Source organism: Euphorbia lathyris, chromosome 3 (assembly GCF_963576675.1).
Source record: "Euphorbia lathyris chromosome 3, ddEupLath1.1, whole genome shotgun sequence".
Taxonomy (NCBI): Eukaryota; Viridiplantae; Streptophyta; class Magnoliopsida; order Malpighiales; family Euphorbiaceae; genus Euphorbia; species Euphorbia lathyris.
The window spans coordinates 53081480-53153568 of NC_088912.1; the positions used below are offsets into that span (position 1 = coordinate 53081480).

General features: G+C 35.3%; 1 protein-coding gene and 1 long non-coding RNA gene across 2 annotated transcripts; both read right to left on the reverse strand.

The window, feature by feature from the left end:
* Positions 1-3652: 3652 nt before the first annotated feature.
* LOC136222910 (myosin-1-like) lies at positions 3653-37278 on the reverse strand. The gene is made up of 25 exons (XM_066010597.1): positions 37126-37278; positions 36918-37003; positions 35799-36148; positions 35543-35644; positions 35310-35453; positions 35073-35223; positions 34941-34968; positions 29766-29931; positions 29549-29612; positions 29431-29444; positions 29265-29349; positions 21379-21482; positions 21127-21265; positions 19552-19670; positions 18086-18238; positions 17894-17983; positions 15346-15423; positions 9278-9436; positions 8787-8993; positions 7821-8026; positions 7568-7703; positions 5384-5513; positions 5131-5277; positions 4834-4901; positions 3653-4509 (listed from the first exon to the last, which is right to left on the reverse strand). The coding sequence occupies exons 3-25, from the start codon at positions 36135-36137 to the stop codon at positions 3838-3840; spliced, it is 3501 nt and encodes a 1166-aa protein (XP_065866669.1). The 5' UTR covers positions 36138-36148; positions 36918-37003; positions 37126-37278; the 3' UTR covers positions 3653-3837.
* A 10242-nt stretch (positions 37279-47520) lies between these two features.
* On the reverse strand, positions 47521-48665 carry LOC136224720 (uncharacterized). Its single transcript, XR_010686567.1, has 2 exons — positions 48169-48665; positions 47521-48079 (listed from the first exon to the last, which is right to left on the reverse strand). It is a non-coding gene; the product is annotated as an uncharacterized lncRNA (long non-coding RNA).
* Positions 48666-72089: the final 23424 nt, after the last annotated feature.

A 72089-nucleotide genomic window follows, 5' to 3' on the forward strand; every position in this document is an offset into this window, starting at 1 on the left:
GGTTAGATTATGAGACCTTAAAATAAATCACTCACTAAACAAAAGTTAAGTCAATAAATAAGTTGTAAATTGGTTGCTTCCCTAATATTATAATTCAGCCGGGCTTATCTGGGCGCCTTTGAGTTGTTGAGTCGCTCAAGCTCGGGGCTTAAAAGCATAATATTACTCAATAGTTCTATTCACCCCCCTTCTCTTTAGAATTATTCTACCTTATTAGGGACCAATACTCGTTAGGTGGATGGTCAAAGTATATTGTGTCTCATCTAGTCCCCATAGAGGTTCCAGGTAATAAGGACCCATAAGGATTATCACATAAGTTACACCTATGAGACATTATACCATATGGTGTTCTCATAGTGGATCGATCCAGTGCTTGCTAATTCATAAGCTTATATGCCTCTGGCCTGACATTCAATGTTCGTGACATGTGAAACACCATCACAACTAAGACTCATACTAATCTCTTGTTCATTACCGTTCCCACGGTAATAACTGATTATGGACATTTTGAATTCATATCTTATTGCCTCACGGTTTTATTCTCCCTCCTTAACTCGTCAAACATAAGTAGATCATTAATTCTAAAACTCTATGTGATTGATTCACACAAGTAAATAATCTTTACATATTGCTACCTTATGATTAGGGCATTGTCTAACCTACGATGTCTCAATACTAAGGCATATACCAATAGTAGATACTTTAGTTTTTCAAGTATTTTTATGTTCAAAATTAAAGTTGAGGTATCAAAGTGTGAAAAGCACTAAAGGCTAAGTACCACGGGTGTAATTTACCAAACATGTGTACTTAAAAAAGTCAGCTTAAAAGCATTATTTGGCCTCTGACCTATCCAAAATTTTATCATTTCGCTCCTAACCTATTATTTTGTCACATTACCCCTGACATATCCCAATTAGTGAAATTTCACCCAATTTGTATGAATACTTCACGAAATCGTTATCTCATTGACAAGTAACGATATTTTGACACTTGAACTTGACATGTGATATTTCTTAAAGTTTTTTTACCATATTATGTGGAAATAATTCATTAGGTTAAAAAATAAAAAACAAATTCTAAGTTAAAATCTATTAAGTTCAAGTGTCAAAATATCGTTACTTATCAATGAGATAATGATTCAGTTAAGTTTTAATACAAATTGAGTGAAATTTCACCAATTGGGATAGATTGGTGATCAAATGTGACTAGATAATAATAGGTTAGGGACCAAATGATAAAATTTTGGATAGATCAGGGGTGAAATAGTGCTTTATCTCAACAACAATATCATTGAAACAATTTCAAACAAAAATCAATATCCATAGCATAGAGACAGTAATATAATTTATTAAAAACTATGAAAGAATGTCTTTAAAGTGAAAATTCACCAACTACTATGAAATAATATTTTGTTATCCTATTATTTAGTGTATTTTTGGTGTGTTTTATGATGTAGTTTATTAGTTGTATTTTAATAAGTAAGTTTAGTTTAAAGTTTATCTAATGTCATATAGTTTTTAGTCAAGTTATTATTTGTCTTAATTTGATATTTTAGTATGGTATTATTATTTGTTTTGGATTTGATTTTATTGTGTGAAAGTTTGAATTTTGGAGTGAGAAAGATTGTTATGGAAATCAAATTTAAAACTTGAAGTGAAACAGATTTGACTTAGTCTTTGGAGCGGTTGATCAAGTATTGGAGTTTTGCGAGTCTAGATTGGCTCATTTTATCATGCATACAAACCTTCAACTCAGCGTGCCCGTGCAATCTTCTTCTATCTCAAGCCTCATGTTTTTAGCCAACTCGTATTTGAACTTGTTGAGGTAACATCCAGATTTTGCTTCTCCAGCTCCATGATCCTATTCGAGCCTGCTTCAAAGCCAGCCTATTCGTGTTCAACTCAACAAGCCCATTGCTTGCCATGTCTTAATTTAGCATTTATCATTTCAAACTCCTTATAATCTCAACTTAGGATTAATTTCCCCTTGACTGAAAATTAATTTACTTAGGAATTCAATAGTTTGTCTTTGTGTTTTTATTCAAATACCATACGTAATTGTTTGAGTGTTATAATCTCATCATTTTCATTTAATTCTGTTGAGTTGATTATGCTAGATTTGTCTCATTGCCTAATTTTAACTAATCTGAGTCACTTAGATAATCTCCAAAATCGATTAGATACTTACGATATAATTTCTAATGATTCGCTTACATGATTATTATTTATAACGGTATGCTATATTTTTTCCTTAGTAGTCAACTCGAAGTGCATCACCATACCATACAATAATATTCAAGAGTGAATTATGATAAATAAATAATATCGATCGCGGTTTAGACACGAATCAGGCGACCGCTAGACGGCCCCCAAACGACTTTGAGTACCTAGGCCGTCCATATAGCCGTTTTCTTGAACACTGATGAAGCTATAAAAATTACTCCCTCTAGTCTCAAATACATGTCATTTTTGGATTATCAATCTAGTCATTTTTTATGAAGTTTTATATTATCACGCACTTTTGTCGATTTTTTCTTAAATTTATCAGAGAGAATTAGTATTAAATGTAAATAACTCCAATTAAGACATAATATTTAAGAAGAAAACGATTATTTGCAGAAAATAGAATTTTATGTGAGAAGTATTGAAGGTAAATTAATCATTTTAATATTCTAATTAATTATTTTATTGGTTTTAGTAAAAACCTTAAACAACATCTATTTGAGACTAGAGGGAGTAAAAAAAGGAGAATTTTTACATGAAAAATAGAGATTTATGACAAAAGTGTTAAACGTAAATTAGTTATTTTAATAGTCTAATTAATATTGTATGTCTTGATGAAAACCTTAAACAACATACATATAAAAAAAAGAACGGAGGGAACATTAGGAAAATTTTAGGGCGGCTTTAGTTTTAGACAAAATAAATATTACTTTTGCGAACATGGTAAAATTATCTAATGTTGTGTTTTGATAAAACTAGGCGAAACACTTCTTTCAAACTCCTAAGTTTTTACTATTTATGCATAAGATCCCCTTAATAATTTTTTTTATCACATTGAGTTCTCTGATTTTATGCATGAGACCTCTTATCAATTATTTTATTTCGTTGAGTCTATGAAGTCTTAAAGTCGTTTGGTTCACTGGTTCCTGTTTGTTGTTTGTCGTTACTGTTAGTTGTTACCTATAGATAGTAAATATTAGTTGATTTTTCAAAATTTTACCAAACACTTTTTATCTTATACTTAGATCAAAAGGCAAAATGTAGTCCCGTGTTTAGTCTCCAATCTTCGCCTAGTCTTAGAACCTTAATCCCGAAGAGCCTATCTAAGAGGAGATTTATGCTTAGATATCCTCCGGAGCTTCCCACTTTTGAGTCTCAATCAAAAATAAAAAAATCCATTTGTATAATGAATAATCGTATGTATAGAACCATAATAATTCAGTGTCTCAATATGGTAAAATGATAGTATTTTATTTCCTCTTTTCCTTCAGTGTGTCTACCTTATATAACCTCTTGAACATCCTACTTTCAGCTACAGCCACATTTAACCCACTTGGAAAGACTTAATATTATGGAGCAAGGTGTTAAAATTCGAACTCCAAATTTGAAATCTAATTCTTGTGATTAGGTCTGTTTAACAGCATTGCATCTTTGAGAAAAGAAAACAATCATAAATAATTGATATACACTTAAATGAAGGCGTAAGTAGAAGCATACAAATTAGTAAGCTTTGCCATTTGGCTATGGCTTGTCAGATTCCAAAAAACCAAACAATACAAAGCACCAAACTCTCACTCCATTACCATTACCATTGCCATAAATAATAAGTCATTTTTTAAGTATACCTTGAACTGTTCCTCCTTCCCCACCACTTCTTTTTTGCCTTATCAAGTGCACCTTCTTCATTTCCTATTTTGTTTAATATCACTTTCGTTTCTCTTAGCCTCGACCCATAGTCCTTCTTCCATGCTTCAAACATCTGTTTCAACCTTCTTAGTTCTCTGTCCGGATTCAAACTTGCTTCTACCTGCCCCGATTTTACCTCCACCAAGAACTTGGCATCGTCACCAAATACTTGACTTCTCTGTTCAAATTCTTCTGCTAACCTGCTTATAACACTTAAACCTGCACCCATTGGTCTTACGTTATGACCATTACTTTCTTGACTTCTCTGCTGCTGGTTACTTCCCATCTCCCAGCTCAACTCCCTTTCATCACTTATATTCACTGATGCATCTGAGTTTCTCTCTGAATCATCAATTGCAAGGCTCTTCTTTGCAATTGATAGACTGGATTGCAGTGATCTCATCTGTTTCTGCCACACTTCTTCCATGGATTTCATTTTTAATTCATATTCTGACCAACGACTCTCATACTGTTGGAGCCGTTGCTGGAGGATATCATTCTCTTCTTCTTTCTCTCTAAAGGAAGCCTCAGCTCTAAGAACTCGTCGCTGCAGCTCAGCAAGAAATGTTGCTTTCACCATAACCTCCTCCGATTCACTTCCCTATTAATAATGCAAGGATTACCAAATATACTATTGAGAGAAAAACACAAACTACCTATTGAAAGACCGTGATTAACAAGGAAACTACTGTACTGTATATATTGGATCTAGGATCTTTTGTAATAGGCTCCTTAACTCAACTTAAGGATGAATGTGTGCGCTTATAGTTTCAAATAGATAAAACTAGACAATTTGAAGAACCCAATCCAGGAGAGCAGAGAAACAAAAATAAATTTCAACAATACATTTATGTCTACGAACAAATTAGTTGATAAATGATAAATCCATTAAGTTAAACATAGACAGAACAAATTGAATACCTACCTTAGTGCTGAAAGATGTCAACAAGCCTATGTTGCCTGAGCATCTTCTGACCAACCATCCACGAAGCACTGCAATATAGAGCAGATAATCATGAATAATACCCAATGCTTCTAATCAAAGACAGTTTCCTACTTCAATCATACCAATGTCATACAGATTATATTCTTCTGCCAATGTGTTGAGAACCACTAAACTAGAACTCCAAATTCGCTGAGAGCCAATTTTTAGCTCAGTGTGTGGAAATGAGCAGTAAGTTGTCTCTGTTTACTCATAGTCAGAAACAATATTGAAGCTCACCTGACTGTATTACAATTGACGCCTCTTGGATTTCCTTGTATTTTCTCCTATTGGTTATGCTTTTTGTTCGCCTTTGTATAACAACAGCTGCTCTATATCTTCGAAGCATGACTGAATATTCCTTCCTGATTTTCTCCCCACGAACAACTGAATGTGTAAACAAAATTATGGCAAGAAATTTAATACTAATTGAGTTTGTTTAGTAACTGAGTATATATATTGATTAAATAAACTTAAAGTTCAAACGCCGCACATGACTGAAGAGTGGCAATCCCATTTTTAAGCTCTCCAAGGTAGCGGCGAGCTTGGTGCCCTCTGAAGCAACTTTGAACACGCAAAATACCATGAAGTGTATGGTTCCTTGTATCTTCAAGCACGCCAATCTGCAGTTTCCATGTTATGAGTCTATAAGAGCATCTCTAGTGGTGTTTGTAACTTTGGGGTGCCACTTACGCATAAATGACGCTCAAAAGTTACAACCCACTAAAGCATTTGTTATTTCAATATTTGATAGGGTAAAAAGAAATTATTAATTAAACAATTTGGATTGAAAATGAAATTATCCATTTACTTTCTTGTTGATATACGGAGCAAATGAAGTTAGTGGGCCATGGAAGAAAAGTAAAAGAAATTGCTTTATCAGGCTGCACACTCCATACTCTCCCTATCATTGGTCACAATTACTTGTGTGTGCCACACTCTCCTTCTTGCAATAATTTATGGTTTTTATTGATAAAAATTACTGTTTGTTACCACAGTTAACAAACTAATTTTAGTTACAATCATCCTAATGCTTGGTTGTAACTTTTTCAAAGAAAGTGACAATCAAATTGCATCCATTAGGGATGCTCTAAGTAGATCAAGGATATTAACACATCAAGTAATTTGAAATTACAAATGCTCAAAATCCAACACCAAAATATAAAAATAGAAGGTATGGGAAAAAAAGGAGCTGCCTGGATACAAATAGATCAAAAGATCTATAGATACATTCTTGATATTTATGCTACCTAGAAGAATTTTAAAAAGTACAAAACGGGATAACAAATTGGAAGGATAAATTCTTCCTTTATGTTTGAGGGGAAAAGGCAATTATGAATTGTGTGCGTTTTGTCACACAAGTGTTCACCAACAATGACGACAATGATTGACTAATTGACTGAAATATGCACCTAACATCTAATACCCAGGAAGTTTAGAGATTCTGATCAAAAAGTTAGTGAAAATACCCTTGATTGAAGATGCACCACTAAACCCCACAATCCTCAATACTATAAACCATCCCACTACGACTAGTTGGCTTGTTGTGTGATTTGAGATTAAAGGCCCAACTAGATCCACAGCAAGCACTCACAGCATGCATTACTGTAAAGACAATTTTTGGTCAAGTGGTTCATCAAACCGAAAAATAAAAAAGCACCTTGATTGTTGAATTAGAATTAAACAAGTTGATCAAACCATCTATGAAGCGAAAGTTACAGATTACTATGAACTGATTTTATTTGATACATGGAAAGTGATGCAGAAGCATAACCTTAATGATAGTGGGATCCCAAGTTTCTTTTCCAACTGTAATTTACGATTCTTGTTTAAGGAGTACTTTATTTTGGTTGGCTGTCCTTTTTGTCAAAGATTAGGATTTATCCACACTTATTATGAATAGACTGCTGATAGAGAAATCCTAGGCTGTATATTATAAAAAAAATTAATTCAAAACTTTTCATAAATTCCAATAGTTTCTACTGTTTCAATCACAATGACCTGCTTACAAAGTGCATATTTAGTAGTAAACTATGAAATTGTGCAAATTTAACCCTAATCTTTTCAAGCAAGATTAATTTTAGCCCTGCGCTATCGAAAATTTGAAAAGAATGGGTTGACTGTTATTTAACTGTCACATCGGACCTTTCAAACAAGTTTGTTGATAAATTGAAGCAGTTTCGTACATAGGGCTAAAATTGATCTTGCTTGGAAACGTTAGGGTAAAATCTACACCATATCATACGTTAAGGATAAATCTGCATTTCCCTTCAAGTGTTGGGGTTAAATTTGGTCTTTATCCCTTTTTTTAATATAATGTTGAGTTTCACAGGAGTAGCATTCAATGATCAAACCACATGTATACATTACTAGTCACCCTCTCAAGTATTAACTAGGAAAATAGATCTAAAAACTTCTCAACCAAAAAGAAAGAGGGGAGAGATGAAGAAAGTACAGAGCATGCACGATAAATTTTGAGGAAGTGGTACAGTTCATTGCTTCTTTCGGTTTTCCATATTTGTATGAATATGCTTGCATCACAAGAAACAAGTATGTTTTGTGCATGTTTGAAAACATGCAAACTTTATATGTTTCATAAAGTTGCAACAAATCATAATTTAATAAATGATATACATATGTCTGCATGTATACACAACTATAAAAAACTAATTTTTACCTGTCCAGTCCGGAAAAACAGCTTTGTGTAACCAACTTGATACATCTCAGGCAATATATTGAACTGGTGAAGTATCGCAACCGAAACACTAAGTGGATCCTGAGATGCAATGCCGTCCAGCAAAAGAAAACCATATCTGGTCAAATATGAAAATCACATGGCAAACATCTCAGAAATAGGATTGACAGCATTCACGAAAGAATCAAACAACAATTTTAATGCTCTAACCGAGCTTGTAAAAGAATTGCTTCACCTTCTGGCAAACTTCTGGTGTGACATTCTCGTAGGAAATCCAGACCTTGATATTCGGACCACCTCAAGAACACCACAACATCTCAACTGCTGCAATACTAGCCCTTGCTCATACTTCCCAGGCGATTGACAATTGTTGGGCTTTATACAGCGTATGAAATGAGGGGTCGTAGTTTCTAGGCGAAGCATCAACTGGAACAGTTGACCCTAAATACCAAACTCTATGGTTAATAAAAGCATTATTTCCCTTGTTTCCTCCTATTTACCATGTCAATTTCTCTATTGTTTTTTCATGGTGGTCTGCGTCATCGACATCTTTAGTTAAGAGTTAATTTAATATTGACAAATATTTATGCTGACTGATGTCAACTTCTTGACATTGTTTTTAACCAACACCAAGATGAATTTTATTTATGCTAAACTTTTGACATGCAACGTAATCAATGCTTGAGATGTATCAAGGAAAAAATGAGTTGACCAAGAAAAACATATAAACTACAAAAGTTAAAAACACAACATAAAGGATCATTCTCATTATTAAGTGATATATATCCACACACAAAAGTGAAGAAAACTTCCTAGCTGATAGGTAATCTTAGAAAGTAGAAGTTTAACAACATGCACACAAATACTGCCCCATATTGTTGAGCACAGCTTCACAATCATTACCAACATGCTGAAAGAAAGTAGAGAAAACAATGCACACTGGTACTAGTATTAGCAATAAATCTGATAAAAGTAAAAATGTTTTAGCTTGAATCTGAAATATATGAAATCAGTAGAAAAATCCTATGAATTTTGTGGTAATTGTTTTTGGAATAAGAATGCAGGGACGTAAGTTTATTAGTATAAAGATATATGGATCTAAAGAAGTGCACAATTAATCAAAATGCCACTTAGAATTTTCAAGCTTATCATTCAATTTAATTTCAAACGAAAATTTAGGGAACACTACTGAACCGTATACCTTGAATTTTGTTGCAACACTCAGCTTCTGTGAATCTGCACCACCTGCTTTATATGAAGGACCAACAACAGGCTTCTCAGATTGAGTAAGCAAGCTGGAAGCAAATTTCTGAGGAAGGTGACACGAGCAGGAAGACAAAAGTTGAATGGAATCCAAGTGTAATAAGTCTCTGTTCTTCTCCAAAAACCCAGTTGTATCATACATAACCTGAGGGATACTTCCAAAAAATGATTTAATGACACAAAAGTGACTTCAAAACAAAGGAATCTGCAGAATAAAAAATGATTTAATCCCACTCCCACAAAAGTGACTTCAAAACAAAGGAATCTGCACAATCAAATCTATCTGAAAACCTAAATAAATATTCTTTTCAGAAGGTCAGGCACCCAACCAGCCTCCCTTCTACCTTGCAATAAGACCAAATTAATTGAGAAACAAACAAAAAGAAAGAATCACAAGCGATTCACTGTCCAGTTCACAAAGTAGCATACCTCCCCAGCATAATGGCTAACTGTGAAACCTTTGCCTCGGTCTCCTCTAAAACATGAATTAGAATTTAGATGCTGCTTCAGCTTGTTGGCAAATGTCAAATCTGTACCATTTGGAAAGGTGGACTCCTCATCTAACAACGACAGTAGCCCCAAAGGCTTCTGCATAAAACGTAACACAAAACAAGCAAGTTAACTTTCGAGAATATTTGAATCAATAAAACTATGATACCGTGCAGTGAGATTCAAAAATGAGCTATAGCAAACCAACTTATGGATATGACAAGTATTATCAGATTCATTAACTTTAGAGGAAACACCTTGCTAACAAAAAAAAAAAAAAGAGATGTCATGCTTTGGAAAAAGAGTGTAAGTAATATCTTACTGAGAATAATTCTTGCCTACATTTTGAATACAGAACACAGAATATATACACAGACTGAGTTGGGCAAACCTAAACCAACTCTAGTAACCGACTGCCAATACAAGACCTAAACAAACACTAACTTAGGAATACCAAATACAAGACCTAATCATATGCTACTATGACATCCTTATCACCCCCCTCAAGCTGTACTGGAAGGGATTGCACTGAAAGCTTGTTACGAAGAAAATGAAACCTCCCGTGATGCAACAGTTAGGTAAAACATCCGTCGTTTGATCAACACTAGAAATATATTGCACAAGTAGTTCCTTGGAACGAACTTTATCCCAGACGAAATAGAAATCAATTTCTAAGTGTTTGCTATTGTTATGGAACACAGGGTTGGCAGTTAAATAAACCACATTCAAATTGCCGCACCATAAAATAGGAGAAGTTATTGGGAATCCAATTTCACGGAGTAACATTTGTATCCAACTCAGCTCAGAAATACAACATACACGTGGATTTTCTATCATCTTGATCTCCACCCCAATCAGCATCCCAAAAACAGTGTAATTGGCCAAGCTTGCCACCTCGATGCAGTGTCAAGCCATACGAACACGTCCCATTTAGGTAGCGCAAAATGCGTTTGACAATCAACCAATGCGATTCACGAGGCACGTGTATATACTGCAAAAGCAATGTCAGGATGGGTGAAGGTGAGATAGTGAAGGCTACCCGTCGGGGTCGAAACACAGGTTTACTGCTTTGCATATTTGATTTCGCTTTACAATGCTTGGTTTGATGAAGAAACAATCTCATGGAACTCCATTCAACTTCGACACCCAAAAAATAATGTAATTTTCCCAAATTCCAAATGAAAAATTGGGACTCCAAGAACTGAACAAGTTTTGTAACCATACCTGGAACATTTCTGGTGACTAGTAAATTATCAACATAGATCAAGCATAACAATCTGATAGGGCCACGGTGATAATAATACAAGGAGTTGTCTGTCTTTGATCCCTTGAAACCTATGAAGCACGGACTCTTCCCCGGGGTCGCCGTGGCCGAGTCGGACTCGCCGGACATCTGGGACTCGGCAGGGACACGGATGGGGACACGGCGGGACACGGCTGGGGTAAAAAAAAGTTAAAAATTAGGGTTTTTTTAAAATTTTTTTATAAAATTTAAGGATCAATTATGCAATTTGTCAAAAATCCTAAATTATAATCTCTATCGCACGAATTAGAATTAGGTCTTCTCTCCTTCCTGCGCAAATCGTGATTTCAACCCCTGTGCTGCGTACATCGCAGTTCTCCCAACATCACGATTTCGTTTTTGTTTGGGAATAATCAGAAACAATTTCTTCACTCCCGGGTTCTTCCTTCTCATGCGCTACGATTCTTCTCCCGGGTTCTTCTCCGAACATCATTCCGATTTGTGATTTAACATATTTTTTATATATTTTTATATCTAATATATATAATTAATTATATAAAATTTGTCGTGTCCCCGCCGCACCCGTGTCTCATATTTTCTAAAAATGCCGTTTGCCGTGTCCGCACCCGCGTCCGCACCCGTGTCCGTGCTTCATAGCTTGAAACCAAACATAAGAAGTTCAGAAGTTAACTTCTCATGCCACATGGGTGGTGACTGTTTGAGACCATACAGTGGTTCTGCAACTTGCAAACATGTGTGGGGCATGTAGGATCCACAAAACCAGGTGGTTGTGTCATATAAACCTCCCGTGTAAGAAAGCATTTGAGACATCTAGCTGAATAATACTCCACCCAACAAAAACAGCTAATGTCAGAATGAGACAAATGGTAGTGGGTTTGACCACAGGACTGAATGTTTCGGAGTAATCTATCTATGGTCTCTGATGATAACCGTTGGCAACAAATCGTGCCTTATACCTCTCTATCATCTCTCCACTCCTTTGATTATGAAGCTTGTAAGAAGCTTGTGGGCTCTTTCTGTACTGTAGCAGTGACTATCCTTGGTTTTAATGTCCCAACCTGGGATCTAGTAACCACCCGATGAAAACGAGACGGAGGTTCTTGAGGAGCTTGAACCAGTGGTGAAGAGGCCGCACTATTTTGTGTATCAGTTGATAATTCAGGGTCAATTGGAATGAGCAATCAGAGTTTGAACTGTCGTTGACGACGTGGTTGACCTGGTGCGATGATGTTTAAACAAAATTGCTGATGTAGATTCAGAACCCGTTGGTGATGTTGCAGGAATTTTTAATGCGACATCATCAGAACCAGTTGCAGAAGGTATCGAAGTGGATAAATCTGGTTGACGCATCAGGAGAGGAACAGTGATTGTGGGAGTTGCTAATACCAGTAACTTTCTTTCTCGGATCCTTAAATGGAAAATCTTGTTCATCAAACAATACATGACGTGAGATATAGATTTTTCATGAGACGGGATCAAAACAACGATAGCCTTTATGAAGCCGACTATAACCCAAGAAGACACATTTAATAGACCGAGATGTAAGTTTATGTGGACTATATGGGTGAAGCCAAGGATAATATAAGCAACTAAAGATACGCATATGTGTATAATCTGGAAGTTTACCAAATAGTAACTGATATGGAATTGCAAAGTTCATGGTGGATGTAGGCAATCGATTGATTACGTATACGGCAGTATCAAGCGCATATGACCAAAAGGAGACAGGCAAACGAGCATGATTTAATTGAGCCAGACCATATGGCAGTGTTTTCTTTCAGCACAACCATTTTGTTCTCGTATACAAGGACAAGAGTATCTCTGAAGTATTCCTTTATCTGAAAAATATTTTGTGAGGCTTGAAACTCTCCCCCAATCTGATGGGAGTCCAAAATATTTTTCCACAAGTAAACAAAATTTAATAAAGGGGTCATACAAGTCAGATTTCTTTCTGAGAAAGAAGATCCACGAATATTGTGCAATGATAAAAAAAAAGAACATAGTATGAATAACCATCATGAGATTTAATACGCGCATGACCCCACACATAGGAACAAACAAACTCTAATGGTTGTTTAGCAACATAATTGGATTTAATGAAAGGAAGTTTATGAATTTTGCTCAAGGAACACAGTTCACAAAGTGTGTGCTTTTTATTATCTGAAGCTAAAATAACATTAGAAGAGATGAGTTTTCTAACAACTGGAATTGCTGCATGGCCTAAACGAGCATGCCACGTAGATAAAGCAACAAAATTTATTGAAACTGGAATTGAAGCTTGAACTGGAAGGTAATATAAGCCATCTTTACTCTGCCCCTTGAGGATGATTTCCTTCGTAGCCAAATTCTTTAGCAAAAAATTCAACACAAATATTGTCAGATGAAGTAAGAGATCTAACAGATATTAATTCTGAGAAGCTGAAGGAACAAATAATACATCTTCGAACTTAAGATTTCCAAATTAGAGGTGAGATGATGAGTTGCACAGGTATCCAAGACCCAAGGCTGATACAATCAACAAAGTCATCCATACACATAGGATTTTGGAAGGTTGCCAACTGTGCAAACTACATTTTAGCCTTTTGCATATAGACAAACAAGATCGTTATTTTTTTGAAGGTGGCGAAGTTAATTCCTTATCTGTCAAATTTGAGGACGAGTTCCTGCACCAAAAGATGTATGAAGCCATGCTTCTTTGGCATTTTCAGAACCCACTAACTAGAGGAGCATGTTATCCGAGACAGGACCATAGATGATTGTGGGGACTTTGGAATTTTGCGCTTCCCAGTCATCTGCATTCATGCCTGTTGGAGGAGCAGAGGCGAGATGTGAGAAAATAAACGTGCTCCTTTCAAGATATTGGACAGCTGACTCTTCCATAGCAGAAAATAAGAGGGGGTGAGCTTGACAAATAAATTATGACTTAACCCGCTGTTTGTGACTGAGTAAAACCGACATTATTTCCACCAGAAATTCCGGGTGAATGAGACCCTGATGAGGAAAGGGAAGAAAACGAACCTGCTGAGGAATTGATCGACGTAACTATTTTTAGGATTTGTGGTGAGAGAGAAAAAGAAGGAAAAAGGAACCGAACACAAAGGGTGAACCAAGAAACGATCAGAAATTTCAGAAAGGGACAAATTCGACTAGCACGCGAACTAGAGGAATCAAAATTTTAGGGAAGGATCTGATGTTTCTATCCAGACACTATCGGAGAGGAAGATCGACACAGTCGGAGAAGAAGGTAGACGCGATCGGAAAAGAAGATCCATTTCAGGGAATCGTGTGATATTCACGCAGTCGTGAATATCACGAAGAGCGAACAAAGACAACACCCAGAGATAATTGGAGAATTTTGGTTTTAAAACCTTTAGAGCTCTGATACCATGTAAGTAATATCTTATTGAGAATAATTCCTGCCTATGTTTTGAATAACACAGAATATATAGACAGAGTTGGGCAAACCTAAACCAGTGCTAACTAGTAACCGACTACAAGACCTAAATAAACACTAACTTTGGAATACCAAATACAAGACCTAATCGTATGCTACTATGACATCCCTATCAAAGAGGCTTGACAGCTCCATTTCATAAGTTACTTATGTGGTAAAACACAGAATGACCAATCAATATATAATGTCTTCATAAACCATGCAGCTTAAAAAAGTCAAAGTTTTAGGTGAGAGATGACGAAATGATTTTACATTTCTAACAGGTCCAGTAGTGTTGAGAATTAGAACTTGGTCAAAGAAGTACACAAATCATTGCAGGCATTCAAATTAACTTCAAAATTTAAGCTATTAGATAGCAAGATATAAACATTACATAAAACATTCATCTCATTATCTCATTTTTGCTCATTAATGTGGAATCTTTAGCTCTAACGATCTCATGAAATATGCTTAAAAGCAAGTCATCACTAATCAATGTACATGTTCCTTTTACATGTCATGAGATATTTTTGGTAAGTTCTTGCAGTATTGAGCTAATAATAGGCCCAAAGGGCAGTTATAAACATGAGGGAACGGTGGCTATTTTTGTTGGGTCACATACTTTCACGTTTGAATCGTTTAATTTCCAATTTCCTTTGCAGATCTGATTCAGGTCTAGCGTAGAAGTTGTCATAAGGTCAAATTACAGGAAAATTTTCTATTGTCAGTTTGTTACTTTTTTTATTTTTTCAATTTGTTCTTTTTTTTTATTTTAATATCATGTGAATAAGTTTGTAGTTTTTATATTATGGGCTACTTCTGTCTTTAACTGTATCAAATTTAGCAGTTTTTAAATGAATTGGCCTTCAAGTTTTATGAACACTTGTAATTATTCAGGTAAGAGTTTATTTGACCCTTAAATTACAAGAAGTGGATGTTGTAACAAACCTGGATCAAGTAATCACTCAACTTACAACTTCAAGTTGTAGGCGAGGAGAACTCTAACTCAAGCAAGTCAAACTTCGTATAAGACATTCTTTCCTAATGGCATATTTTCATCTTTCAAACCTCTCATGCTAATTTACCGTCCTAGTTCAGACCAAGATATCAAATTTAATCACGATCTTACATGCAAATATAAATAGCATGAATAAGAACATTGATTTTCTCTATAATCTTGAGCTGTAGAAGGCGATATCAATTTGAAATTTCACCAGCATATCCACACAATATATTACAATAAAAGCAAGTATTTCTTTCTTAGGTACATTTAAAAAGATGCACACATGAATGTTTCTAGTGGCTCTGTACCTTTTCAAAGAGATTGAGACAATCCTGGTTATCTTCAAAATCAACTTTTGTCCAGTCGATTCCATCCTGAATATATTCCTACAGAAGACAAGAAACAGAATGAGTACATGCAGTTTATATGCTGCATTTCCAAAATTAAACACTAAATTATGGCAGGACGTGGCCTAATTTCATTACTTCCAAGTTACATATAGAATTTGACACTGACATAAACAGAAACAGTTTAATTCAATGCACTTGCTGTCATGATACAAATTTCCTTTTTCCAGGAGAAGAGTAGTTAGTATATTCTAGATATCAGTTAAAAAAAAAAAAAAAAAAATTGAACAGAGAAAATTATTTTATGCACTTTTTCTATTGGTTATTATCATAGTTGTGAAAGGCGGTCGCCTGAGGCGACCCAGGCATTCCTTCCCCCGCCTTCTTCACTGGAACGCGGGCGTTATTCAGAAGGCGACCACCTGGCCGCCGCAGGTGAGAGGCGGTCGCCTTCTGAACTTAGGTGGTTACTTACGGTTTTTTAAAAAAAAAAAAAAAAATCAGAAAGAAAAAAATATAAAAGGGATTTTAGGTTAAAGACATCAGAACTTTTGGAAGGATGGAAGAAAAAAAAAGCAAAATAGCCACAACAGCACCGAGCCATCCACACAGAAACTTCCTCTCCACCAACCAACGGCACCGACCGACATAAACAGGTACTGTCTCTGTTCTTCTTTCTTTTGTTGTTGTTTCTATTACTCTTCTCTGTTCTCATTTCTTTTATTTTTCTTTCTATAATCTTCTCCTTTCTTCTATTTTTCTTTTTTTCATCTTCATCCTACTGTTATGCTGCCCAAATTTCTACTCTTTATTTATGATTTATGACTTATGCAAGTGTTATGCTGCCCAAATTTTGTGATTTGTGTTAATTATTACTAAGTTATGAAAGTTTAGGTGAAGTTTATGAAAGTGTGTGAAATGGAAGTGTGTGAAAGTTTATGCTAATGCTACTGTTATGAAAGTTTATGAAAGTTTATGCTACTATTATGAAAGTGTGTGAAAGCTTATGCTACTGTTATGCAAGTTTATGAAATTGTGTGAACTGAAAATGTGTGAAAGTGTTTGCAACTCTATGGAAGTTTGTGAAAATGTATGAAAGTGTATGAATAGTAGCTTACAATTGTAATTTTCCAAATTTGCAGACTTTTGGACATGATTAATACATCGAAAGCGACAACAAGAACCAATCCTTGTTGGAAGTATGTGCAAGAGGTCAAGGCACGGAAGTATGATGACATTGAGCTTGATGATGATGTTTGATATGTTATTAGGAATTAGGATCTTAGTATTAGACTAGAAGTTTTATTTTGTTTACAACTTTAGAAATTAAACTAGTCAATTTGAGTTATGGTTTTATTTTTTGTTTTTTTCTAATTTGTTTGTCGCCTCAAGTGCGAGAGGCGGTCGCCTCGCCTCGAGGCGATATTTTACCCTTATCGCCTCGACTCGCCTTTCACAACTATGGTTATTATTTATATTTAAGCAATTTCCGATTATTATTAACTTGGCTCAACTCTTTTAAACGTACACCTTACAACAGTCAAGTAGCATCGGTTTCAAGATATCCTAACCAAAATTCTTAAAGATGGTACCAATGAATTGTAATTTTCTTATTTGTCCTTAACAAGCAAAGACCAAAAGCATGTTACAATGTCCCTGATATGTTTTGTAATAATAAATCAGCAAATAGGTTTGCACTTTGGTTCTTAGTACTTTGTTTTACCTAAGCAAAGCAACCCTCTGTCCAAATACAAAATTAAAGAAGGAAGGATATTCTAGAAATTTAGGGAATTATGAATAATGATTCGTATATTCACATAAAAAAAAAATTAGGGATGATTAGCAGAAATAAGGGAGTGTAATAAGTATCAATCTCATCTATGATCGTACTGTCTAAACATCATATATTTCCACTGCTGGACATTGAAAATATAATTTACTTGAATTTTAATATTCAAAACAGTCTTTATCTAATATTTCAACATCTGTTTTTTGTTTGACAAAATCATTTGCAATTTAACTACCAATACAACTAAGCATCATTTTGAAATATAACTAGCAAGAAATAATTTTCTGTAATGTGGGATTATTTGACAGAGAATCTTTAGATCTAATGCCGAATTTCTTCTAACTAAAAATCGCATATAAATAAAAGGGCGGCCCGGTCGCACTACGCGTCCCCGCTGAGCGAGGGTCCGGGGAGGGGTCCCACCACAAGGGTGTACTGGGGCAAGCCTTCCCCTGCCAATTTATTTAGCATATAAATAATTTATAAAAATTCAACTGAATTTAGCATGCTTCATGAGAGTTTTGTTTAAATAATTAGGAACATTGTATGCAATTTGAGAAATCAAAGAAAAACAACTCAAGTGAAATGAAATTGAAATTTGTAAACTGTTCAGAGTTCAATTTATAATTTAACAAGCATTAGACCCTCGACAAAACCAATTAGATACTGTAGGTCATGTTTTATAAATATTCCCAGAAGTTAAACTCATTTGATAGTTACCTCTTGCTCTAACTTGAATAGATGGCGATTAAAGTGTTGCTGCAATCTCTCATTTGCATAATTTATACAAAATTGCTCAAAACTATTCCTCTGCAAAAATAAATTACATAGCATAAAAATCATCAAATAGACCAATAAGGGATTGAGAGATAAAGACAAAAACTTCACTATAGAAACATCGGATAAACTTACTTCAAATGATTCAAATCCATAAATATCAAGAATGCTGATAGATCTTCCAGTTCGCCTTTTGCCTACTCCGAGAGATTTATTGATTTGTTCAACCAACCACTCAAATAAACAAGCGTAAATTGATTTTGCCAAAGCATCTTTTGAATCAATGGCCTGAAATAGAAAAGATCAGTACAAACAAAAGTTCCTTTTCATTTTCTGATCCCTGAGAATAAAAAGGTAGCCATTTTAGCAGCTAAGTTTAACAAATGACAATGATATGTCAACTACCATATAGGTATGACAGTTAAGAGCAATAATATATCCTTTGTACACACTTGCAAAATTTAAATTAGGGAAAAAATTGTTCTCACACTCACAAAAAGGTCAATTTAACATGTGCATAAAAGAATAACTGAAGACAAAGAAAACAAAAACAAAAAAAAAACAGCTTGTCCACACACATTAAATAATTGGAATACTAAGAACTTTCCAATGCAATGGAGTAAACAAATTAAGGTTAACTTATAGTTTTGGAAGCATGAAAGTGGTGACAATGCAAATACTATAATAATTTCCATCAAACAAAGTCAACTTAAGCACAGACGTTTACAGTGTTCATGATAGCGCATTAGTATGGAGACAGACAGACATAGCACAGCACCGCGATGAAGTGCTAAGACATCCTTGAAACTGTTCATATCTACTAACAAAAAACCATTAGTAAATTCATATTCCCTAGGGGCACTTAAAAGCATTGAACCGGAAGGAGCTTGAGGATCAATTTTGAAATATGTTTTAAAAGCACAAGTGCTCCAAAATTGGTGCCATTGCCACATATGTAATTATCTTGAGTTACCCCGCAGATCATCAATCTTCATTCATTATACAGTTGCTGAACTACTCTGACACAAGTTAGGTGTTCCTCTCTCCAAAAAATACAGTGAACTCAGTACAAGATAATATTATTGGGCAATATATATTTGGAGACAACCATGATATGTAGCCAGCAATAAAGCCCCAGAATATTTTGTATTTCAAACATCGACAATCATGTTGCAGAATCAAAGATACTACAAATATTGTAAAGATACTACAAATATTGTAAAGATTCTTGCCAAATAAATTGGCAGGGGAAGGCTTGCCCCAGTACACCCTTGTGGTGGGACCCCTCCCCGGACCCTCGCTCAGCGGGGACGCGTAGTGCGACCGGGCCGCCCTTTTTAGAAGCACAAAAGCTAAATCTGAGCAATTGCTTGTTTTCAAGTTAATATTAGTTTCACATAATGATTAGAATAAGCACTACCAATTCAATTTTAAAAATTCCACTAATAAGGATGCAGTAAGAAAATGTCAAAGGTTCACTGCATATTGACAATATCAAATTCCATGCTCCTAATTGGTTAAGAGCACCCAAAATTCAAATATGTGAGGATTGCTAAGTGCAATAAGGAGAAAAGGTGATGCATTTCCCAAATGATTTTCACCTGTGATAACGTTAGCTTTTGGACAATATTATCATTGCCAACTTTCATCTTGCGAGTTGACAAAGCTAGCTTAAGTTCTCCAACATCACATCCAATCAGTTTGGCAACAGTAGTTAGACCTGAAATATCAAAGATAAAATATTCAAAACAATCATCAATTATTCACTCCATCATTCCAGCCCCATACCCACCCCCATCCACACAAAACAAGAAAAGAATTATTGATCTAGGAGAAGAAAAATCAATATACAATTTTCTTTTTTATTTAAAGATATGAGTGGGAGTGTGCCACAGTTTTTATAAAGAGAAGCGGATAAAGCTATTCTACAGAAACCATTGCAATCAAATGCTTGATGCTTCCTCTAAGATACATCAATATATAATACAACTATGAAACATTTTTCATACTAAACAATCATCATGAGTACATTTTCTGGACCATATGGACCTTAGTTGGAGTTTTCAGCTTATGTTATTACTACTAGGCTAGAAGAATTTATCATACAATCAAAACATCCAAAATAACCAAACTATGTTTGACAGGACCTAATGGAATATAATGAGATCAAACTTTTAAAACCGGTCATGTGGTTTGCAAAAATTGTCTTTATCTATATATATATAAATTATATTAGCTAATGTAAAGCAATGATAATTTTATTCCTAATCAAGATTATATGTAATTGTGGATGTTAATATGAGATAGTGGTGAAGGCAGTGGCTGGATCATGGTGGTTGTGCTCTGCTGCTTCCGGATTGAATGGTGGCTGGCAGGTTGTAGTGGCCAACAGGAGGTGGTGACAGTTGATGGGTGGAGGTTCAGGTCAGATGAAGGTAGTAAAATTATTATGCACAAATCAAGCTAAAGCACGAATAGGTAGAAATAAAATTAAGGAATTTCAGACCATCTGCAGTATGCAAAGCTCATAAACAATGCACAAGTCCTTCACTTTTTCCTTGTCCAGTCCAGCATACAATAATTTGACTATATATCCACATTGTCAACCGACAACAAGCATATATTTTATTCATCGTTTCACAAAAGGAAAACAACATTTAAATTATATTTCTTTTCCGTGTTCATTTTGTGCATAAAATGAGATATTAAAAGTTCTCTACACTATTATCTTTCTATCTGGTATCAAATGACAACTAACTAAACCTACTTGATGAACTTAATTAGCAAGGTTAATAAATTAATTTAACACATTGGTATTAAAACACTAGAATACTGAGAGGTTCATGACTGCTAAAGTGCTATAGAGAGAAAACTGTTATTGAAAAAAGCAGTTAACAACAAGACATCATTTTGATCTAAGTAAAGTTTTCCCATTTTTCTCCTTTTTGCTGGTTTCAACTTCCCTCTTGAAGGTCCTTCCGTGGAATGTTCCGCTCATATTCCTGGACCTAGCCGGTGACTTCTGCAGACTTTTTTTTTTCCTATTTTTAATAGGAAACATAAATTTTCCTCTACAACATAAGCACAGCATTGACCAAATAAAAATTATAAATGATCGTAATATGAAAATATCCAAGATTCTTAATATGAAATTTAACATTTAGAAGAACTTTTACCTTCATCGGTAACAGGCTCAACATGATTTTCATTATCCACAACAGTAAATGAGATGTTTCCCAACCATAGTACAGCAGCAAGCATTGCAAATACACTTTCTTGGTCTGCCTTATTAATATGGACAATATCCAAAGCTTCCTAAGAATTGATAACAGGCATAATGAGGTGGACACGTGTAACAGATTTCTTATTCTCAATACACAAATATTAAAAGAATAATAGAAGCAAGAAAATTAGAAGAGAAACTGTACCTTCACAACCGAAAACTGTTGAGCATCATCCACCCCGTTAATTGAGTAACAGTTGCTTTGCCTCAAATATTTATATTCACTTGCATTCTTCAAATTTATCTTCTCTAAATTTCATGAAAATGAGAAGATCGTGAACCAAAAAAGTGAATACACATTTAACTGAGCTGGTTTCAGAAATAAGAAATATGACATTTGAATTCAAACATTGCAAGACCTTATCACAGCACATACTGTTTAACAAGATGATTTACATTGCCAACAGAAGTTACGGAGTAAAATACAGAACATCCAGATATAAATATTCAGAGGATTGATAAAAGATACTTATTTACCATGGAGAACAACTACTAAATTGCATGGCAAATAAACAAATGCGGCTAGACAAGCTAATCCTTTCACACTCTATTTACGTTTTTATAAAAATAAAAAGCATTAATGCCTCCACAATATATTTTGCAAAGTCATAAATAAAAGTCATCCTAACTACGACCGCATGTATATTCAAAGAAACAAAAAGAAAGGAATTTTAGTGCAAGGCCATTAAAAGTTAAAACCATGTCATACTAATATCAAACATCCTATCCATGGTAGTTAACAGTTAACTAGTAGCAGAGCAAAACACTGTTAGTTGGATTCAAAAGACAAAACATGACATATATACATGAAAAGGAAAAGATAAAATATTTTTTCCTGTATAGAAAAATAAAATTAACACTACAATCCGAGCATAATCTCACTTGCACGCATTCCTTTGACAATTAGCAGTCAATCTTTTAGATTCCCATAGCATGTCATTTTAAAGCATATGACAATATCAAGTATCTGGCACAGAGCTAAACTCCATTCCAAGGAAAATTTCTACCAATTTGAAGCATTTATAGACAAAGAAATAACAGAGAACTGCAAAGTTACTGGAAGTGCCATAATCCTGCTTCGGCACTACGATTATCAAAATTACAATTATAGACACTGCCTTTGCTTCCTTCAACAAAGCTACTTTCTTGAGAAAGGATGAAAATTTTACAGTGAAATAAAACCCTCAGGCAATTTATATGTAATAGTAGGAGTGAAACATAAATTCAAAAGTGTACAAAAGAGCCAATCTTTATGAAAATATGGCATAATTTATTTTGTAATAATACTACAACATGAACACAATTTTTCACTTGACCAAATTTCTTTGGCAACAAGCAGTCAATCTTTTAGATTCCCATAGTATGCCATTTTAAAGCATATGGCAATGTGAAGTATTTGGCCCAGAGCTAAACTCGGTTCTACCAATTTGAAGCACAGATAGACAATGATATAATAGAACTCCTAAATTACTAAAGTGCCATATCCTGCATTATGCGCTACTGATAGTCGCTGCCTTTGCTTCCTTCAACATAGCTACTTTCTTGAGAAAGAAGAAAATTTACAGTGAAATAAAACCTCATGCAAATTACATGTGACTTAATTGTAGTAATGGGACAAAAATGCAAAAGTGTATACAAGAGCCTCTTGAACTCAAAACAGTTGTCCCTTGTCAGAAATTGTATCTAAGAAAAATGAGGGGGAAAATAAAGAGGGGGTAGGGAAGTATTCGTCAAGTTCAATTCACCACTGAAAACTGTTGTGATCGTTGGTTTTATGTTCTATTATTTAGGGATTTTTATTACTTAAGAGTCTTTATTATTTAGGAGTCTTTTATTAATTAGGCAGATTTACTTGTTTTTATTATTATTTAAAAGTCTTTTATTATTTAGGAGTTTTATTATGTAGGAATGTCTTTAGTATTTATCAGTTAGAATCCTATTTTGGGTAGAATCCTAGTTGGGAAATGATACCTTATTGATCAGGAATCACTGTACCTCTATAAAAGGGGATTTTCATCGAATAAACATATCGAGAATTTTAAATTAAAAACCAATACAGGGAGTTAAGGGATCTCTTATAAATCGCTACTGAGTTTTCAAAATAGGTTCTACCAAGAACAGGAGCAACAAGGGAAATCGAGAGAATTTCCCGGTGAAAAGACCTGTGACGAGATCCTATTCGCGAGCACATAACAAATTGGTATCAGAGCCTATCGTCATGGGTGATTTTGAGCAGTGGACGGCCAAGGTTCAGGATCTGGATCGCAAGCTAACCGAATCTGACAAAAAATTCAGCCATGAGTTGCGAGAGTTAAAAGAAGGCATGAAAGGAATCCAACGAATGTTGGAGTTACACCTTTTGGGAAAAGGAAAGGAACTTGAAGGTGGAGCTGCAACTGGAAGCAAAGAATCAGAGACAACAGGTCATTACGGTGGCCAACACCGAAATTCAAACACCATTCCAAAATATACCCGACTTCAGTTTCCCTCTTACAATGGAAAGGAGGATCCTTTAGGCTAGTTGTACCGCTGTGAGCAATTTTTCAGCAATCAAAATACAGACGAAAGAGAGATGGTAGGGTCAGCTGCCTTTCACATGATAGGAGAAGCACAATTATGGTACTACCAACTCGAACAAGAGGAGTCCCAACTCACTTGGGCCCAGTTCAAGTCCTATTGTTTGCTGCGTTTTGGGCCACCATTGAGCAGTAATCCATTGGGTGAATTAACTAACCTTCGACAAACCGGAACGGTGGAAGAGTACCAAGAACAATTTCAAACCCTTCTGGCGAGATTTAGGAGTTTTATTAATTAGGCAGATTTACTTGTTTTTATTATTATTTAAAAGTCTTTTGTTATTTAGGAGTTTTATTATTTAGGAATGTCTTCAGTGTTTATCAGTTAGAATCCTATTTTGGGTAGAATCCTAGTTGGGAAAGGATACCTTATTGATCAGGAATCACTGTACCTCTATAAAAGGGGATTTTCATCGAACAAACATAAGAATTTTAAATTAAAAACCAATACAGGGAGTTAAGCCATCTCTTACAAATCGCTACTGAGTTTTCAAAATAGGTTCTACCAAGAACAGGAGCAACAAGGGAAATTGAGGGAATTTCCCGGTGAAAAGACCTGTGACGAGATCCTATTCGCGGGCACTTAACAAAAACTCCTATCAACCTTTATGAAAATATGGATTTTTTTTTTTTTTTTTTTGCTAGCTATTTCTTGGAAACAAAAGCTAACTTTGGAAATTCTTAAAAATAAGAGGGTGAAGGACTAAAAAAATAATAGTTCAAGAAAAATGCTATTTTCTATTTATAACTTCAGTTAAAGGAATTTTTTTATCTTTTTCATGTATTTTTTAGTAGTTCCAACTAATAGCCCTACTGCCATGTAGAGATTCTCGAAATAACAATTATTTAATTACTAACCAAAACGGTAAACCTTTGAAATTTTTATCCAGACTTAAAATGGTAGGTGAGATGCGGGGCATGTTTTTGTAATTTATCCAATACTGTTTCAATTCTTTCGGATTTCTTATAGTGAAGATTGGACTAAAGAAAGTTGCAAAAATCAACCTTTTTCACAATGCACTACCACATAAGAATGAAGTGCATAATGGCATTAAAGGAAGGAGAACTGTCAGTCGTTATCATTTGTAAGAAAATGTGAAAATATAGAAAAAAAATTAGAGGAAAGTACAAAAATAAACCATGTGGTTTGTCATTTTAAAACACAGCTCCGTGTTTCACAGCTTGACATACAGTGAGGTTCTCCCTTAGCAAAGACAGTCTAAACACAGGTGTTAAAAAAGCTTACATGGCAGTCAAAGCCAAGTGGTCATGGGGCTGTTTTTGTCTTTCTATTTATTTACTTTAGAATTTATTTTTTATTTTTTTCCTACCCAATCACTATCTTACACCTCGCCATTTCTCTACCCAGCCTCATTTCTCTCTCCTTAAATTTTCTCTCTCTTCGAAGAGAGACTTGTTCAAAAAGTGCAACTTGATTTCGCTCAACACCAAATTTTATACTAGCAAGTAGCAAATGTAACATAATAAAATCACTCAACACCAAATTTTTATACAAGCTTGAGGCGATTCAACGTTTTCAACTAAACAAACAGGCAATTTCAAATAATAAAAAAGTTATTAGTACCTACCTGGTGCCTATCAAGGTTTGAAAACTTTAAATCAAAGTTCGCCTATGATGCACGGAAACGGGGAAACGGAATTTCTAAAAAACATAGGAAACGGAAACGTGGGGAAACGTGTAAATATTAAAAATATAGGGGCATATTTATAAATATTAAAAATATATAATAAACATGAAAATAATAAAAATTATAAATATATAAAATAATTATTGATAAAACAATAAAAATGTAGAATTCAATTAAAATAGTCTAAAATAATGATAACTAAAACAATTAAAATAGTTACTCCACATTAGAACCTCTTCCTTCAACAATTCCATTTCCATCTTCATTAAAAATTAAATTCTTTATATTAAAAAAAAAAAAAAGAATAAAGAGTCCACGAATTTACATTCATCAACAACATAAAAAGCCCAACCACAACATTCAAGAATCATCCATCCACACCATTTGAGAAGAAACAAAAAACAGAGAAAATAAATCAACAAGAAGAAGAAGAACAAAAAAGAGGAGAAAAGAAACCAACCAGAAGAAGAAGAAATGAGTTTGCATGTAAACAGACTCTTGAGAAAACAACCCAGACTCAATGAAGAAGAAATCGCCAGACCCGAAGAAGAAGAAATCGCCAGACCCGAAGAAGAAGAAATCAGAGTTTGCATGTCACAATAGGTACAAACGGTTTGAGTTTAGACACTGAAACGTTTTGTAGAAATGGAAACGCGTTTCAATCTTTCTGTAATTACAGAAACGTTTCGTTTCCGTTTCCGGGCGTTTCTGTTTCCCACATCTCTGAGAAACGTTGCAGCTTTGGTTGACGAACGTTTCCGTGCTTCATAGAAGTTCACATATGGTTATTGCATTTTTTCTACACAAAAAGTTTAAAAAGCACACACAAACGAAGTCATATCTCTGGAACTGCTAATTTGAGGAAACAGATATGGTTTTGTACTTCACTATAATATGGATCAGAAACAAATGTTTGAGAATCAAGTTGCACATCTCCAGAGGTATCTGAACAAGTCTGTGATGGAAGAGAGAGAGAGCTAGAGAGAGAATTTGAGGAGAGAGAAATGAGGGAGGATAGAGAAGTGATGAGGTGTAAGATAGTGATTGGGTAGGAAAAAAAATTAACAACAACAACAACAACAAAGCCTTAGTCCCGAAATGATTCGGGGTCGGCTAACATGAACCATCATATAAAACCGTGAAAATCAAGTCGTGTCAGCGACACAGATTCGCTCCCTCCACTCCGTCCTATCCACTACCATATTTTCCTCAATTCCCAATAAACTCATATCACTCTCGATCACCCTCCTCCAAGTTTGCTTAGGTCTTCCCCTACCCCTCACCACTACATCCCTTTGCCACTCTTCGGTTCTCCTAACCAGCGCATCAAGCGCTCTACGTCTCACATGGCCAAACCACCTTAGTCGGTTTTCTCTCATTTTATTCTCAATAGATGTGACCCCTACTTTTGTCCTAATTATTTCATTACGCACCCGGTCCTTTCTCGTGTGACCACACATCCATCTCAACATACGCATCTCCGCCACCGACATCTTATGGATGTGGCAGTGTTTCACTGCCCAACACTCCGTACCATATAACAATGCTGGTCTAATTGCCGTCCGGTAGAATTTTCCCTTCAATCTATTAGGCATGCCGGGATCACAAAGGAAACCCGTGGCACTCTTCCACTTCGACCAACCAGCTTTAATCCTATGAGCAACATCTCCATCTACTTCTCCATCCGTTTGGATAATAGATCCTAAATACCGGAAGCAATCCGAGGCCTGAACAACTCTCCCATCTAGGATGATTGTCCCTGCCTCCCTACTCCTACGGCCGCTAAACTTACACTCCAAATATTCTGTCTTACTTCGACTCAACTTAAAGCCTCTAGATTCTAGAGTTTGCCTCCATAGTTCCAACTTCATCTCCACTCCTTCTTTCGTCTCCTCAACCAACACAATATCATCTGCAAACAGCATGCACCATGGTATACCATCTTGAAGTGAACTTGTTAGTTCATCCATAACGATGGCAAAAAGAAATGGGCTTAGTGCGGAACCTTGATGCACTCCAATCGTAATAGGAAACTCTTCAGTCTTCCCAACACTAGTACGTACACTCGTGCATACTCCCTCATACATGTCCTTTATGATGTCAATATATTTCCGCGAAATGCCTTTCCTTATCAAGGCCCACCAAAGTACTTCCCTTGGTACCTTATCATATGCTTTCTCCAAGTCAATGAAAACCATATGCAAGTCTTTCTTCTTATTTCGATAGTGCTCCATTGTCTCATTAGATGGATGGCTTCCATAGTTGATCTTCCCGGCATAAAGCCAAACTGGTTTTCCGAGATCTTCACCATCCTCCTTAGCCTTTGTTCAATCACTCGCTCCCAAAGTTTCATAGTGTGACTCATTAATTTGATTCCCCGATAGTTGGCACAATCTTGGACATCGCCTTTGTTCTTATACAAAGGGATTAAGGTACTTTTCCTCCATTCTGATGGCATCTTATTGTTTCTCCAAATTTTGTTGAAGAACGTCGTCAACCATTCGGTTCCTCTTTCTCCCAAACATCTCCAAATCTCAATAGGGATGCCAGCAGGTCCTACTGCTTTCTTCAACTTCATCTTACTTAATGTCATTTTGACTTCACCCTTTTGAATTCTCCGCAGGCATTCATGATTTATCATATCGTGATGGATACTTATATCTCCAACATCTTGTTGGCGATCTCCATTAAATAAGTCATCAAAATAGGACCTCCATCGTTCCTTGATATCCTTATCTCCAACTAGGACTTTCTGGTCCACATCCTTCACACATTTAACTTTTCCGAGATCTCGCGTCTTCCTATCTCTCATCCGAGATCTCGCGTCTTCCTATCTCTCATCCAAGATCTCGCGTCTTCCTATCCTTATCTCCAACTAGGACTTTCCGGTCCACATCCTTCACACATTTAACAAATACCCCATGACCATTTGACTGACTGCCACGTCAGTTTTTTTAACACCCTTAGTTAGTTTGGACTGTATTTGCTAACGGAATGAACCTCAATACCCATGTTTGTCAAGTTTTGAAACACGGGACTGTGTTTGGAAATGGCCGAAACCACATGGTTTATTTATATACTTTCCTCAAAAAATTATTTGATTTAGGATAATTTTATTTTCCAAATAGAAAATACTTAAATAACAACTATAACCACCAAGAACTGCAGCCCATGATCTACTTCTAATTCCACTCAAAATACAACATCTTGCACATTATTCCCCACAACAACAGCAAAGCAACTGATGCCTGAAATAGGAAATGATTTTGCAGCTGTTTATCCAAATTTAAGCTTGCTAGGTTAGCAACTGAAACGCATCATTGGTACCCCTATTTTTCTATTGAGGTAGCATATGACAGTATTCAAAGTTAAAACTTAAAACTTCTCTATGACTCTCAAGTAACATCATTGATATAAACAAAACCAGCATATTACAAAATTTTGCACATTAACATGTATCTGTCAATGACGCTAGACTTCAATTACTAATATCACACCATGAAGATATGAAACTTGCAATTGAAGCACACATTACAGGCACAACTAAGTAATCATAAGCTTCATTCTGTATGGGAATATCACAACAACAAGGAATGACTAAATGTTATAAATTTTCACACATCAATATCCAACTTCTAGTCATGAAATTAAGGCAACATTTTCATAATGTTTTATATATAGCACTAGCATTATTACACTAAGATGCATAACCATAGAGAAATTGTATGTAAAAAATGACTGTGCTCGATAAAGCCAAAAACACAGAAAAAACTGAACTTGGAAAATATACACAAGTTTATAGATACCTCTAAGTATAGGGGGAGCTCCAGCACAAAGTTGATAAAATATGTGATATGACCTTTCTCCCTCCGTGCATTGAACAACTCTAGACTGGTTAGATAATAAGATTATATCAGTAATTAGAATTCGAAACTAGAGAAGCAATCTGACAACGGTAGAACAAAAAATTACCTTTTCAAGTAAAACTGTTCACCAAACAGGAGCAGAACACAGTTCAAAAACAAGAGTAAGCACATTTCCAAAAGTTGAATAAAAATAACAACATAAATTACATTTAATGAGTGCTTACAAGTTTGGATTTTGGCACCCGATATTTTTCCAGTTTCACTGAAATGGATTTCAATCAGTTTTCCCTGTTGTTCAACCAAAACACCAATACACACTGTGAGAAGAGCAAACTTGAAAACCTAAATTTTGCTTTCTGGATTCTAACACTACCTTCAATCCCTTATATAAATTGATAACCCAAGAAATCACAGACTTTTAGCAAAGAACATGAAGCTTACAAAGCGACTTGAGTTGTCATTCCTCAATGTCTTAGCATTTCCAAAGGCTTCCAAAATCGGATTTGTTTTCAATATTTCATATTCTATCCCACTACCACCACCAAGAGCTGCCAAATATTGCATTGCTATCTTTGCAGTCTCTGTTTTTCCTGCCCCACTTTCACCACTGGGTAAATAAATGAACATCATGGGTGAGTGATATGACCAAAATGTTAACCACTGTCGCAGGAATGCACACGATCACATAAGAACATTAAAATGAACAATATAATACATCAAATCATCCATATATAACAAGATGTTAGAAGAGTTAAAAGTCAGAATTAAATAGTCAAGACACGTAAGAAAAATTAAGCTGAGCATAAATACATCTAGTTTTAGAAGGGCCACAAGAGGACAGCAACATTAAATCCCAAACTAAGTAGGTCAACCAGCGCAAGTAATCCCAGGAAAAAAGCAATAGACAAGAGAAGTAGTTCGTCTCCCTAGATTGATACTTCACTTATTTCATAGTCAATTCATCCCTCAAAAACAGTTTTAAGTTGACAGAAGATTTTTCAGCGATCTACAAATAAACAACCAACTACCTGAAATATTGCAGAAAGAAAAGAATAACCCAGCTTGTAACAGACAACACCCTACCCTCAAGCTTATACATCCCTCTTTCACAAGCAGAATAAACAAAGCTAGCATGTATAATTCCACATTCAGATCATCTTCAAAGCAAAAAATCGGACTTTGTTTGATCAAATGCAATCAGCACCAATCTTCTGCACAAAACCTTAACAAAGAATGGCATGAGAACGCATGGGATAGTCTTTGTCATGATATACAGTAAACTGAGACTTTCATATTTGCAGCTTTGGCAACAATGGTAATACAAGCTTTGCTTGCACCCTCCTAAAAGAGATAATCTGCAGTGATATGACCACTCTTTCTCACAACGGTTGATTCAAAGCCCCAAGTCTTGAAAACTCTCTCCATTGCACAATTTAGAAACCTTCATCCACTTACTTGCTCCAGCCCTCTTTTACATAATCTTGAGGTCAGCAAAAGTTTTTCACTCTTCCTATTCAACTAAAAATAGATGACAATATTTATGCTCAAGAGAAATGTTAATAAAGCACAACATTGACATATTTACAAAACATGAAATAAGTGCCAAAAGCATAAAATGAAGACAAAGCTTATGGTCATTTGATGTTCTACGACCTCTATAAAACGTCATACTGCAAACTTCATAACAAATGGAAAACCCTTTAAAGTTAAATGCCCAACTAATATTGACTTTAAAGCAAGTGAGGAACCTCCAGCGCACAGTTCAATCTTCTATTGATTACCCAGGTTCTAAGGATGAATTCCATACAAATAATATTAATAATAGTACTTTTTGCCCTTGGTTCAGTATGCCTACTAAATTATAAATGAAAACCCATAGCAAGAAAATCTGCATATTATGCTCCTTAGAATATAGTGAAAGAGCCAAGAATGTGCGATTGATTTATGTCTAACAGTATGCCTCATTGATCCTACAGATCCAATGCAACAAAACATGCAAGTTTTCTCATAGCTGCAATTTATAGTAAAGCCTCACTAGCATGAAGGTAAAGAAGGGAAAAACAAAAGGGAGTTCACATACAAGGCAGTTTTGGGTCTATTAGAAAAATTTATACAGAGCTTGGAATAGGAGACACGCAATTACATTGACTTACTACTCAGGGGATTAAGATAAAGCAACATTACATTTAATTCCATTTTACGTTAGAAGAAACAAATCTTCACTCCCCTGAACTTTAAGTTTAGCTATTGAGCTTATATAAATTTATTTTCCCACTTTCTTTCTAACATCAAGGAGCAATTGTACAGTGTTAGCATGTTGGGATACTCTTAAATAATTTTACATTTTCATAGTATATTATCAATTTTGCCCCATTTTCACTTCATATTAATAATAGCTTTGTTATCTTATATTCTCTCTTCAAAATTATTGATATTTTTCGAAATCTTTTTAAGGCTTTATCATGATGTATTTCCCTATACTTTTGTTACCCTAGGTCTCACCAAAAATCAGATTATGTTATGAAGGAATTCTTGTCATTGGAAGCACCAAACTGCTTAAAAAGTAGGAATGAGCAGAGGTAGCAAATAGAGGAGAGCTTTGACCATGCTTGCCCATAATTCATGCAATTGAACATTTAAGAGTTTCAGGTTCGAGCATTTGGAAAAAGGAGACAATAGGAAGAGCTTGAAGCAAAAGGTTGCCTCGATATTAAGTCTAAGGGGTTGTTTGATGGCGCCATTAAGCAACTAAGCGCTTAAAAATTAGTATATTATGTTTATTATTTTTCAGTTTGTTTTATAACTTTCAATTAAGTCAAAAAAAATCACTTAATCTAACCAGTCAACATATTTAACTTTAAATTTTAGGATGAACACTTCCAATAATGATATTCTAAAATTTTATATAAAAAACATAATTTACATATTCTTCAATATATTAATATCAAGATTTCTCAACGAATCTTACATAAAAGTAATCATTATATCATAAAAAAAATTAATATCCTTTTAAGTTCAGGACTTTCTTTTAGTATTCATCAAATAACTTCACCATTCAACGGTTTCAACATTTATAGTATTCAAGACTTAAAATTTAGTACTTATTTTTCCAGCACTTAATTTTTCAATTTTACTAAACAGAACCTAACGTTACAATTAATTTTTGAGATTGATGATGAATAGCTAGTTAAAAGGAACCATTGTTATTGGAATCTATACATATGAAGACATGTTATTCACTGTCAGAAACAATGGTGGACTTTTCTAGGGGCAATGGCAACAATAGTTCAAAGAATAATTTTTAGGGAAAAGTACAAAAACAATGTCTGTGGTTTGCATAATTTGCAAACAGGGTCCGTGGTTTAAAAATTTGCAAATAGAAGTCCGTGGTATGATTTAATTTACAAAACAAGATATTTCAAATCACTGTTGTTAGAATCTTACAATTCTCGATTCGAATCTTACGGTTCAATTCGATTCAGTTTTATTTCGAGCCGAATCTATAGGCGAATCTAAATTATAACAGAATCTTACGATTCCCGATTCGTATCATACGATTCCCGATTCGTATCATACGATTCGATTCAGCTCTATTTCGAGCCGGATCTTCATTACCGTTCATCAAAAACTTAAATAACACTAACTACTAAACTCACTCTCCTCTAGTCCGATTGTTATTAATCAAGTTATCAACTCAAACTAGCTCCATTCCATCATTATCAAGTTGACAACAAGGCAAACAAACAAAGTCAGAAATTAAAACTCTTCATTTCTACGAAGTTATTAAACAGAATCCGATTTGTGAATTAGTTTTATTAGGATTGCATTTGCATTGGATTTGAATTTTAAGTACTTGGTAGATATGATTTCTTTTTTGACATTAAAATTGCATTTTTAGACTAATATTTGATGATATTTTGAGTTCAACATGGTAAATATTCTGTTTTTTATAATATTATGAATTTGAACTGAATCTTACGATTTCGATTCGATTCACGATTCACAAAATGAGGATTTCGATTCACGAGTCGAATCTCGATTTGATAACTAAGTTTCAAATTACATTGTTAAGTTCTTATTACAACCAATGACATTTTTATCTTGAAAAAAAATTATTCTTACATATCGATAAAACACGGTCCCTCCCCCAAACGCAGCTCCCTAAATTGAAACCATAAATCATATGGTGGAAATTTTACGTTTTTTACTAATTTCACAGATTATGAACTAAATTAATATTTAAGTTCATTTTACAAAGCTAATGTAATTTAAAAAGTAAAATAAAAATGCTCTTGATTGCATCAGAACTTAACAGTGTAATTTGAAATAGTTTGCTTTGTCAAAAAAACATACCACATACCTCTATTTGCAAACTTTTAAACCACATACCTCTGTTTGCAAATAGCGCAAAACACAAGCATTTTTTTTGTACTTTGCCCTAACTTTTATTATCTCTGACACAATCTCATGCGTAAATACCCCTTCAGTTTGAAGCATGTATAACAAGGACACTGCCTTATGCTAAAATTTTCAGACTTGCCAATATTTAAATTCTAGACCTCTTGGTCTAAAAGAGGGTTTGTCATCAAATTAAAAAAAAAAAAAACTATTAGCAAAAAATAAAATGTTCAAGAGGCCCATGTTGGGGTTTTCCTTTTCTGTTTGCTTTTAAGACTTGCTTGGATCTATGTTGTAATAAATCTCAAGATATTATTAACTAATCAAGTCTGTTAGCAGTGATAACTACACAGAATTTGTGAACAAGAGAAATAAAAGAGTAGTCATTACATTGAGATAATGAGCAAATGTGATTCAAATTGTGATTGTGATTGTGATTGAATGAAATTTTACAATGCACCATATGGATATTGATTAGACCCCTATCTCCTAAAGTTTCAAACCAAAACCAGAAACAATGAAAATTTTGTCCCTCAAGTAAACTCCAGCAACCATCCATCTAGATTGAAAAAGAAATTGCTTAAGGTATTTGGATTTATTACAGGTAAAGTTGACATGTTCTGAACTAGTAAATGACTCATAAAATATCCCTTTTAGAAACATGGATCTTAATAGCCTATCCGACAATCAAAGCCTGAATATCAACAGGCCAAAAAATGAATCAAATGAGCTGCAGAAAGAATTAACTTAAACAACACAAAATTAACTTAGAAAATAATGCAATATCTTACTCCCCTCCGTTCTTTTTTATATGTCGTTTAAAGTTTTTCATCAAAACCAATGCAATATTAATGGGACTATTAAAATGACTAATTTACCCTTAATACTTCTCTCCTAAATCTCTACTTTCTATGCAAAACTTCTCTCTCTTCTTAATTTTTATGGCTTAATTAAGATTATTTGCATTAATAGCTATTCCTCTCTCTTAACATAAATAGGGGCAAATTAGAGAAAGCATTATTAAAAGTGCATTGGTAATACAAAACAGACATAAAAAAAAGTGAACAAATTAAAAAGTCTAAAACGACATATAATAAAAAATGGAGGGAGTAACAACCATGGAGCACACGATTTCCAAATACGCAGAATACAAATACAACAAGGATGAGAAGATCACCAAAGAAGAATAAAATCTCAAATTTATCACACTCTACGTACCTTATAATGATTGATTGGTTTACTTCATCTGAAGAGAGAGAGAGAGAGAAAATCAGATAATAATCCCTCATGTATACAAAAGATGTCATAAAGCATCAAAGCTAATCTTTCAAAGTTATAAAAACAAAGCACCTCGTATCATTTCCCTGATGGCTGTGTCTGTTATGGCATACACATGCGGACTCTCCTTAGATTTATTCTTATATGCTTCAATGTAATCATTTCCATATAAAGGAACTCTTTTAAAGGGATTGATAGCAACCAACACTGGCCCTGCTTTTGTCTGCATTCCATATATTGCATCCATTAGAGAGTGTTTATAGTTTAATAGCCAAGATATACCAAGCTAATATTAATGAGAACACTTACATAAATCATGTCTTGATTATATCTATAGTGAAGGTTGTATAATACTGATGGCTCATTTAAGTAACTAAGTTGCATGAGATCATCTACACCATCAAGAATATCAGGATTTGCCTGTACTAGACTCTCAGATTTCACCTTCAAAACCTATAGTTGAAAATACAAGATATAATTAAATCAAATGCCCAAATACAACAGAAAAATGTCTTCAATGATATTAAAAAAAGTTCACTTGCTTTTCCATCAGGAAGAGAAATAATAGACTCAGTCCCTGAAGTAGACAAAACTTTTCCCAGCTGCCAATCACCATTAGTATGTTGAAACCAAGACTGAGGTTTCTGAAACAGTGAACTCAAACAAGTAAGCAAGGAGATCAACAATAAAATACACTTAAATTCTCATCACTTGAGCACAATAAATTATAGCTATAGATGCACAACCACAAAGGTTTTAGCAATAATCAAACCAAACAGTTCTGATCACACACAGTACCTTCTTTGCAGCATAGGAGGAGGCATCCCCCCACCTACGTTCAGTATGAGATTCTGAGATTGAATATGAAGGCGAAGGTGATGCAACAGTATCTGAGTCTTCATAGGAGGTGATATCTCCAGCATATGGCGAATCATCATTGACATCATTCCTAACAATATATAGAGCCTCTATGCTATCATTTTCAGCAATACTTGAACAGATCGTATCCCTGTTTTGTGCATTCACTTCATCCAATTTTTCCAACTGTTCAGATGTTGGTGAACCACAGAACTTAAAATCAACAGGCAATGACTTGATTGATTGGAAGGAAGGACGGGCCTGGGACTTCTGCGGCATTCTCACTGACCCTGAGGATTAAGTTCCCACAGATGCCATGACATAAAGATAAATTAAAAGGTTGATTTTTCAGTTTCAGGAAGAAAGTAAGCTGCAAAGCTTTTAAACAAAAGACCCCACTAAGCAACTTATTTGAGTAACATAATGGAGGGGACCATAATTGTAGAAACAGACCCTACATCCATTTAACAATCATTCACCATTAGCAATTGGGCGGGCAAATCCATCACCGAAGGACGAAAAACCTTTCATCTCAACTAAATAAATTGAAGCTCTCAGCGTAGATTTTTATTAAATTTAAAACTCAGACTATAATAACTCAACAATGGAATCAATTCTCCAAACTCATGGTCCTATACAATGATCTTGAAATTGCTCCAGAATAAAATTCTACAATCATTCAAATAATTGAATTATGCATGCTGGGAAGAATAGCAAAGAAGTAATAAATAAATCCTGTAAAGTAACAGAAATCACATAATAAAAGATACATGTCATACGTGACATTATAGACTCAAAAACGTGTTCAGAAAAAATGCTCAAAATCTTCAACGAAAAAGGTTCCAAGTTTCAATGAGAGAGACAAGAACCAGAAGAATGATCTTTACATCCATTTTCTTATCAACCACGCAAAGCAGCATTGAAGGTAAGAACAACGAAATGTGGTGAATCTAGACCGATCTAGTAACAGAATTTGGACTTTCCAGATTCGAAGACACCAAATGCCAAAGAAAAATTCAAAAGTTGAAAATATAAAGTAAATAAAATAGGAAAGCATACCTTGTACAAAAAGCCGAGAAGAAAGAAAAAATAAAAATACTGAGCAGAGAGCGGAGAGCGGAGAAGCTCAGATCGATCTCAAAACCCTAGATGATTGCGAGAGAATTAGAAATTGCAGAAAGGTGAAAGTGATTGATTGGAAGAAAGAGAAAAAAATGTCAAAATTAGTAAAAAAAAAAAAATGATGAGCATCAAAGAGAGTGCAAACAGTGTAGAGTGAAAGCAGATGGTGAAGGAGCAAGTTGCATTTGTAGCATGAGATAGAAAAAAATTCAGGACAGGGAAAGAATATTTGAGTTGGAACATTCAAGGTATGTATGTATCTATGTGTTGTGTGTGGAGGACTTGCAGCTTTTCTCTGCTTCACAGATATATATTTTAAATAAAATAAAATAAAAGAAAGGCACAAATGTTTTTTTCTTTATCTTTAAAACTTTCCTTCATTCATTTTCACCTGCTTACAATTAAATTCATCTGCAAATAATACTATTATGTACTGTTCAGATATATATTTGAATTTTTTTCTTTTTGTTAATCATATTTGAAGTAAATTAAAATTAATTTCTTTTAAAATGAACTTTTCAAGAACTAACTATATAATTTTTATGATAATAATAAGAGCCCCACATGCAATTGAAGCTGAACATTATCTGCTAAGTAACATATTATGATTACTATTTTCAGTAAAGTATTTGTTTACTCTAAGAAATTTAAATAATGATATTACGCTCATTACATATGTAGTTTTGAGTAACATCATATTTCAAAACCGAAGAAACTAACCAAATGAGAAATGAGAGGGTGGGTTTGAACTTATTTTCGTGAAAGAAAATAATTAAAAACTAAATAAATCTTTTGCAAAAGAAACGTTTCCCATTTACTTTTACTCGAATTTGCGATATCTAGTTTAAACAATTCGAGGTATTTAATCACTCAAACCATTGTCCCATTTCCAAAATTCTAAGCATACATATTAACCAAGTGTCCTTGCGTTAAGTGCATCCAAGCATTAAGATCCAGAAAGCATTCATAAATGAAACCCTGATATGTGGTTATTTGTATGTTCGTCCCTAACAACATATATCAATGAGTGTTTCCACAACGCTAAAGCACTATCGTGCCATTCATTGTTGCTATCACAAAGATTTGATCATAATCTAAGCATTTAAGAGACTCATTAATAACCAATCATGGATAAACATGTTTCATTAACAAAACAGATATACTTACAATCACCATTTACGGCTGGCTAGACCTGCTAAGTAAACTACTCACTCATCATAATGAGTTAACAAGGTGAGAGCTTTTAAAGTTTCTGTAATAACTTTGGTGGCTGAAAGTGTGGATCCTTTCACCAACCGCAAAAAAACTATTTATACAAAGCAAAAAGTCTGCCCTAACCAAAAGGGTGAAAAGGTAAACATATGTTCATTACAGCAAAAAGATATAATATTGTCCTTCCATTTTGTGCAAGGTGGACACTAGCTGGCATCCACATTCATCTTCCTCTCTCTACTTGCTTGACCCACGCTTAAATCTGAAAACCCATCTTACGGACCCGTTTCTGTTGCAGTTTGTGTTATTCTGCCCTTCTTCATAACTGTTTAAGAGGAATCCTTAATGAACTGTAATTTCTAGCTGTTCCATCCTTAAAAAGATGAAAACTTAGACTTTGAGGATCTTTTCCATGAATGTCCAGCCTCACAATCTTGTCCATCTTGCTCGTATCAAACTACCCCCAACTTGACCTCTTTTTCCCTCAAGCAACATAGTAAACAGGGAATGTGAAAGAACAAGCAATAAATAATAACCAAACAGCTAGGCTAATGCAATTCAATTCTTGACCGGAAGACAAAATCATGCAAATCAATAATTCATAAGTTGAATATAAGTAAGCATACATTTCTCCCATCATGAATTGGAATCTCTCAGGGTTGCCTCAGTTATGCTCATAGACTCCCGGTGTTTAGCTCATTTGAAAGTGGTTAAGTCACTCAACAGCAATACATGCATAGAAAAGATTCTAACTTTGCAAATTGGTCCAAACAAAATAGTCTATAACTAATATGACACAATCTAAAAGTCTTAAAGGGTTGTGATGTAGTTGGGTAGTGAGGATGTGGAAGTGGAGAGTTTATAGGTGAGAGGTACTTGCTGAGTTTTTCAGTGAACAGACAGTTCATTCAGATATTGCAACTGTGTCCTATTTAAATAGGTGTGCGATTAAGAAGAGCAATGTTTTTGGATAATCGTGCTCTTCTTGATTTGGAATCATTTAGAATAACAGGAATATGTTAATTATTCTTCTTTTGTCAGAATTACTCAAAACAACTCCTAAAGGTCAGTGGTGATGGGTTTTTTTTGTGAATGGTTGGTGAGGCTGTAGGGCGGCGAAAAGAATATGGGTTTGGTTCAAAATGGTTTTCTAGTTGGTGGGTGTTTGTGGAGAACAGGTGTTTGACAATTTAGCACAGTTGGTTAACTTAAGACCTTTATCATATTATGTCGGTCAGCTATAAACCTATTGTAAGGGCAGCCAGAGCAAAATCAATCTAAACTAACACATGCAAAGCCCACTCATCAACAAAGATTTTGCATACACATATATAATAAAGGCTTAAATCTCACGGGGTTTATTGCAACACTATCAAGATAGCAAAACATGGAAAATATATGTGTACCAAATTCAACCAATGATCAATTCAACAAGTTTAATCAAACAGTCAATAATCAAATTGCATGGCATATAATCCTAACTAGATGGAATTATTATACAGTCTGTTTAATGATGGATGTTGCGCACAGGGTGTGTGGTGGTGATGTGCTTTGTTTTTATGTTGTTGGGAATTGATACATGTGAAGCTAAAGGTCAACAAGGTAAAAAAGAGGGGTTTTCTTATGCACATGTAGTTTATGTATGACAAAATTGCAGAGAACTGCTACTAGGATACTAAGATGATGTTCCCCTACCCCCAACTTGACTAAGACATTGTCCCCAATGTCTGCTAAGAGGGTGCAAGAAAACAGCATCAACAGAACAACTCAAACAGCAGAAACAAAGCAGCAGGTCAAGTAGAGAGAGAGAACAACTGACTTAGACAGTGGGTGATTAGGAGGATTCAGGTGTTTCACCATCTTCGTTATCATCAAGTTTCCTAGAAGGACTCATCTAGGATTCATCAGATACTAACTATTTGGTACCTGTTGTGCTAGTGTCAAGTTCCAAAGCAGTTATTCGGGCTCTCAATAGCACCAGTTCCTGTTCATACGCCTCAATGTGTTGCTCCATGACTCTCATATTGATCAGCATAGTTTCCATACTCATTCTGGCTACCTTCTTGAAGAACATATCATCCCCAATATCCTCATGGTTCTCCTACTAGAATGTTTTGATTGGTGAAACATGAATAGGTTGTGCCACTCCTTCATCTGTTTTTTGCTTCTTGAACAACCGGCTTGTTTCTTCTCCTTTTGTCTCAACAACTCCGCATCTTTCCATAAGTACCATTCCTTTTTGATGTCACAACATATCTCCAGTCGCTTCATTATATTAAGGTTGAGGGGCTCCATATATAGTCCTACAGTGAGGGTCTTGATATTTGGGTCAAAGAAACCCAAATTCCTTGCAATCTTAGTGATATAGGGCCCACAGAACAATCTAGCAACACTCTTATTTTGCTGTAAGGAGGTTATATATTCAATGAAGAAATACCCAACATTCATGGGCTTCTAGAGATGCATACATAAAAGAGCAAATATGTCGGCAGAAGGAACAGTAGTTTGGTGGACACGGCCGAACAATGAGTCAATAAGTAATCTGTGCAGGTATTTCAGTGAATAGTTTTCAATGTCGGAGGCCTTAGAAGAACTAGGGTTATACTTCGACTGGCCTGTGATGGGTTGCCAAAAAGCTGCAGCGTCAAATTCTTTTAGTATCTTTCTGAAAGAAGAAGCATATAGTTCCTCGTCCAACTTAGTTTGGTCAACCAACCCTAACATCACATTCATCTTGTGGATCGAACAGTTCATGTGGTTGTTGATGCTCGTAAAATATATAGCAGTTAATAGGGCAAGTGTATCCTATCGCAACAAGTAATATTATGCTAAGCACGAGATCGAACCACAAAGACTATTTGTTATAATTAGTAAATCTACTTAGAGTGATCTAATTGTTTAGAGGGTTGAATGATAGTTTGGGTTTTGTCTAATTAACTAATTGAATTAAAAGTAATAACATAACAAAATAAAGTGAATAATTAACAGGGTAGAAGGTGGATTAATGGAAGGCACAATCTAGGCTGAGGAATCCTTTGATTAAATCCTATGTATGGGTTATGGAGTTCAGATTTATGTTTTACCAGTGATTGATGGTAATTACCCTAATAAGAAAGACAAATGTGTACAAGATTTATCTGAAGGAAAATAGACAAGTCTAGGCGCAGCGGAATAATAAAATTTTATCTATTTTATCTATTTCCCTTTTCCAAGATCTCTAAATTGTTATTTCATATAAAGAGGGATAGAACGAAATACCTTTATGACGATCTATCTACCGTTGCAAACGAAGTACCCACAACTTCAAAAGAATAGAATCTGTCAATGAATCTGCCCCCTACCCGAACAGACCTTCCAGACCTCCGAATGAAAATCGCAACGGTGAAAACAAGGAAGAATATGTCTAGAAGCTCCTGTCCAAAAATCGTGACGATCCGACAGTTCAATCTCCGGGAATCCGCGAAAATGTGAACTGACCTGATGTAGGAGGAGCAAAACGAATTTCTCCTTTTGTTTGTCTTTTCTTCTTTCATGAGAACAACAAAACAAACAACACAGAAAAGAATAACTAATCAGTAATCAACCTTAATAATAACAATCGCAATGATTGCCTCTAACAGAAATCGATACGAGATCAAAGAGAGAGTAAGAAATAATGTAGATTAGCCGAGACGAAGACGGAACGGTTCCTCCTCCTTTTTCATTGTGTTGGTCGAATTTATGGGGTTAGGGAGTCTATTTATAGACTTCTCTAAACCCTAATCCCAGTTGTGTTAGGTAATTAAATAATTGAAATCTTATTCGGAATAGGATTCCTAATTAGATAATTAAATAAACACTTTACTATTATCTAAATAATAACTAATTATATCTAGTTAATTATTATTAATCAAATTAATAATTAATTAATGTTAAGGATAATTAATTAGAGTTTCAATCACATAAAAACTTCTAATTAATAATATCAGACAATCTTTTAATTTAATTCATAATCATAATCAAATTATAATTATTAATCAAATTAATTTATCCCTAATTAATATGTAAATTTCGGCCCATATATAGTGTTTCATTAATTACCATTTCGTCCTCCGATTCCAAGTCCCATATGTGACCCATTAGGTTCTTTATTGCCACTAGCCGTATATATCCTTTGAAATTATTCATCACGATTAATTCCAACATATATATAACGGAATACCGTCGCAAGCTGTTAATAGCAGAACCTATGATATTCCCCCAGAGCAATTAAGAAGTCAGGTTGATAACTGGCGTTAACCTTTCTGCATTAGGTATAGTATAATACGATCTTTCATCAACTATATCCTATCGGTCAATTCCTTATAACCATGGAACGTGTCAAGGTTACATATAACGAAGAGTCCGGTTTTACTTGTATAGGTTGAATTCACTCTGAAAAGATAAGTTAAGTGAAATGTTCATTTCTACTCTTAACTCTATCACCTTGCAAGGATTTCAGTTAATTCACCACAAGCGGCCATTTGGATATATCTTCCACTTATCGGGAGTGACGAATGCTCAATCTGACATTAACTATTCTACAATTACTTTGTGTGATACCCAACCCTGCTCTCACACACCCCAGGCTCTCACCTGTTGGATCGTGCTCGCACAGAATCAAAGTATCAAACTCCATAATCCAGAATCACTAATTAACGAATGTTTGAGTCTGAGGATTAGTTATACCTACTAATACCAATGAGATGAACAGTTGACACATTAGATAAATCAATCCATTCTGTTATCTCAAATCGGGTCCCAATCCTAATGAACTCCTTCACTGGATCCATGTAACTGTCTAGATATCTGAATATCTAAAGCTTGTGAGATCAGCTTTCTGTCTCGACAGAAAACATTGTTACATGCAAGTCTCAACAGTAATATGCCAACCCCTATAACATATTACTTGACTTGGGTTTACTTTAAGTCTATTGGTCTATTATAAAGTACAGTCTCACTTCATGCTTGTATGAACACTTTATAACTACTCAAATAAACTTAGTGTTACTTTCTTTATGAAAGATTTGTGCCTTTATATATAGTTACATTTTAATGTTATATATCTGATTAAACAAATGATCAAATAAACAATTTATTCATTAATATTAATATCCTAAAACAATTGTCTTTAGGACACTAAACTCCAACATTATCTAACCTATTCACATGCATTCGAGTGACGGCTTGATTAGGCATATACCCTAGGTCATGCAAAGCATTAGGTTCTTTGGCAACTAAGGCTAAAGTCGTAGCCCAGCCACGAAGCCGCACTCCTAGTGGTCTCTAGCGAGGTCAGGTTTACACAGGTTCAGCATAGATAATTCCATTGTCAGGTTCTTATCTTTCTATAATCTTATCTTTGTCAGGTTTATAGGCATTAGGCACAATCATATATACAAAGCAGGCTAGTTGATCGTCATCGAGTCTCATTCTAGCAATAATCATATTCCTGACAATTTCAAGGCATTAAGCATGCATAAACTGATTCAAAGGCCCTAGATCCCTAATCATACATATTCATATAATCAATTTCATCCCCATCCCAAATTGGATGGGGATTAGTTCATAGACAAACCAATTATAGCAATAGGATAATAGGAATAATGGAAAACATCTTCAATTAAACATAAAGGTAAAAGATAAGAGAGAGAGAGATAGAAATCTAAAATCCACTTTGTCGATTCCGATTACAAAATAGAAGATGAAGAGCTTCTCCCATTAATTGTTCTTCAACAAAAGAAAATAAAAACTGAAATAAACCTAATCTAGAAAGCAGGAAAATAAAACTAAACTAAAAGCTAAAACTAATTGTCTACATTGTGAAAGAGGAATAATGAATTGCCTCTAGAAAGATTAGGATTAGCTCCCTATTTATAGAGTTAGGGAGGAAACCCTAATGCATCAAGGGTGAAAAAGACATTTACATAGTGTTTTAATGGGCTTCCGGGCCCGATCCGTGGATTTCAGCAAGGGGGAAGGCGTTGGTGCACCTTTCCCCGCCTCGTCTCGTCGAGACAAGGAGTGTCTCGACGAGACAGGTCCTAATTGGGGCGATTTTGCTTCGGCTTTTATCTGTTTTGGTCTTTGGGCTTCCGAAATATGCTCTAATGGTCCCTGATGAATCCCAAAAGTGTTCTGACGGTCCTTGAATAGTCCGGAAATGCTCCAAAAGGCTTGGGTCTGGTTCGGAAATGCTCGAATAGTCCCTGGAAATCCCTGAAAACACCGAAAATGCCTAAATAAAGGAAAATACAAAATTTAACTAAAAACTATCAAATTATCATCTAAATTAACTAAAGACTAACTAAAACAATCTAAATTAATCCTAAAAACACTATAAAAATGGGAGCTATCAACATCCCCACACTTGAATCTTGCTTGTCCTCAAGCAAGACAGAATCCAAAACAGAGAAAAATCAACAAATAGCTCCCGTACAAAAACAAGAATCTACTGCGCTTTATTATCCACAATAGTTCAGACTACTCATTTTGCAATTAAAAACATAATGAACCTCAGACGAGTCTCTAAAACTAATTAATTGGTTTTATCGATCAACACTTCATGAAAACGGAAGAAGAGAACTAAAATTGATAGCTCACAAGTGGTCACTCTAACGCTCAAGTGTTTGGGTGTAAAAATTTTTTTTTGTAAACGCTCTACATTTTACTGCACAAAGTGGTCATGTTGGGATTGCATCATCCATCCGGTCAAAATTAATGCATTAAAATTAAACAAGATCATAGGTCTTTAAAGGGTTGTAACATGGGCTAAAGGCTGGGGTAGGAAAAATGGAATTTATAGGCAAAAAGTTAATGACTCAAATAGTTAAGATTTTTGCAAAAAGGACACTAAATTAGGGAGCTATCAACCACCTCCCCCACACTTAAATCTTGCTTGTCCTCAAGCAAGTCAGAATCCAAAAGGAACACGTTTTCCGCTATGTATAAGAAGGTTTAAGCTCAAGGTTGTTTTTGTGTTTCAATGAAGTATTCGGGAAGCAACTAAAAATATAAACACTTCTTTTATCCTTTCCTCTATAATTGATTCTTTTGATTTGGTTTTTAACCATTTTTTTTAATAGAGGGGAAAAAGAGTGAAATTCAAATATGCAAAGGTTGCTTCTTCTATCAAAATTACAACCTTTTAATGATTGCTAGCGGGAATTTGAAGGATAAGTGTGTCTAAGGATTTATCAAAACTAAATTGAGTCAATTAACTTGAGTGAGAAATGGTATTTAAGAAGGCTAAGGTTTGTAACAAGGTTGATCAAAGAAAGGGGTAAATATAGGCTCAAAGGGGCTTATCTAGTGGATTTGTTAAGGGATTTTGGCTAAACAAAGAATAGGCTAAATTCACAAAGGGCTATACCTAGGTTGCCTAATCATTTCAAGTTTAATAGAAACACAAAATTCAACCAGTATTGGATGCAATTCCTATGAGCACAAAGACAATAAATGTAATCTCACACCTAAGAGATCAATTATTCCTAATTATGAGTCTAAATATTGATCTTTATGGCACTAACCCACAATTTAGGGGTTATTTGTATCAATCCTAGCCTCGAGTAACGTTCCTATCCATGTCAATTTTAGGCAAACAATACTCTTTGGAGACTCAAACGTTGTTCAAAATTTTTCGCATGCATCAATTTCATTTAGAATGTGCAAATTTGTAAGCGCATTGTCATTTGTCAACTGTATTGTTGGGTTAGCTAAATATATCAAATTCAATTGCCTAGGATTCTTTTTATTTCTAGAATCAAAATAGAAGGCAAACAAGAACATAAAACATGAAATCCTAAGATAAAACTAAAGCAAAAACATACAATCATGCAAAATAACATAGAAAAGAAAAAATAAAAATAAATAAATGAAATAAAAGAAGGAAAAACATGCAAATGGCATAAAACTAAAATCATCTATCCTATTACCTCCTCCCACACTTACATATGCATTTACTTCCAATAATGGAAAAACTCCCTCAGGGGAGGCGGTACATCCAACCCCGAATATCCGATGCTAAATTGTTCAAATCCAAGCGGATGTCTTGGAAATTAATCCGATGTCAGTGAGTATTCTGATCAGAGGGTTCTGACAATAGAAAAAAAATAAAACAAACATAAGAATAGAGAAAGCGAAAGAAAAAGAAAAAAGTTTAATTTTTATTTTTTATTTTTTTCGTCTCGTCGAGATGAACCGTGTCTCGATGAGACGAGGCAAGAATTTTCATTTTTTTAAAAACGATTTTTTTTTTCCGTGTCCGTCTCGGCGAGATGAACAGTGTCTCACCGAGACAGATTTTTTTTCTTTGTGTCTCGTCGAGACAGACGGGTGTCTCGACGAGACGAGGAGAAAAACCCGAAAAAAATATATTTTTTTATATATATACAAATCTAAACAATTATTTCAATCTATTCAATTTATACAGATTATAATCGAAATAGTCCCCGACAACGGTGCCAAAAACTTGATGCTCGTAAAATATATAGCAGTTAATAGGACAAGTGTATCCTATCGCAACAAGTAATATTTTGCTAAGCACGAGATCGAACCACAAAGACTATTTGTTATAATTAGTAAATCTACCTAGAGTAATCTAATTGTTTAGAGGGTTGAATGATAGTTTGGGTTTTGTCTAATTAACTAATTGAATTAAAAGTAATAACATAACAAAATAAAGTGAACAATTAACAGGGTAGAAGGTGGATTAATGGAAGGCACAATCTAGGCTAAGGAATCCATTGATTAAATCCTATGTATGGGTTTACGGAGTTCAGATTTATGTTTTACCAGTGATTGACGGTAATTGCCCTAATAAGAAAGACAAATGTGTACAAGATAGGCATATACCCTAGGTCATGCAAAGCATTAGGTTCTTTAACAACTAAAGCTAAAGTGGTAGCCCAGCCACGAAGCCGCACTCCCAGTGGTCTCTAGCGAGGTCAGGTTTACACAGGTTCAGCATAGATAATTCCATTATCAAGTTCTTATCTATCTATAATCTTATCTTTGTCAGGTTTATAGGCATTAGGCACAATCATAAATACAAAGCAGGCTAGTTGATCGTCATCGAGTCTCATTCTAGCAATAATCCTATTCTTGACAATTTCAAGACATTAAGCATGCATTAACTGATCAATCAAAGGTCCTAGATTCCTAATCATATATATTCATATAATCAATTTTATCTCCATCGCAAATTGGATGGGGATTAGTTCATAGACAAACCAATCGCAATAGGATAATAGGAATAATGAAAAACATCTTCAATTAAACATAAAGGTAAAAGATAAGAGAGATAGAGATAGAAATCTAAAACCTGCTTTATCGATTCCGATTACAAAATAGAAGATAAAAAGCTTCTCCCATTAATTGTTCTTCAACAAAAGAAAATAAAAACTGAAATAAACCAAATCTAGAAAGCAGGAAAATAAAACTAAACTAAAAGCTAAAACTAATTGTCTACATTGTGAAAGAGGAATAATGAATTGCCTCTAGAAAGATTAGGATTAGCTCCCTATTTATAAAGTTAGGGACGAAACCCTAATGCATCAAGGGAGAAAAAGACATTTACATAGTGTTTTAATGGGCTTCCGGGCCCGATCCGCGGATTTCAGCAAGGGGGAAGGCACTGGTGCGCCTTTCCCCGCCTCATCTCGACGAGACATGTAATGTCTCGATGAGACAGGTCCTAATTGGGGTGATTTTGCTCCGGCTTTTATCTGTTTAGGTCCTTGGGCTTCCGAAATATACTATAATGGTCCCTGGTAAATCTTAAAAGTGCTCCGACGGTCCCTGAATAATCCGAAAATGCTCCAAAAGGTTTGGGGCTGGTTCGGAAATGCTTGAATAGTCCCTGAAAATCCCTGAAAAGATCGAAAATACCATAAATAAAGGAAAATACAGAATTTAACTAAAAACTATCAAATTAACATCTAAATTAACTAATGACTACCTAAAACAATATAAATTAATCCTAAAACACTATAAAAATGGGAGATATCAGTTGTCCATGATGTGAAACTGATATCGCTTGTGGTGGTTTGGATCAGTGATTAATGAGTCTCCTTGGATTGTCGAGATGAATTCCATAGTGAGTTTTTGGTACGAGTCTTATTCAATAGCTAGGAACTTGGCCAGATTTTCACCATTGATGAATGCCTTCACTTCCTTGTTCAACCCCACTGTTGCAAGCTATCCCAGAAAATTTGTCGTGTGGCATGAAGGTTAGTGTTTTGAAGGGCCTCGTAGTTCTTCTTTTCGGTCTCATCAGAAAATATGAATAATTGCTTCAAAATAACACCTGAGCTAATGGTGCTCGAACTGACATCAAGCTTTTTCTCCTTACCCTTGTTCTAGGTGAGGACTTGGTGTTCTTCCTTGCCATTAGAGATGGGTTAGGGTTTTGCTTTGGAAAAGGAAAGAGAAGAGAGGAGAATGAAAGGTTTGGCTTTGAAGTTGCACCGTATTTGTGGTTCTCAAAATGGGAAGTTTTTAAAGAGATTGGGGGGAAAGTAGATCGTGTTAAGCGGTTAAAAGGTGAACAGCCAATCAAAGTGTGTGGAACGAAGTTATCCACGTTCCATGTTTGGATGCAAGGATAGCCTCTTCCCCTTCTCTCGACCATTGTTTATTGATCAGAACAAATGGTTGCGGAAACCGAGTGATAAGATGGCTGCAATCAAGTATCTGGCGTCTAATTTGGCAGCAAGATTTACGGTTACCAACCCAATTAGGACATGATGTCCAAACAGTGCCTACCCCTAGTCATGATGAATAATAACAATTCTGAACAATAAATGGTTAGTAAAAATAAAACAAATTAAATTAAAGTAAAACATATAGACAAATATATATAATAATTTAATTAATTTTAGCAAATGGGGGGTATGTACAATTGTACGTTAAAGCCTAGGGGTAAATAATCAAAACTCAAAGTAAATAATCAAAACTCAAATTCTTTGTGAATGCACACTGAATTATAGAATTTCAGAACTTTGCCCCATTTAAGGTGACATACCTGTTTGACATTCTACAACAAATTGGACTCCCTTACTACTGAGTTAAATTAGTACGTGGAATAAATGCCTCAATCCCTTAAACATAAATAAAAGATACATAATGGAAAACAAAAAAAAAGTTTTTTTGGTAGTTTGGATGTTCTTCATACCTTATTCACTGCACAACGTGCTTGCAGCCTGAACATGATGTTCCTCATGGTTGGGCAAGGCAATGGGTTATCTCCGCTGCCCCTGGTGGTTCATGTACCAAGTAATGTTTTAGTCTCTGCCCATTTACTTTGAAAATCTTACCTTTTTCACATTGTATCTCAATAGCACCATGGGGAATACTTTATGCACTGTGAATGGCCCTGACCATCGTGATCTAAGATTGCCTAGGAACAGTCTTAGCCTTGAGTTGTATAAGAGCACTTGCTGCCCTTCATAAAATTCTTTGGCTTGGATCCCCTTGTCATGCCACTACTTCGTTTGTTCTTTGTACTTGATTGCGTTTTCATACGCAAACAACCTGAATTCCTCCATTTTGTTGAGTTGAGAACACCTGTTCAAACTCACTTCCTGCTCATCAATGCCCATTAGGCTTTATGCTCTAATTCCACAAGAAGGTGGCATGCCTTCCTAAAGGGTAGTCCAAATGGAGACATCCCAATAGGTCTTTTATAGGTTGTTCGATATGCCCATAAGGCTTCATCACGCCTTAGTGATCAGTCCTTGCAGGAGGAATTCACAGTTTTTTATAAGATTTTTTTCAACTCCCTGTTTGAAAGCTCAACTTGCCCACTTGTTTGGGGAGTGATAAGGGGTGGCTATTCGATGAGTCACCCCATACTTTTTCAAGAGATTTTCAAACTGAAAACATTACAAAAGTGGGAACTTTGGTCACTTATAATTGTTCTTGGCATACCGAACCTTGCGAACAGCTGTTTAAGAAATTTCATGACCACCTTAGCATCATTTGAGGGAGAGGCAAAAACCTCCACCCATTTACTCACATAATCAACAGCAATAAGAATATATTGGCTACCAAAAGAGTTTGGGAAGGGAACCATGAAGTATATGCCTGAAACCTCGAATATTTCACACACCACAATGTTGTTTAAGGGCATAGCATTCCGGGCAGAGATGTTACCTGTTCTCTGGCACTCATTGTACTCCCTCACATACCTTTGGGAATCCTTGTATATGGTTGGCCATAAGAAACCAGCCTGAAACACCTTCGTTGCTGCTCGATTTGCCCTGAAGTGGCCACCTGCCTTAGTTGCATGACATTGATGCAAAATCTTCTCCCCTTTTCCGTTACTAACACATCTCCTAATGAGTTGATCTGCACAAAGCTTGAAAAGAAATGGCTCTTCCCATAGATAATATTTTAATTCAGTATAAAACTTCTTTTTCTTGTTAGTAGAATAATGAAAGGGTTTAATTTTGCAAGCCAAAAAATTGACAATGTCAGTAAACTAATGGAGACTAGAGATTGCGTACATCTGTTCATCTGGGAATGTGTCTAGGATGTCTGGCTATTCAATCTCTTTGGTTGCCTCTATTCTTGATAAATGATCTGGAGATAGGTTCTCTGATCCTTTTTTATCTCTTGGAGTAGCAACAACCATCTTATCAATCTTGGCTTGGCATCTTTCTTGGAGAACAAGTATTTCAGGGCAGAGTGGTCTGTGTACACCGTTACCTTTGAAAACACCGGGTAGGATCTAAACTTATCAAATGCGTACACTATCGCCAAAAGCTCTTTCTCTATGGTGGTATAGTTCTGTTGGGCATCGTTTAATGTCTTACTTGCATAATAAATGGGCTTGAATTTCTTATCGATCCTTTGGCCTAGGACAGCTCCCACACTTATGTCACTAGCATCACACATGAGCTCAAATGGCATAGCCCAGTCAGGAGCAATCATAATATACGAGTTTGTCAACTTGGCTTTCAGTTGTTCGAATGCCTGAATGCAGCTCTCATCAAACTTGAACTCTACGTCCTTGTGCAGTAATATGGATAATGGTTGTGCAATTTTTGAAAAATCCTTGATAAACTGGTGATAAAAAGCCAGCACGAATATCCTTGACAGAAGTAGGAACAGCCAGTTTCTCAATCACCTCTACCTTTGCCTTGTCCACCTCCATTCCTTTGCTTGAAATCTTATGACCCAAGACTATTCCCCTTGTAACAATGAAGTGGCATTTTTTCCAGTTCATAACAAGTTGTGTGTCCTTGCATCTTTCCAAAATAGCCTCCAAATTCCTAAGGCAAAAATCAAATGACATTCCATAAACGAAGAAGTCATCCATGAAGATCTCAATTATTTTCTCGATCATATCATGAAAAATAGCCATCATACATCATTGGAAAGTTGCAGGGGCATTGTGTAGCCCAAAGGGCATCCTCTTATAGGCAAATATTCCATAGGGGCAGGTGAAGGTTGTCTTCTCTTGATCCTTTGTGCAAATTTGAATTTGACTATAACCAGAATAGCCATATAAAAAGCAATAAAATTGATATCATGCTAGGCGTTCTAGCATTTGATCTATGAAGGGCAAGGGAAAGTGGTCTTTTCTTATGGCCTCGTTTAACTTGCGGTAATCAATACACATGCACCAACCTGTGACTGTTCCTGTTGGCACAAGCTCATTCTTCTAGTTTAGGATCACCGTGGTTCCTCCCTTCTTTGGAACAACTTGAACTGGGCTAGTCCAGATACTGTCATAAATGGAGTAAATAATGTCAGCATCAATTAGCTTTCTCACCTCGGCCTTAACCACATCCTTCATATGCGAATTTAATCTTCTCTGTGGCTGAACAATTGGTATATGGTTCTCTTCCATTAAGATCTTATGCATGCATATCGTGGGGCTGATTCCTTTGATGTCTTCGATTTTCCAGGCCAGTGCCTCCTTGTTCCTTTTGAGTATAATCAGCAACTGTTCTTTCTAGTCCTTCGTTAGTGTGGCTGAACTGATTACATGTCGGCTATTCGGTAGATCTAAGAATGCGTACTCCAAGTGAGGAGGCAGAGGCTTTAGCTCAGGGCATCTTGAATCTTCTTCATGTTCAGATTTACTTTGAACAACTTCATCTTCTTCATTTGATTCGCTCTCCGATGGATCATCTTCTAATTCAATGAGTTGTTCGGCACCAAACAGTTGTTCCAGTTCAGCAGCTTTCATATTCTCCTCTTGTTCCTGCAAAATAGATTGTTCCTCTCTAGCATATAAAAAATAACAGGCATCATCTGAAGCAAAAGCATAATGAACAGCTTCGTGCATCTTAAATATCACCTCTTCATTGTTAATTTTCAAAATTAAATGACCATTATGTACATCGATAACAGCCCTACCAGTGGCTAGGAAAGGTCTACCCAAAATGATTGGGACCTCTAAATCCTCAGCAATATCCATAATTACAAAGTCAACAGGCAAGATAAAATTCTCAACTTTAATCAAAACATCCTCAACTATCCCTTTTGGGTACCGAATAGATCGATCAGCTAATTGCACTGTGACCTTGGTGGGTCTAGGTTCACCTAAGCCTAATTGCATATACAGTAAAACCTCAAAGTCTTTTTTTATTTGAAAATCATATTTGCATGGATATTTGTAAGGGGTTGTGAGTATATATATGAAGCATGTAGTAAACGAAGAAGATGCTTCATGTTACTAATTGGTTGTTGTTATGTTTATGGTTGAATATGTATGAATTGGTTGGCCATGTTCTTATACTTTAGATGTTCATTTAGTATATGTATGAAACATGTAGTAAATGGTCAATGAAGTTATAGGCATGCTCTTATACTTTATGTGTTTATTCAGTATGTGTATGAAGCATGTAGTAAAGGGATTATGAACTGATCCAAGTCTATTTTTATTTGAAAATAATATTTGCAGGGATACTTATAAGGGTTTGTGAGTATTGTATGAATATAAATGTGTATGAAGCATGTAGTAAACGAAGAAGATGCTTCATATTACTAATTGGTTGATGTTCAGTTTACAGTTGAATAGTTATGAACTGACTAACCATGTTCTTATACTTTATATGTTCATTGAGTATGGGTATGAAGCATGTAGTAAAGGGCCAGTGAAGTTATAGGCATGCTCTTATACTTTAAATGGTAATTCAGTATGTGTATGAAGTATGTAGTAAAAGGATTATGAACTGATCCAAGTCTCTTTTTATTTGAAAATAATATTTACAGGGATATTTGTAAGAGTTTGTGAGTATATGTATGAAGCATGTAGTAAACGAAGAAGATGCTTCATGTTACTAATTGGTTGATGTTTTGTTTATGGTTGAATAGATAGGAACTGATTGACCATATTCTTATACTTTAGATGTTCATTGAGTATGTGTATGAAGCATGTGGAAAAGGTTGAGTGAAGTTATAGGTATGCTCTTATACTTTAGATGTTCATTGACTCATTAAGTATACACTAATTTTGCATTTTAAATTCATGTTACAATTGGTCAAACTTATAGCATTTTAAATTCATGTTACAACCTATGAGTTATCATTTTTATGCTTTTTGTTGTCTTGTTTCATATCTAATTTTTAATTGGTCCTCATGCAATGTTTCATTCACCCCCTTAAATGGGATTTAGCTTTGAACCTTCTCAGTCCTATATGTTGCCCTTTGTGTTTTTTAGTTCTCAAATTGGTCTTTGACAGTTTTTAAATGTATTGCCCATGTAATGTTTCATTCACTTCCTTTTATATCTGTTTCATTCACTTCCTTTTATTGTTGCCTATGTAATGTTTCATTTGATACCTTTTATATCTGTTTCATTCACTTAAATAGGTTTACCTTACTTTTTATGTTCTTCTATTAAGTAAAAACAAATAAATAGGTATGAACTGATTAAGCTTGTTTGTTTGTTTGTTTGTAAGGTAGCATATCTACCATTAAGGTAACTTTGATGTTCTGTTATGACTTAAATAGGTATGAACTAATTAGCATGCTCTGATTAGACTTGCATTAGATGTCTAAAGTATACAAATTTGTATTTCAAAATAAGATTAAGTTGTGCATTACACAAAATCTAAAAGAACATATATCCACATGTTAGACAAAAAAGTTAGGCAGCACACACTTAAAAACTAAGGGGAACTTAATCTTCGAGTTGTGGAACTGCTTAGTTCTCTCCCTCTTGCACATCATGCCCCCATTGTATGCTCTTCCCTCCATCTACGGGCAGTTGCATCATATTCTACCATGTTGCTGTTGTATTGCTCAGAAACTGGTTCCTACCCTGGATATGGACCCTCCATGTATGGCTCTATCATCAAGTGATCATATATATGCCACAACAACTAAAAAATGCATAGATAAATTAAACAAAAATATGGAATTTAGATGTACCAAGGAAATAGATAAGAACTAGTGGCAAATCTAACTATGGCAATGGGATAGGCAGGGCATGAAACAGGTTGGTAAGAGAGATCGACCTTTAGGGACTAACATTAGGATGATAAATCCTAGTCCCGAAGATAAACTGAGGATAGGAATAGGTAAATCAGTATATATGTATGTTATTATATGTAATATTACTACTCAATGCTTAATGAGCTTTGTGTTATTACTATTGGAGGACTGGCTGGGAACTCGAGAGGACGGGTGTGGATTTTGAATACACCTCCTTTATAGAGGGTGTACTGGGGGCCTTTAATACTCAATGCCCATTTTAATATGTTTCCATTTAGAGGACCTGCATGAATCAAACATTGATGAGAAGAAATGCAGTAAGAATAAGTCTACAGAAGTAGGTTAACTGAGATACCTTCAAAGCTAATAAGCCACCTTGGTGACTCATGAGAGAGTTGTCACAAATCCAACCAAATGCTTCTCTACAAAAGTTCAAGTGTAGTCATTTGTTGGTATGATCTTTTGTCTTAATGTTTTTAAGATTGGGGCAAACCTCAAAGTAAAAACAACGTTCTATTTATAATGTGTTGAGGGTGGAAAAGTGAAAGGTCATGCTGAAGATGAAACAGTGGTGTGTACTACTGTGTCAGGTTTATTTGCTTTGGAATTATGGATTATTTGCCTAATTAAGGATTGCTTTTGCAGATAACAAGACATTTGGGGATTTCTTTTTTAGGGAATGAAGACTAATCTTTATTATGTAATTCACATAGATTATGATTTGTTCATTTGTTCTTGACTATAGTTTCAGAAATTGAAATGAGGAACTCGTGTATGTTTCTTTTATTTGTTCTTTACTAGTTTCCGTAATTTGATCTCAAATATTTGATATATAAAAATTGATGTTCGTTCAGTATGTCTGTTTCATTATTACCTAGAAATTTCATTGAAATACGAGGCTATCTGAATATTACCCAGAAATTTCATTGAAATACCATGCAAAAAAGAAAGCAAGTCACATTGAATTAAAAAAAATGTCATATAAAGAACAATAGGAAAACAAACAATACATAAAATCTGTCATCTGAATAAAAATTCATTGACATAATTGATTAAGACCTATGTCATCTGAAATACGCTATAACAACTGAAATCAATATGCAAACTGTCATCACTGTAACCAAGACACTAATTTTCCATAATTTTGTTGACATTTTTTTAGTAGGCTATCATTCAAGGGTCATATAGGTGGCAGGAATAATAAATAAGCCCTTATCGGAATACGTGTAAGATGACATCGTGCCCATAGACTGATGTCATGTGAGGTTAATTCAAATGACAGAACGCAACCATCGTCTGTGGGAGCATCAAATGTCAGTGAGCCCCGTGACAGTTTTATATTCTTCAAGATGGCGGTTTTGAACCTTCATTTGAAGGGTTTATCGGCGTAGTGATGCTTTAAATAGACAAATAGAAAAGAGGAATGGGACGCACAATGTGAGTAGCGGGTTGGTCCCACTAATGCTCATGCAGGGAAAAAATATAAACTTTGTCAAACTCAAATCCAATTTGGATTAATTTCAATTTAGTTAGATTATTAAACCCATTTTAATATATATTATAATCTATAGTGAATTATATTACATGTATATATATATTCCCAGATATATGTGTACGTTTAAATTATAATAATAATTATATATATATATATATATATGCATTCAATTAAAATTCTGATTAAATATTAATCCAATTAATATTTTACTAAATCTAAATCAATTACATTTATATATATATATATATATATATATTCATATTTATTCTATCCAATGAATAAATATTTGATCATGATATTCTCTCTCTATTCTCCTGTACGTCTCGAGTTTGATTTAATCCAATCAAACCATCTCGAAACATATATAACTCAATGCACATAATTATCAAAGTTATACCTAATAGAACTATCGTTGATTCTCCTGAGCGTACGATCCCGTAGGCCCATTATGATCTAATAGTGGATCTGAATCCATCATTTGGTCCACATGTCTTATATCTACTCTAGCATGTTGATATATTTATCCAAATTGAATCCTTATCTCGTGTATATAAGTAACAAGAATCTAATAGTAACCTTTTTGTGATCCCTGCTAAGTAGATATCAATGCTCAGTTGAGGCATGGACCAGTGACCCTGTTACAGGCCTGTTAAGTGATTAATCAAAGTGAACTACAAGCCATTTAGGCCCCATAGTGAACGTCTATCTAAGGACTCCACAGTAAGTGTTACAATTAGATGCACCTATGATTAAGTTCCATGTGGTTCTCTCATTTGGTGGGTCTACCCAGAGCTTACTAATGCATAAACTCATATTCCCTCTGGCTTGACATCCGATGTCTATACCTGATGAAATACCATCACAACTAAAGCACATACTAGTCCATAGTTGAATATCATTCCTATGATAATTAACCGACTTGGGACGATTTAGTACATTATCTTATTACTACATGGTTTCATTTGTTCGGGTCATCAACCCTCCAAACATGCATATATCACTATACTCTGGATACACTATTTGATAATTTAGCACTAGATAAATAAACTAAAAGAGTAATGCCTTTATTTATTTATAATGTCAAAGTACAATGTCTTGGGCTTGGGCATACACTAACAGTTAGTTCCTTACTACACCAACTAATGTTGATCACCAATAAGCTTTAAAAGTATTGAAGTATTTAAAGGCAACTCCAGCCCAAGGTCTGTTCTTTTCTGCAAAATCAGCAATGAGTTTGAAAGGCTTCAATGACTCTAATTGGATAGGTTGCCAAACATATGAAGATCAATCATATGATATGCAAGTTTTTTTTGGAGATTCATTAATTTCTTGGAAGAGTAAGAAACAATTTGTTGTTTCTCGCAGTTCTACTAAAACAGATTATAGAGCATTAGCTTATATATTTTGTAAAGTTTAATGACTCGCTTATCTACTACAATCAATTGGTTTCACTCCAACTTTACCAACGATGTTATACTATAATAACAAGTCTACCATTTTCATGAGCAAATGAAACATATCGATATTGGTTGCCATTTTCTCAAAGAAAATATTCAATCTCCCTTGTTCGATTAATGCAAATAAAAACTCAACAACAACTAGTTGAGATTTTAACCAAGACTTTACCAGTTAAATTGTTTCGAGAAATGGTTAAAATGATTGTGCTTCTTAATTTTCACATTCCAACTTGAGGGATATTAGAGTTAGTTATATTTAGACCTGGGCATGGGCCGGGCTGGGCCGGACCTGTCGGGCTTTTAATAAAGTCTGGCGAGCCCAAGCCTAGCCCAACCCGCAAGAAATTTAATCGGGCTCAGGCTCGGGCTGGGCTTGGGCCTAAGATATGAATCCCAAGCCCGCCCGTCCAAGCCCATCTATATATTAAAAAATATATTATAATTTATATTTATATATTATAATTTATATAAATATGTATATATTATAATTTATATAAATATATATATATATTATAAGTTAAACAACAAACTTTTTTTTGAAAAAAATTATTTATATTTATGTTTATAAAAATATATTATAATTATAATTTATATATTATAATTTATATATATATATAGTATATCAGGCCGGGTCGGGCCTGCCCGATGTAAAAGTTGTAAAGCCCAAGCCCGCCCAATTTTTGGCGGGCTTGGGACGGGCTGGGCCTAACAGCATTTCCATGTGTCCAAACCCGACTAAATGGGCCTAGGCCTGGGCCGGGCGGGCGGGCTCGCTGGCCCATGCCCATGTCTAGTTATATTATAGTTATTTACTCATTAATTATAATATTAGTAATTAAGAAAATGTAACTAATGTTGTCGTTATACTTTTGCTTTTGTATATATGGGGAGCTTGTTGTTTGTATCTGTAACAATTATCTTATGAGTAACTATGTTTTCTTTCACTTTAATCTTGTTAAACTCGTTATTTAACCATTACTAGATAAAACGTTCCAAACATCAGTTATGTCTAAAGTGTTTAATGAGTTACTAACACAACTATAAACAACTTGTGAAGATGCCAAAAACAGAGTCAGTCACATGTAAGTCAATCAAAATGTACGAGACTGCTTTAGTTTATCGATAAATTTGTTTGAAATGTCCAATGTAGCAGTTAAATAACGATGAAATCCATCCTTTCAATTATTATTATTTTGCTGGAAATTGATATTTCTTGAAAACATTAGAAGTGAGATTTTATTATTTCGTGCATTATGAGTAAATACAAATGTAGACTTTATCCACATATATATATATATATATATATATATATAATTTTAAAAATAACATCATATATGTTCTAATTCATGGTCTAAAATTCACAATTGAATTAATTTCATATATTATTAAAAAATATAAGTACTTATTATAAAAAATATATGTTCTAATTCATGGTCTGCCTATATTCTGTTTCTTCTGTGGTTGTTTAGGGCATGCAGAGAGATTTTGTCTGAAATTGCTTGATGTGCCTGATCCGGCTACTGTCATACGGCCATTCTCGGTCGAATGACGTGCTCTGCCCCGCAGGTTGCAGCCCCCACCTCAGTCGAAGTGGCTCTTGACAAAGCCGCCTGAAAATGCTCGTCCGATGAAAAATATTGCGGCCCTAGAAAGTTCTATTGGAGGTATTATGAAACAAGGAGTTGGAACAAAGACAGTGATGAATACTGTTTCCTTGTTTGAAAATAATAAGGGGACAGCCTCAAAGCAAGGAGATAAGAAGGATAGCCTTGTTGTAATGGAGTCAAAGAGGAGAAGAAAAGAGGAGGTGATTGAGGATAAAACCTCTGATATGGTGGTGGATACAACACCAATAGTGTCTGGATCAAAAAACTTACAGCAGGCGGGCTCTAGAGACCAGACCCGCCGAGGAGAATGAGTACGTTAAGCTGGAACTGTCGAGGTATGGGCAACCCTCGAACAGTTCGTATGTTAAAGAACCTAGTTGCTAGGTTCAAACCTGACTTTATTTTTCTGATGGAGGTGAAATGTAACCGCGAGAAAGTTGAGGTAATAAAGCGTAGTCTTTCTTATTCTGGTCTCTTTTTCATTGATCCTATTAACCAAGGTGGAGGTTTGGCTTTACTTTGGAAAATTAATGGATCAGTCAGTTTGTTACGGGCTTCTAGAAATTTTATTGATGTCAAAGTCTCTTTACTGGGTTTGCCGGAGTATCGATTAACCGGTTTTTATGGTTTTCCTGAGCGTTCTAGAAGGTCAGCTTCTTGGGAGATGATCCGGGATCTGTGTAGTAATCATTCTTTGCCTTGGGTAATTATTGGAGATTTTAATGACATGGCTTTACAGAGTGAGAAGAGTGGTGAGCGCAGACATCCGCCTTATTTGGTTAATGGTTTTTCTGATGTGATTGAGCAATGTAATCTGTTCGAGGTCCCTATGATTGGGCATGCGTTTACTTGGGAAAAGAGCAGAGGCTATCATAATTTTGTTGAAGAGAAGTTGGATCGGGGTTTAGCGTCATCCAACTGGTTTCAATTGTTTCCTTCGGCCAAAGTTATTAACGAGGAAGCTCCGGTCTCTGACCATTCAGCTCTTGTGCTATGTCTGACCCCTAGTGAAGGGGTGTTTGTTCGTCGGTTCCGTTTCAAAGCTGCCTGGACTCAAGAACCGGATTGTCGTGAACGGATTGTAAGCTCCTAGAATGTGAATGCCTCGGCTGACATTTTGGTTCGGCAGGAGCAGTGCGGGCAGGCGCTGTATCAGTGGGGAGCCGAGTTACGCAGTCGGTTTTCTTCCAAACTTGTGGAGTGTCGAGCTGAGATTAAAAGACTGCAGAATCGCGTCGATGAGGCAGGTCAGGTGTTACTCTTAGAAGCTCGGGAAAAGCTGGAAAATATCCTGTACCAACAGGAATTGTATTGGAAGCAAAGAGAAAAAAAATTGTGGCTGGCTGGCGGTGATATGAATTCAAAATTTTTTCATGCAGCTGCTAATAATAGGAGGAAAAAGAATAGCTTTGTGAGGCTTCGTGATGCAGATGGCGAATGGCGCAGCTGGGGTGCAGGTTTGGATTCTGTTATTCTTTCTTACTTTACTCAGGTTTTTACCTCGAATGATTGTGTTTTGGGGCCTATTATTGAAAATGTGGTGCCGAAGTTGTCTGTGGAAAATTGTGATATGCTCTGTGGTGAGTTTAATGCTGTGGAAATTAAAGAAGCCTTATTTTCAATGCACCCTGATAAAAGCCCTGGACCTGATGGTTTTAACCCTGGTTTTTATCAGAAATTTTGGGATGTAGTAGGAGGTCATGTTACTGAAGCTTGTTTGTTATGGTTAAAGTCTGGAGTGTTTCCTGATGAGATTCATGAAACCAATATTGTATTAATCCCTAAGAAATCGAAGCCTGAGATGGTTTCTGATCTGAGACCGATAGCTCTTTGTAATGTGATCTACAAAATTGTTTCTAAAGTTTTAGCTAATCGGTTAAAGAAAGTCCTTCATGTTCTTATATCTCCGTCCCAGAGTGCCTTTATCCCTGGCAGACTAATCACTGATAATGTTATGCTGGCATTTGAGGTGAATCACTATCTCCATCAGAGGACTAGAAGGGTTTCAAGTGGTATGGCTGCTCTTAAGCTTGATATGTCTAAAGCATATGACAGGATGGAATGGATATTTCTTCAGGAGATGTTATTGAAACTTGGTTTCCCATCAAGCTTTGTTAATCTATTAATGTAGTGCGTTACAAAGGTTAAATATAGGGTTGTCCATGGGAAGCATGTAGTGGGCCCTATTGTTCCACAGAGGGGACTCCGTCAAGGGGATCCGCTGTCACCATATCTTTTTATTATCTGTGCGGAGGGTCTTTCCCTCTACTTATCTCGGCTGGAGTCAGAGGGTCGGATTCGGGGTTGTGTTGTTACGGACTAAGCGCCAGCAATCTCTCATCTGTTCTTCGCTGATGATAGTTACTTCTTTTTCGGAGCCAATCGATCAGAAGCTTCAGCAATTAAACAAGCTCTAAATGACTATGAGTGTGCTTCTGGTCAGAAAATAAATTTATCCAAATCATCTATATCTTTCAGTCGAAACTGCCCAGATGGTGTGTGTGCAGAAACTAGTAATATCTTGGGGGTTTCCACTGTAGCCCTCCTGGAAAAGTACCTGGGTCTACCTTCGGTGGTGGGAAGGAATAGGTCTCAGGTTTTTGGCTTTGCTGAGGACATGGTGCGGTCTAGATTGAAGAGTTGGAAAGCCAGATTTCTATCAAGAGCAGGAAAGGAGATTATGATCAAATCAGTGGTGCAGGTGCTTCCTACTTATGCTATGAGTCTCTTCATTTTTCCTATGAATATCTGTGATGATCTAGAGAAGTTGATGAATTCTTTTTGGTGGGGATCAGATTGTTCGGGTAAAGGTAGTTTACATTGGAAATCGTGGGATAAGCTGTGCTGCCCTAAAAAAGTTGGTGGAATGGGCTTCAGAAAATTGCATAATTTCAACTTAGCTTTATTGGCTAAACAAGGTTGGCGACTTAGCTCAAATCCTGAATCTCTTGTGGCTCGTGTTTTTAAGGCTCTTTATTATCCGAATAGTTCTTTTATTGATGCATCGTTATCTGATGGGCCTAGCTTTATCTGGCGTAGTATTATGGGTGCTCAAGAGTTGTTAAGGTCAGGTATTCGTAGGTTTGTAGGGGCGGGTGGTGAGGTCCGGATTTGGGATGACCCGTGGCTCCCTGACGATCACTTTCCATATATTGAAAGTGAAAAATTGGATGGTTTAGGGGTGGAAGTGGCGACTGATCTTATGGAGGAGGGTCGGCGGTCATGGGATGTTGGGTTAGTTTCGGGCATTTTTGCTCCTCGGGATGCAGAACTTATTCTCCGTATCCCCTTATCTAATCGGGTTGATCATGATGTGTGGTATTGGAAGGATGACCGACGGGGCAATTATACAGTTAAAAGTGGGTACCGAAAGCTTATGTCTGGAGCTGGAACAAGTTGGTTTATTGATTCTCCAGTATGGAATAAAATTTGGAATCTTAAAGTGCCCCCTAAAGTTAAGAACCTTCTTTGGCGGGTTCTTGCTAACTGTTTCCCTTCTAAAGTCGCGCTGAAAGCCCGAAGGGTTCCTATCTCAGATTTATGCGAGCTCTGTCATGGGGCGGTGGAAGATTCTTTTCATATTTTTCTCAAATGTACTATGGCTCGAGCTATTTGGACTATTTCGCCTATTGGGGATGTGGGAACCCAATTTCATAACATTTTTTATTATTGAAGCTGGATTTTTTCTAAACCGATGGAGCTTGTAGCGGTTTTATGGTGGATTATTTGGTGCTATAGAAATGACATTGTGTGGAATCGGAAGGATTCACAAGCCTCGATCCTGTACCATTCGGCCGGTTCCTTTCTACAGGCCTGGAAGAAAGCGCAGGCGCCGGTTTCTCCTTCAGGCAGTCCGGTTGTGCCAAGCCCGACGGTGTGGCAGAGTCCTCCAACAGGCTTCCTAAAACTGAATGTGGATGGTGCGTCTTTTGCAGACGAGAATGTGGCTGGATTTGGGTGTATTGTTCGGGACGAGTTAGGCCGGTTTGTTGCAGCTAAAAATGGAACCTTGCAGAATTATCAAGATGCATCGTTCATTGAAGCGCTATCGGTCCGTGAAGCTCTCAGTTGGATCAAAGACCGCAGATGGAAGGATATAATCATTGAATCAGATTCTTTAATTGTGGTACAGTCTATGGCCCGTCCGTTAGAGGTTTCATCTCCTTTTAACGCCTTAGCCAATGATTGTCATTTTTTATTGAACGAGTCATTTAATTGCTCTATTCGTTTTGTCTGTCGTTCTGCAAACTCGGTTGCTTATTTGTTAGCTAGAAGTAGTATTTTACCTTTAAATCGGGGTGAGTGGTTTTCTGTACCCTCTGATTTTATTTGTAATATGCTTCTTCTTGATTCTTAATATATGCTTCATTGGTTGTCAAAAAAAAAATATAAGTATTTTATTCTCACATTCTGCATTAGTCTACATCATTTGATTCAGAAAGAAGGATTTTTACGATTTTTATAATTTCATAATAGATTTGAAAAAGAAATATCGTTAAACTCGATAAAATATTTAAATTTTATTTACTATTTTTTGTTCAACACGTCTAAACACTTGATACAAAAAAAATTCACATGTGTATACGTATTTTTAGATCTGTTGCTAACTATTGATAACAAGATACACACGACAACATAATTCATAATTGAGGATGGAGAGAGAATCGTTAGCAATATCTGAAACTAGCTCAACTAATTAACATTAGACTTTATTATGAATTAGAGATAAAAATTATCATAACCTTAAAAAGAAATAAACTAATTTGAGAAGTTGCTTGAAATACAATATCATATACCACCTTTTTGTTCAATCATTTCCTAAAACGTATTATCATCAAAGTTATATTTTTTTAAATTAAAAATAGAAATACTTTTGGTAGATTATTTATTGAGATAAAAATACATAAATTAAAAAAAAGTTGGAAAAAATAAATAAAGGGTTGTAATGGTGTATTATAAACTTTTTAGTTTAAGGGGTGACATTTTAGCTACTTTCTTTCTTTATTATTTATTTATTTTTGGCTGATAAACAATAGAGTACTTAAAGAGTCATAGAAAGATTAGTCAATTCATATATAGCTGATTTTTTGGATTAAAAAAGATAAAATAAAATCATGGAAAAGGTCGAGTAAGTAGTCAATTTCCCAATTAACATCGTTGGTGCATATCCTTTGTTTTTTTTATCAATGTTATCAGAACCAGACCTGACATCAAACCGAATTGATAACTAACATACGAGTCATTTAATCGGAACGGATGAATCAGATTATTGAACCAGATGACGTAATAAGTAAATAAATAATATATATATATATTAAATATATATAACTAATTTAAAATTATATTTTATAAATTATATATATCCAAAACAAATTATAAATAATTTTTCGTTTGTTGTTTTTTATCAACTTGAGACTTAAACATATAATGGATAAATGAGGTTTACAATAACTTGAAATATGTCAACATATTATATGCCATAAGATCTTTTTAATGATATATAATAACCTCAAAACGGACAAGTGATTATTGAGAAATTGATGTTCAAAGTGAGGGGCGGCTCCAACATTTTAGAGGTCCTAAGCTGCTTTTTTTTTTCCTTTTACAAGTAGATATAAAATATAATGTTGTTTTAGAAATAATAAATGTCAAATAGTTAAATAAATATATTATTAACTACCATTCATAATTATATATTAGTCTTATATAACCAACAAAAATAAATAATAATATATAACCTAAAACAAATAATAATAACCTAAAGCTAACAAGTTATTATTCTTCTCATTTTTTATACACAAAATTTCTAATTAAATCATTGTAAGCCTTCTTAGTTAAATTTTTCTAATACATATGGCTAACTGTTCAATTTATCTTATGAAATAGTGTATCGAAAATAACTTTTTATTAACTTTATCTTTAAAATAATAGGATAAATAATTTGATTTAGTTAAAGTTAGGGTTGTAAATGAGCCGAGCCGCTCATTAGCGGCTCGACTCGGCTCATTTTATGAACGAGTCATCCGCGAACACGATTTAGAAGCTCGATTCGTAAATGATCCGAGTTTGAGCACGACAAAGCTCGCGAGCAGGCTCTGTTATAGACTCATGAACAAGTTCATAAACAAGCTCATAAATAAGTTCATGAATAATATCGAAGGAGATGTTTAATGTTTAATGATAGATAGTTCTATTTTTTTATTTATTGTTTAAAAGGATTAAAAGAAGATATTTAATGTTTATTTGATATTTAATGTTTATTCATGCATAATTGTATTTATTTCATTTGCTAAATATGCTATTATTTTATTTGATATTATCTCATTTGCAAACACAATAAACGAGCTTGTTCATGAACATGATTAACGAGCTGCTCACGAGCAAAGCTCGTGAACAAAATAAATAAGCAGCTTGGCGGGCTAAGCTCGTGAACAAGATAAACGAGTCGGCTCGTGATCAAACGAGTTTCTAAATGAGCCGAGCTCAAACATAAATTTGAGCTCGAACCGAGCTCAAAGCTCGGCTCGAGCTCGTTAATATTATATGACAATCCGAGCTTAAGCAGGCCAAAGCTTGGTTCGACTCTATTATAGTCCTAGTTAAAGTTAATTAACATTTATATGATCTATTTTAATATGTATGAAATGATTTTTTTAAGTGGGTCTCGTAATCAAAAGCTACGTACTCTTGGTTGAGATAATGTTCTATCGACCCTACAATATATAACTGGGATAAGGTATTACCATAACTTCAAGGTTTTTGAGAAAGAGTTAATTTAACCCATTCGTATTAAATAATACGATTCCAATCTCAACGTTTATCAAATTGTATAATATCAATCTCAACGTTTATCAAATAACGCAATTAAAATTCCCACTAACAAAAATTGATACATCAAATGATTATATTGTTTTGTTATCCCCTTCACATCTAGGCATCAAGTCATGGTTCCACCCTAATTTATAATTTCTTTAGAGTTAATTATACAATAATTTGATGTGTCAATTTTTACTAGTAATGTTTTTAATTGCGCCATTTGATAAATGTTATGATACTTTTTAATATGTGGATGCTAAATTATCTCTTCCCCAAAAAATTTGAGATTGTTTTAGTATCTTATCCCTAAATAATTTATATACAACTATCGATTACATAAAAAGCGTGTATTATATACTACAATGAGTATGTTTTCTTTTTCTGTTTCGCGCTTGAATATGTTATTAAGTTGTATACCCCGTTGTCATATAATATATTCATATAAGTCTCAATTTTTTTTCTAAATTACTAATAATAATAATTTATAATTTTTTAAGGATTGGAATGGACATTGGAGGCCCCCAAATTTTGGAGGCCCTGGCCACAAGCTTAGGGAAACTGTCCCAAAAGCCGGTTATGCTTAAAGTGAACCACTTGAAATAGTTTGGAAGAAGATAAAAGAAAATTAAGCATTATCATTCCACATAGGAAAGAAATGAGAATTTTAACTAGTTTATAAGCAAATGACATTTACAAACCTTTAACCAATTACTTGGGGAAATGCTCTCTCACGTGCAGGGGATGCAATCGATTAACCACCGGATTAGGGGCGCACACCCACATGATGTAATGAATGTCGCACCAAAATAAGGTCCCTTAGACAGGCTGCTTTGTCGGTTCGACCGATTGAATTGGTCGGTCCGGTCCGAGCCTGATAACACTAATTTTTTTTTCTAAGGTCTAGAGACTCAATAATATTTACAACTAGTCTCACGAAATTATATTATAATTTTTTTCCAAAAATAATAAATAAATTTTATAGTTTAATTATATTAGAGTGTTTTCGTTATTTCAGAATATTCTTCACTCCATTAGGTTCAATCACATTATTTGCATATTTTTCTAATAAAAACTCTTTCTCTAGATTGTCTGGATTGTATAGGCGCTCAAAATTGAGAATTCATTCCGATTTTCTTCGATTAGTCTATATGTGTGTGTTTTGGTCCCCCGGGTGATTTTCAGCCATTTGGGCTCCACATAGGCCGCTTGGATGCTGCTTAGATCGCCCAGGCACTGCCTAAACGATAATAAACAAAACCATTTATTACTATTGCTGTTGTTATTCACTTTTGAATATTTTTGCATGGTTATTCATGAATTGCGTTTATTATTTTAGGATGTTTTGGTTTAGTTTCATTCTCTACTTGTTTTCATGATATGGTTGCAGATTTTAAGGACATTGTTTCATAGTTTTAATGAATTATATTACTCGTGGACATTATATTTTATTTGTTTGAGTTGTTTCAATGATATTGTTGATGAAAGGTTGATGTTTGAACATTTTTAAAGTTATATGTTACAAATGTACATGTTTGTCTATATTAAATTATTTTATATTATTATTTTTAGATATTATATTACATATTTTAATTGAGTTTATATAACAATTTATTTATTAACAAATAAAAAAAATACAAAAATACGAATCTGATTAATCCTTGATTAATCCCCAACTAATCCTCGAGGGCTCTGTCTGTCTGACTAACGCCTAACGTTTTTTACAACCTTATTTGATACAATACGCTTAATGTATACTGGACATCTCAACATTTCATCCAACGGTGAGTGATGGACCATCAATAAAGAATCCCCTCGTGGACGATTGATAAGCCCAAAATATACCTAAATTAGCATGTATAAATATGTTCAGTTTCATATAAAATATATATTAATTATATCATTTTGGAAATATTTTACGTTGGTATTTGTTACTTGTGTGCAAGGTGTTAATTATTTGGAAAAATCCAAATAGGAGCTAAAATGGAGTAGAAATGAGCAAGAAAACGAGTTTTTAGTGAAAGACGCGTACGAGAATCAAAAGCCGCGTCAGAGATTTTCAGCACACAACAAAGGAAGAGACTAAAAGTCTCTATCGCGACCGAGATTATGAAAATCTCGATCGCGACACGCATCCAGCAAGCCAGCAACGCGAATTTCTGTCCCTTCCTTCTTCTTCCCTATGTCGTGGCAGGGATTCTTGAAATCTCTACAGGGACAGCAAGCAATTTCAGCACATTTTACATGTTTAATTGTCCAAATGACGCATCCTTTCATCCGGATAGAGGCTGTTGGTCCCTTATAACGTTGCAAGTATAGTTCCAAGGGGGGGTTAGGAACTATTTAAACTTTTTAAATTTAGGGCAGACTTCTTTTCTTAAGAGAAAAGGTTTTAAACAGCGGCGCTGAGTAAACAGCAAGATACTGGCTTAGTCAACTGGTGACTAGGTCAGTTTCTTGACTTGAGTCAGGAGATAGCACTTAAAGTCTATTCCTGAGCTCAGATGTTCGATGCGCACAACTCAGCTTGACCTCTTTACTTGGTCAGTTTTTGGTTATTTAAGCAAGCAATATATATAAGGAGTTTAAGGTAAGAAATACGTTACTCAGTAGATTTATCCAGGTTCGGCTTCTTCTAAGCCTACGTCCTGTCCCCGGAACACGTTCCGAGATTTTGAATCCTCTACTGAGCTCTTTAAAGGTAGAGCCTCAAACCTTTTACAATCTTAGCAACTGAGTATAACAAGAGTACCTTCCTCTATACCTCTACTCAATCCTAAACTCTCGCTGAGTACTATAACCGAGTACTCAGCCTCTCCTTTCTAATCTCTAGAAATGATAAGTGTTTGTCCTAAACAATGATTGCTAAGACACCTTAGATGATTGAATAATCACTCTAGACTTTTACACAAAGATATGAAATGTAGTGTAAGATTTGCTTTGCTTTTTGCTTGCAGAACTTGCGTAGAAATTTGGTCAGCGTAATGGCTTGATCAAGTTCTTTTTGTTGAATGAAGCTTCTGATGGCACTATTTATAGAGACGTCTTGAGGCATCGGTCATTTCGAATTTCGAAATAACCATTGGAGGGAAACGACTTCCTATCGTTGTCATCCTGACTTGCTCAGAGCTCTCGGCCAATCAGATTTGAGTATCTTCTGTCCTCGGTCAGCTTTTGGTCAGCTCAACATAATGTCTCTCCTTTTATGGTAAAGTCAACTGGACAGCATACTGTGTCGTCTGAACTTTACCCAAAGTGGAAACACTTTGTCTGGAAGTTTTCCTTAGCCAGCTGCTGTCTTGTACGCTTTGTCGAATCAACTCAGCAGCTTCGTTCCGAAGTTGTTCCTTGAAGGTCTTCTAGATCCTTCTTCCGCTGAGTTGCGTTTTGTCCATAACGACAGCGTTTTGATAAACGCGGGCTGAGTTGTATTGAACTGTTTGACTTGGGCTTTGACTGTTGTATTAGGCTTGGGCCTTTTAATCCTTATGTCTTATAAACAATTTAACTCAACATTGAACAAACACATTAGTAGAATAAATCAAAGCATTTAAACTTAGTGTTTTTAGAATATGTTTTTAATTATACTTAAACAATTTTGTCAAATCAAAATTATGTGGAAAGGTGTTTCAACAAACTCCCCCATTTTGATGTTGGCAAAACTATTCAGCGAGAAACTCAGTGTTGAGCTCCCCCATGATAGTTGACCTAATATAACTTAGCAAACTCCCCCGTAAGGGTTGAGCTACTGACTTAGTTTTACTCAGAATATTTAAGGGTATAATCGAGTAAGTCTAAGGTCAGTTTTCAGATATAGGTCAGCTCATGGAACATATTCTATTTTACTCAGAGTTAAGCGGAAGGTTTTAACATTCAGAGGGCGCTGAGTAATTTATTGTTCAATGAGTTTTATAAGACTATATATAAGTCAATGTCAAACATGTTATCAGCATTTGGTTCAATCAATAATTTTATAAGCATTTAAACAAGGCTGATTCAATTGAAGATACATAATGACATAATACACAACATCGTATAAAAGAAAATTCATAACTCAGAGTTTGAACATAAGATGCAAGTATTGATATTTAATGTAGGTAGTCAGCGTTTACAAACAAAAGTTTAAGACATGCATAGAGACTACATACTTAGCCTATACTGAGCTAGCCTATATCTATTTCTTTTTCTTCTGTTTGGACTGACTAGACTCATGCATAGAGACTACATACTTAGCCTATAATGACATGCATTAGATGAGACTCCAGTGGCACTTATTCGTAGATCACGAAGAGTTCGTGAACTCCCAGTTAGATATGGTTTTCTAGTGGGAGATGATGACGAGGTTCCCGTATTAGACGACGAACCCGAAAACTACGAAGAGGCTCTTATTAGTCCAGATTCTAAAGCATGGCTTGAAGCCATGGATTCTGAAATGGATTCCATGTATACTAACCAAGTTTGGACCTTGGTTGATCCACCCGAAGGGATAAAACCCATTGGGTGCAGATGGATCTTCAAAAAGAAGACTGACATGGATGGAAAGGTTAGCACCTACAAGGCTAGGTGGTAGCGAAAGGATATCGTCAAAAACAAGGTGTTGATTATGACGAAACCTTCTCTCCCGTTGCTATGTCCAAATCAATCAGAATCATGCTTGCAATTGCCGCTCATTTTGATTATGAGATTTGGCAAATGGATGTGAAAACAGCTTTCCTAAACGGAAACCTGCTTGAGGATGTATACATGATGCAACCTGAAGGTTTCATATCAAAGGATGCAAATAAAGTTTGCAAACTTCAGAGATCCATTTATGGACTCAAGCAAGCATCTAGAAGCTGGAACAAGCGTTTTTGACGAAACCATAAAACAATTTGGTTTCGAACAAAATTGCGAAGAAGCTTGCATTTACAAGAAAGCAAGTGGGAGCTCTATAGCATTTCTCATACTATATGTGGACGATATACTGTTAATGGGAAATGACATTGCTCTATTACAGTCAGTGAAAATATGGTTATCCGGTAACTTCTCAATGAAAGACCTTGGTGAAGCAGCCTATATACTTGGTATAAAGATCTACAGAGATAGATCGCGTAGACTGCTTGGTCTTTCACAGGCTACATACATTGAAAAGGTGCTAAATCGGTTTAGCATGCTTGAATCGAAACGAGGTAACTTACCCATGGTACATGGAGTAAAGTTAAACAATCATCAATGTCCTAAAACTGATGATGACAAATGTCGCATGGCTGTAGTCCCGTACGCCAGCGCGATCGGTTCGATTATATATGCTATGCTATGCACTAGACCCGACGTAGCGTTCGCGTTATCTGTAACGAGTCGTTACCAAGGGAATCCGAGAGATGAGCATTGGATTGCCGTCAAAAACATTCTTAAGTACTTGAGAAGAATTAAAGATATGTTTCTAGTGTACGGAGAAGGAGATCTGAAAATACAAGGATTTTCAGACGCTAGTCATCTCACAGATGAGAATGATTTTAAATCCCAATCAGGATACCTGTTTATCCTAAATGGGGGCGCGGTCAGTTGGAAAAGTTCCAAGCAGGGAAGCGTAGCTTTCTCTACGACCGAGTCAGAGTACATCGCTGCTGTGGAAGCAGCAAAGGAAGCAGTTTGGATTAGAAAGTTCATTACAGAACTAGGTGTGGTGCCTGACATTGTCAATCCCATTACTCTATACTGTGATAACAATGGAGCCATTGCGCAAGCAAAGGAACCACAGTCTCATAATGCATCCAAGCACTACCTAAAGCGATACCACATCATAAGAGAGATTATGGCTAGAGGAGATGTGAGAATAGAAAGAGTACCTACAGAGGACAACGTTGTAGATCCGTTGACAAAACCTTTAACCCAGAAAGTACATGATCGTCATTTAACTTCTACTGGGATAAGTTTTAGAAACAATTGGCTTTAGTCCAAGTGGGAGTATTGTTGGGGTTTTGTGTCCTATAGTCAATTGTTGCAGGATACAAACTTATTGTAAATGAATTGTTCTTTATATCATTTGTTTTAATGAGATATATGTTTTATAACTAT

Coding starts and splice junctions, on each gene's coding strand:
- LOC136222910 (XM_066010597.1), bottom strand. CDS start 36,137: ATGCCGCAGAAGTCCCAGGCCCGTCCTTCCTTCCAATCAATCAAGTCA. Junction 35,645..35,798: donor CCTCCTATGCTGCAAAGAAG/GTACTGTGTGTG, acceptor TCACTGTTTCAG/AAACCTCAGTCTTGGTTTCA. Junction 19,671..21,126: donor TGAGCCTGTTACCGATGAAG/GTAAAAGTTCTT, acceptor TTGATATTTCAG/GTCTAACTACTGTTGCCAAA.